This window comes from Spermophilus citellus, assembly GCF_964194105.1.
Source record: "Spermophilus citellus genome assembly, chromosome: 6".
In the NCBI taxonomy this organism is placed as follows: Eukaryota; Metazoa; Chordata; class Mammalia; order Rodentia; family Sciuridae; genus Spermophilus; species Spermophilus citellus.
The window spans coordinates 30,797,701-30,849,296 of NC_138187.1; the positions used below are offsets into that span (position 1 = coordinate 30,797,701).

General features: G+C 41.7%; 2 protein-coding genes and 1 long non-coding RNA gene across 4 annotated transcripts in view; 1 reads left to right on the forward strand and 2 right to left on the reverse strand.

The window, feature by feature from the left end:
- The window catches only part of ZSCAN21 (zinc finger and SCAN domain containing 21), a 5,718-nt gene extending 3,632 nt beyond the window's left edge, over positions 1-2,086 (reverse strand). Inside the window, 2 exon segments of the mRNA XM_081296840.1 lie at positions 1,133-1,322; positions 1,594-2,086. Of these exon segments, the coding sequence (XP_081152966.1) occupies positions 1,133-1,322; positions 1,594-1,992 (589 nt within the window). The 5' untranslated portion in view covers positions 1,993-2,086.
- A 5,155-nt stretch (positions 2,087-7,241) lies between these two features.
- LOC308650658 lies at positions 7,242-23,348 on the forward strand. Its single transcript, XR_014022375.1, has 4 exons — positions 7,242-7,557; positions 9,140-9,205; positions 14,289-14,597; positions 23,216-23,348. It is a non-coding gene; the product is annotated as an uncharacterized lncRNA (long non-coding RNA).
- On the reverse strand, positions 21,447-36,704 carry ZKSCAN1 (zinc finger with KRAB and SCAN domains 1). Of its 2 annotated transcripts, XM_081296804.1 has the most exons (6): positions 36,571-36,704; positions 28,598-29,112; positions 28,128-28,281; positions 26,052-26,143; positions 25,624-25,750; positions 21,447-23,383 (listed from the first exon to the last, which is right to left on the reverse strand). In XM_081296804.1, the coding sequence occupies exons 2-6, from the start codon at positions 29,021-29,023 to the stop codon at positions 22,491-22,493; spliced, it is 1,692 nt and encodes a 563-aa protein (XP_081152930.1). In that variant the 5' UTR covers positions 29,024-29,112; positions 36,571-36,704; the 3' UTR covers positions 21,447-22,490. The 2 variants fall into 2 exon arrangements, with proteins under 2 accessions (XP_081152930.1, XP_081152931.1); XM_081296805.1 differs by lacking the exons at positions 25,624-25,750; positions 26,052-26,143.
- Between the last annotated feature and the right edge of the window lie 14,892 nt (positions 36,705-51,596).

Sequence of the window (51,596 nt, forward strand, 5' to 3'; positions counted from 1 at the left end):
GCTCATGAAAGCACAACATACACATGATTAGCGATTACACCACCTACACTTGAGCAAAGCCCTGGTGGACTATAATATCTGGAATAATGTCCCATGTTTTCATAAACATAACTAAACATTAAATATTTTAAGATTTAGTTGTAATTCTTTTAGGAAATGATAGTATGAGCATAGAAACCATTAGTATGAAATAACAAAGGGGAAAACCATCTATAGTGTCTAAGACTGTTCTGTAAACTATGATCTGTGGATTTGAGCAGGGAAGTACAGCTATCCCAATTCAGCTGTGACCTGCTAGCTTCAGAAAGGAGGATGCCAGTTATCTTCCATTCATTCTTTCCCGATCCATTGTTTCTTGCTCTGTACCCGCTAGAGGACTGTACAACTGTCTTGTTTGTCCTGATCTGGCTGCCAGGGGTGTCTAGGGAACACTAGCAGAAGATGTGTGGGCAAGAGCAGCGTCAAACTGGGGTATTTATTCCCTTTGCTCTCTATCTGATGACAGGGTCTACAGCCACAGCTCCTATCAAGTGCCTCCCTCCTCCCTCAACCAAGGCTACAGCTCTCATCAGACTCTGGTGACAAGTCCTCTTTCTCGACCCTTTAGGCTTATAGAGAGTAATGCCCTCCTCCCTTAAATGGTACTGGGAACTGAACCCTGGGGAGCTTAACCACTGAGCTATATTTCTATCCCTGGTCCTTTTTACTTTTTTTTTTTTTTTTTTTGACAGGGTTTGCTTAGTTGCCCAGACTGGCTCTGAACTTATAATCTTCCTGCCTCGACCTCTTGATAGTTGGGTTATTACAGGCATGCACCACCACATCTGGTGATAATAATACCTTTACATTGCTGTCTAGGGTGCTCTACCCGTCATTGGCTGTACACAACTCTGTAAAGTCCTTTACCTAACTCATTTCACTTGGCCCTCTAAGAGTGTGCCATCTGTTGCCACACCAGGACCCTGGTGATACAGTTAAATGTGGGAAAGAAAGGAAACTACTTTGCTTAGTTAGCCTGCTAGTCAAGTCAATCCAGGAGTCACTACACACCAGGAGTCACTACACACCAGAAACTATGGATCCTTCTCCTTCTTCAACTATGAAGGCCAGGGCCCTGTGAGATGGTGCTCACCTTGACTTTTTCTTGGATCCTGAGTGTAATCCTGCTCCTCACCAGTCTCTTGGATATACAGAGGCCCCCAGGATTCATACTTGGGACTGGTCTCCACAGACTGTGTCTGCATGCTGCTCAGGGATGCCTTGGCACTTCCTGAAGATGATGTCTTCTCCCACACTTGTTTCTGTTCATTTGGAGTTGAAACCTAGAAACAGTAAGAAATGGCTGGGTTTGTGCACAGCTCATATTAGAATGAAATATCTCAGGGAAAAACTAGGGAAAGAAAAGAAAAACATCCATCCTACTGGATCCTCAAGATTAAAGGTAGTTTAGGACAGGAGAAGAAAACTTACAAGGAAAATGGTCCAACTCACAGTAATTCTACCCAGCTAATTTGGTTGAATGGACAAATCCGTGTTCCTGCAGGGAATGCTATGCTTTTAATATCTGAAATTTAAAAAGCCCCCCTTCCCTACCTGCAGTGCTGGTTCATCCAGTTCTCGCTCCAGATCTTCCAGGAGAGTGACGGCCTCTTCGGCACTCTCTGGGCAATGGTCCTGCACCCAGGCCTGAAGTTCCTGGGGCAGGATGGTCAGGAACTGCTCCAGCACCAGCAACTCCAGGATCTGCTCCTTGGTATGGATCTCCGGCCTCAGCCACTCACAGCAGAGCACCCGGAGCTGGCTCAGGGCCTCCCGGGGCCCAGGGGTGTCATGGTACCCAAACTGCCTAAAGCGTTGACGGAACATCTCCAGGCTGGGAAGGCACTTCCCTTTCTCTTCTTCATCCTCGACTTTCACAGTCACAGGCCCCACCTGATCCTGAGGGGGCCTGGGGCCCAGAACTGTGGCCATGCCCACCACCTTGGTCATCATACAGACTCCAGAAATGGCTTCTCTAGGGCAGGCTTTGTGGAGCAGGAATTTTGGTTCTTTTGGGTTTCTGGTTCCTTAGGGCCACACGTTAAACCTATGAAAATACGGTCACCATAAAATCACCAAATGAAAAAGTGACTTTTTTTGTTTGTTTTTATCGACATACTTTTAGTACAGGATATTGCAGAAATTATGACCAAAATTATTATTCAAAATTATTCTGGAGTCAGCTTTGATAGCCTACTTTGATTTTACTGTGTTGTGTCTCTACCTTCCTAAAAAGTGCTGTGTGGCATAATTTTAAAATCAGATTAATTTACTCCAAAAACTGTTTCACAATCTTACAACTAGAGATACCTTAGTTTCTGAACATTCAACAAGCTATCTAGTGGTCAAATACTGTCTGTTTGAACCTAAGACATTTATTTCACTTGAACATTAAAAATTTACTAGTCAAGGGCTGGGTTTGTGGCTCAATGGTAGAACACCTGCTTAGTATGAGGCACTGGGTTCAATCCTCACACCACATAAAATAAAAAAGTTATTGTTTCTATCTATATTGAAATATATTTTTTAAAAATTTAGTAGTCAAATAACTGGGTTTGTTGGCATAACCAGGTATGAGGTTGGAATTAATTAACATACAATAATGAAGTGTAATTAAAGACATAATTTTGAGCTTCACTTGACCCATTTTAAGTAGGGCATATACAAGTTTTTAAATGTCTTTAGCTTTTTAACAGAAAGGCAGGTGGAATGACAGAGAATAGACTAAAAGTGACATGTATTCTTATTGTGATATTTATTTTGACAAAATGACACTCAAAATAGAGGATACAAAAAAAATGCTCAAAGTAAGGCTGGAGTTGTAGCTCAGTGGTAGAGCATTTGCCTAGTATCTATGAAGCACTGGGATCGATCGTCAGCATCGCTTAAAAATAAAATAAAGTACTGTGTGCATCTGTAACTAAAATATTTTTTTAAATGTTTAAAGTATCTTTTCTTTTAAATTTTAAATACTCTAAATCTTTAAGGCTATTGACACATGAGAATAGCAACACACAAGTAATAACATAATCACTTCGATTCTCTTCATTTGCCATGAAGTCTATTCATTCAATGTTAGAATACCTGTCATGCGGATGGTGCTAGGGCTGCAGTAGGCAAGTACAACACACACCCCACCCTCTGGGAGCTTTCAAACTTTTATAATAGGGGAGATGGTAAATAAATAGACAAAAGAATCAGTCTATAATTACTGGCACTTATTAAGCATATTTTAGAAAAAAATACATAAATTAATCAAAGTCTTATGTTTGTGACTGATCTTCCTGTTTTCAAATCTTAAGCAGCATCTTTCAAGACATCTAGGCATCCTATGTTGAATATGGCTATCTAGAAGAGCAAAATTCTGCCAGTCCTAAAAAAGAGAAATACTTAAAACACCTACATGAAATTACACTGATAATAACTGTAAAGACTGTAAAGAGGATCTATAAATACTTTATAAAACCTGAAGGAGGACTTGTAGTACATCTCGACCTAGCACATTAAAACACCAAATAAGCTAGTTTTGTACATGCATCAATCTCCCTGGATCTGGCTTGCCAGCACCTCGAGGTATAAAAAGTGATAAATATGTGCATAGTACAAACATAACGAGGGAAAAAGACCAAAACTTAATTAACAGTGACATTGCTGGGTTATGTAATGATAGAGAATTTCCACATTCTTTTCTTGTTTGGATTTCCAAATTTTTAAAAAAGAATATATATTACTTCTTTCGTAATCAAAAAATCTTTAAAGGTATTACAAATAGTCCTTTGACAAACTAAATAGTTTTTATTGCTGGTGCTGTATGGAGAAGGTTTGTATTTATGAAATTAATGTTGGTGGAATGCTTAGCAATAGAATCACAAACATCAGCAGGAAGCTCAAAACATGAGAAGGGAAACTACGGCATAGCAAGAAAAACATACAGCACTATTTCAGAACTAAAGCCAATCATCCAAATAAAGGATTCTCTGGCTAAATTTGAGGCTAGGAAATAAGGGGTTAGCCAACACCAAACAAGACTTTTAGCTTTTGTTGTTTAAATTATGGAACGTCCGTCTTAGGATATTTTCAATGCTACCACTTTCACCAAATACTCCAAAATAGGAAAATGCCATTCTCCATCTTCAGGAACTACCAATGAATAATCAGTTTGGGAAATGAAAGCCAACAGTCTTTAAAAATTTGTAGAAAAGATGAATATGGAGAGTTTGTGGTATCCTTTGATGTAGTAAGAAAAATTTAACCAGCCAAGAAACTTATTTATTTATTTCTATGGCACGAGAAATCAAACCAAGGATTCTCTACCACTAAGCTATATCCTCAGCCCTTTTTATTTATTTTAAAATTTTGAGATAGGGCCTTTTTGTTGCTCAGTCTGGCCTTGAACTTGCTATTCTACTGTCTTCCAAGTCACTAGGGTAATGGGCGTGGCTGCTATATCCCAGCTGAGGAATGTTATTTTTAAATAATCAAAGTATTTTTAATACTAAAAAAGAACTACTTGAATCTGGGGTGTGAACTAGCTTGGGAAGTACCCTACAGTTGAGGGTAAGACTGAAGAATCTCTGAATAAGTCACTGAGCAGCAGAAAGCTCAAGTGATAAGTTGTAGCTGAAGGTAAGACAATATAAAGTGGAAAGAGAACAGGAGCTTTAGTTTACTATGTAAACTATTCACTGAGGAGTGAATAGAATGGGAGTCTAGCACACGTCTGGTATATAACAGATGCTCAATAAAGTGGAGTGGAGACTGAGGCACGAGGATTGCTTGAGCCAGAGTTTGGGGCTAGCCTGGGAAATAGAAGAAGACCCTGTCTCTTAAAACAAAAGATTTTGTGGAGTGTATGAATGAATGAACTGGACTTAAAATTAACTACAATGCTCCCTTAGTGAGGTAAAAACAGCTCTAGGTTTGAAACCAGTACAGACCAAGAACATACTGTGCCTAGAGAAAAGATCATGTCCTACCCAGATTCTTTCCTCATGAACCCTGGATGAAGCAATCTAGCACTGAACAAGGCAGCCTGGCTCTGATTCTTTTTTTTAATAAATAAATAAATACACACACACACACACACACACACACACAGAGTTGTAGATGAACACAATACTCTTATTTTGTTTATTTAGTTTTTTTTTTTTTAATTTTATGTGGTGCTGGGGATTGAACCCAGTGCCTCATGCTTGCTAGGAAAGCACTCTGCCACTGAGCCCCAGCCCCCCTGACTCATTTGTCCCCAAGGACAGTTGTTTCCCCTCATGCTAGACAACTTGCCCTGGTCAATTTAGCTTGCAGACTTTTAAGATTGTAACTCTTTCTCTCTCTCTCTCTTTTTGGTACTGGGAATTGAACCCAGGGGCGCTTAACCATTGAGCCACATCCCCAACCCAGGGATTGAACTCAGAGGCACTCAACCCCTAAGCCATATCCCCAGCCCTATTTTATATTTTATTTAGAGACAGGGTCTCATTGAGTTGCTTATCACCTCACTGTTGCTGAGGCTGGCTTTGAACTCAGCATTCTCTAGCCTCAGCCTCTCAAGCTGCTGGGATTACGACACCTGCCACCATGCCCAGCCTCATACACTTAGGTTTTTTAATTAAAAACACAAATCCTGAAGCATCCTAAGAGATGCCATTAGATGTTCTGACAGAGTGGACCAGCTTCAGCACCTTCACACTGGTCTCTGTCTGCACCTAGTATAGCCACCGAATCACCCAAGTGCAGGACTACTAGAAAAACTGAGGCGGGGGGAGAAGTGCCATCTAATCTCCTGGAATAAAGCGTCATGATTGTGCTCGACAGACAGAATCACAATTGGCCCTCTATCTCTCCACTAGGTCTCATCACTCCTCTCCTTATTCTCTATGTTCCACTAAGATCTAATAATCATGTAGGATTCTGTTTCATTCCTGTCTCAGCTTACTAATTAATTCAGAAAAACGTGCACAATCTTAGTAATAAGAAAAGAACTGTCCCAGATGTGGTGATGCATGCCTGTAATAGGAGCTCACTGAGGCTAAGGCAGGAGAATTACAAATTCAAAGTAAGCAGGGCCGAGAACTAAAAAATAAATATTAAAAAATTCTCTCTCTCTTAAAAAAAAAAAAAAAACAAAGTAAGCAGGAACTCTTAAAAAAAAGTGGGGAGAGGGGAAAAGAGAAAGGCAAATTAAAGCCTCAACGAAATGGTTCCACGGACGTTGGAATCTTCAATGGCAAGAATTTTAAACATTTAAAATTTGGATAATAAACTGTCTTGACATTATTATTTTTTCCCTCCCTGAAGCAAACCAGTAATTTAACATTTGGTCACGCGGAGTTTGTGTAAAGATTCATTTTGGGATGCTCTCCTGGTCTTGGCATTCGAGTTTTTCTTAAAGTGTATATAAACTCAAAAAGCAAGTGAAGAGAAAACAAAGGCTCACACAACTCACATGGTCTTCAACTACAGTGAAATTTTGTTTGGAGCTACCTAGATTGTTTCCTCTCCACCGTGGTTTTTATCCCCCGGTCCACAGTACTTAAACTTTTCCTTATATAGCATGGCTTTCCAAATCTCTCTCCCCAGCCAAATCACCTCTCTTTACACCCTACTTATAATCGGTCCTCTAAAAAACGTTTCCAAACCGGACCAGATCTCCGTTGTGCGTAAGCTTTCCAACCTGAGCGCAGCCCGAAGGAGCTGGGCACGGCCCGCGGCTGCCAAGATGCCGCTTCCCACAGGAGGTTCCCACCCATCGGACGTTACTTATAACAATGAGCCCCGAGTTCAGACCTAATTGAGAGCCACGGAAGGAAGGGCGGGCAGCCCCAGGCCGACTAACGAACGGCTCGGCTCGAGAGAGCACAAAAGAAAGCTCCTCTGGGGCGCAGAGGAGACAAGGTTTCATTTGTTAAAGCCCCAGGGGGTGGAAAAGCCATTCCAGAGAGCAGGCGCCTCCACCAGCACGGGCTGGGCAGGGACCGGGGCCCCTCCCCACAGCCCCGCTAGGGCCAGTCGGAGATTCCCGGAGACCATAGCCGCTAAGTCAGTCCCCCTGTCCCTCCCTAAACCTGGCCACCGACCCCTCCCCACCCGCCGCGATAACCGGGGACCAACAGGCTCACCGTGAGTCTCAGCCGCTCAGGTCGCGGGGAGACAGCTCGGCGGGCCGCGGGACGGCGCAGCCGGAAGTGCGTCAGAGCCCCGCCCCCGCGGGAGTTGTTGCGGGGCCGCGTGGCCCCTCTAGGAATTCGGGAAACTTCTTGATGCCCTGGTTCAGGAACGTTTGGAGAAGCGGAATCGCCCTTAAAGGAGATTAAGGCCTTCAGGAGTCAGACAGCTTTCTGCCCGTTTCTACCCGGACGGACCGACTAGGCGATCGCTTCGTCGGGTTTCCAGCATAGCTCCCGACGCCCTGGGACGAGGGTTGGGGGGCAATACCAGCTGAGCGCGGTGACCTAGGGCCCCTCGCGGACTGCAGCGCCGGGTTCTCTTGTGTTGCCTCAGGCCCATCACCACGTTTAGGTACCTGGGCCCGTGAAGCGGGAGGTACAGATATCACTTGCAGATGCGGGTCATGGTGTCAGTCCGAAGTGGCCGTGTGCATTTGCGGGTCCTAACCTTCCCCTGCAGAAATAAATCATAGGGGCTGCGCTTCTCTGGGTGTTGCAGGACTTGATAAGGAGGTCTTTGCTTGTCTTTTCCCCTATGATCTTGTGCAGCTGCAGGTTCCCAGACTGAAGATGCTGTTTTCGACCTCAGTCCCCCCCACCCAGCATCCCTTAGAGAGATTGCTTTTGTCTGGTGTTGCAAAAGTCACATATGTTGAGGGACAGGAACATGAATGCATGCCTGAGCACGAAATTCCCTGTCCATATATATCATAAATTTAGATATTTCCCCTCGATGTTTTCTAGTATCATTTTAAAAAAATTATTTTCAAAAGCATAAAAATATTTTAAAAAATGACATAATAGTCAAAATTAGTCTCATTTTCTTCATTCCGTCATGGACTTCCCACTCCTTACCAAATTATTTTGCAGTAAACCTCTGACATAATTATCATTTCCTTAGAATTTTTGAAATAAAGCCAATCTTTCAGCATTGGTCAGATGTCTGAGACTGGCCTGTCTTAGGTGCCATATCCTAAGGGGAGTGTTTACAAGCTAGTGGTCATCCAAAGATTACATTAGCAAATCTAAAGATGTGAGGCCTGAACACCATGCATTCATCCTAAGAGAACTTGAAGAATTTGTCTTTATTCCTTGTCATAGAAAACAAAGTGGGGAATGCCTTCAGGTTGCCTTAGTTTCAGCTGTGGGAGTTATATAGCATAGTTATAAAGCAATATTAGTTTTCAAGTACTGGTGAAGTGCTGTCATTTGGAAATACAGTTTGTTTTATGAGATCCCAGAAGGTAGGATGAGACCAATGAATAGAAATAATGGAAGTATTCAATAAAAGGAAAAACATTCTTTTAGGGTTGTTGGAAAGTGAAGACGTGTCCTCCAACATCCTGTGCCATTCTGAAGAATGGGAGAGCACTTAGGTGATGGGTATGGAGGTTTTACACAGTGAATTGTTGGGCTAGATAAACTTCAACATCTTTTTTCTATCGTTTGCCCAGATCATATTAACTTTTTCCCTTCTCCAACTTTTTCATAATACTTATTTACCACTGCCATTCCCTCCATACACCCCCTTTGAGTCCTTACCATGGGCCAGGTACTGTTAGGCATTTTGTTAATTCTTTCTTGCTGCATAAAAGATTACCCTAAAATTTAATACCTTAACACAATGATTGTTTTAATTTTTTTCCACATCACCTCACAAAGATACAGATTGGCTGGCCTGTTCTGCTTTCCATGGTATCACTTGAGCAGCGATGGCTGCCAATTGGTGCTGGGCCAGAGACTGGAAACTCAGCTGGGGATATTGGCCTGGGGGCTTGGTCCCTCCACTTCACTGCTTGGGTCTTTTTGTGGCTTGATGACTAGATTCCCCAAAAGGAGCATTTTAAGAGGGTAGGACTTGTAGATGCCTTAATTTCAGTGGGAGTTATATAGCATGATTTCTACCATTTTTTTTTTTTTTGTTTTTATAACAGTTACTTGCCCAGAATCAAGGGGAAGAAAAGTGGATTATCTCTTGGTCATGCTGCAAGAGTGATAATGTAAGCATCTTTGGAAACAATGGACTACACACACATTTATCTCCATTACTTTATGAAATATTAATACCATGAAATATTATAATCTTGAGAACACTTACCCCTGTGAAATATTAAAATTTTCCATTTTAAAGATCAGAAAACTTGGACCCAGAAAAGTACCTTTTCCAATATCATACAACTAATTGGTGGGAGAGTCAAGATTCAAACATTTATTTATTTTTGCATTACAATTCTTAATTATACAATAATTTATCATATCTGTGATTATATATAAGGTATGTTGACACCAAATTCACATCTTTATACATGTATTTTGTATAATGATGAGGGTCTCCTTTCACCATCCATGCTATTCTCCTTCTCCCTCCCTTCCCTCCCACCCCTATTCCCTATCTAGAGGTAATCTTCTTCCCTTGCTCTCTCTCCCAACACCATTTTGAGTCTTCCCCCTTATCAGAGAAGACATTAGGCAAGATTCAAACTTTTTTGAGCTGGGGATCAAATCCAGGGCATCATGTGTGTTAGGCAAGTGCTCTACTACTGAACTACCTCCCCAGCCCTCAAGAGATTTTTAAAAAAGTCATTAAAAATTATTTCAATGTTATCCATCTAAATCGTACTGTATTAAAATGAGTTAATATAAGCAGGTGTGGTGGTGCACTCTTGTAATCCCAGCATTTAGGAGGCTGAGGCAGGAAGATTGCAAGTTCAAGGCCAGCCTCAGCAACTCAGCAAGACCCTCCATAACTTAGTGAGATCCTGTCTCAAACTAAAAAATAAAAAGCACTGAGGATGTACCTCAGTGGTAAAGCATCCCTGTGTTCAACCTCCAGTACCAAAAACAAAAAGTTAACTTAGGATGATCCATTGTTTCCTTCCATTAATATAACCACAACCACAAGATAAAACCCCAAAAGAGTAGACAAAGGAAAAGTTAGTAGATGTGACTTATGGCTCACTGTGATGTGTCATATGCACTTCCTCTTCAGAATGGTTTTGATTCCCAATCAGTTTATGTAGTGGCACCCCCTCCTCCACAGAAAATCTTAATTAAGCTTCTCCAGAAATCTTCACCATAATTGATCTTAGGACTATCAACAAAAGAATCTCTACAAAAGAGTTCAGTGTACTTAAGCTTCCTATTTCCTGTTGCTCTATCTTACAATTAAATTTGGCCAGGGGCCTCAAAGAGATCAGCACTCTAGGTGCTGAACATCTTTTACTAATTTTTCACAAACATTTGTGGAATATATATATATATATATATTATATATATATATATATATATATATATATATTCCATAGAATATGTGTGTGTATATATATATATATACACACACACACATACATATATACACACATACACATATATTCTGTACATGTACAGCTCTATACATAGTTATATATTGTAACTATATATATAGTTACAATATATATAACTATATATTACAATATTTAATTATATATATTGTTATTATTTGTAAAGGTTTTCAAGGGAAGTGTGTCTGCAAATACAGAGTATGATAAAAAAAACAAAACATTCTTTTAAGGAGGCCTCTGGCCTTGAGCTGGAGCTTCACAGAGATGTTTACATTCCAAAGATAAGAGAAGATGTTGCTAATTGGACTTCATGGAAACAGCTGGCAGGTGGAGGGAAGAAAGGGGAGAAACAGTTCTCCCCTTCTGAGGTGTTGTCCTTGAAGGGTAAACTTGCCCAGAGCAGTGAAAGAAAAAGCTGCTTTTGTGTGAACTTCTACAGACTGTGAACTTCTGAGCCCTACCCCTTACACACTGGGTATAAAGTTCTGAAACTGCCTGAACTCTGGGTTCAGGGGGATTAATTGATTACAGTGAAAGCTTTACCCTCTGAACCTGGCTGCACCCAAATAAAACTGCTTCCTGCTGTCTTCAGTGTCCTGCCTCATTTGTCCCCTTCAACAATTATTAAGAACCTATAATATGCCAGGCATTGTGATAGGACATGAAAAACTTAAAATGAAAAATATACAATTCTTGGCAGATATCTAAACAAATAATTACTGATACGGGCAATGATGATTGAGAAGGCCCTAATAAATGCAGACTGAATGTCATTGTGAGTACCCACAGTCCAAGCTCTTTTTGCCCCATCCCTTCTATGCTGGCCTGGACTTCTGTTTCTGTGGCCAGGTACAATTCTAGAAGATAATTTCCTTCTTTTGGAGATGTATAATTGCTTAAAGTTCTTTAAATGAAAGAATAAATATGCTTCCATATAATTGCAACTCACTGATCCTAGTCCTTTTATCTCACAAAATACCTCTAGTTGTGCAGGGTGTGGTGGTCCCAGTGGCTTGGGAGGCTGAGACAGGAGAGTCTCGAGTTCAAAGCCAGCCTCAGCAACAATGAGGTGCTAAGCAACTCAGTGTAGACCCTGTCCCTAAATAAAATACAAAATAGGTCTGGGGATGTGGCTCAGTGGCTGAGTGCCCCTGGGCTCAATCCCTGGTATCCCTCCCAAAACAAAACAAAACAAAAAAACCTCTAGTTGTTCTTGTTAGCCCTTTAAAATATTTGAAAAATAATCACATGTGTTTGTCCTAAAACTCGCCTAGAGGTAGGAGTTTTATGATTAAGCCTAGAAGCTGCTTCTGAATCCTGGAGCATAAAATGTGGTGCCTGGGGACCTGAACTCCCTTAAATGACATCTGGACAGTCCCACTTTACTTGCTGAACATTGCTCCATTCTCTGTTGTCTTGGGAGATTATTGTAGCTTGACAAAAGAAGTCAGATTCCTGTGTCCTTTGTAGCAGAAATCCAAAAGGGGGAAAAACTACCCGTGTTCAATGCTGTCCCTGACTCCCTTCCTCCTTTTCCAGCATGGTCATGTTTTTCCTCTAAAATGGTTCTTTTCTCAGTTTTCCTCGCTCATTTCTTCCACATTTATTTTTGCTGCCATCAGCAGGCTTGCCCAGTAGGGGGTGATCAAAACTTGATTTTTCTTAGAACACAGCCAGGCAAGCTTCCCTTCTATTGCAACTCTGAACACTTCCCTATCTTCTTCCTAGAAAGAGTTCACAGATACAGTATGCTGGAATGCTGCAAAGACATTTGCCAAAGAAAATGAAAAGAGAATAAAACTAGAGTTAGACAACTATTAAAAAAATTGGGCTGGGGTTGTGGCTCAGTCGTAGAGCACTCGCCTCACACATGCAAGACCCTGGGTTCCATCCTCAGCACCACATTAAAAAAAAAAAAAAAAAAGTGAAATAAAGGTATTGTGTCCAGCTACAACTAAAAAATAAAATATTAAAAGAAAAAATTATTGAGTCCTTGTTAGAGTACAGCAAGGAACACCTAATTTGGGGACTGATACCAATAGGGACCACTGAAATGGGATTTTTGCAGTAAAAGGCAGAGATTGGGCCTTACTCCAAATACAGCATTGGCAAGTGGGAATTTATAGGATCAGAGGACGGGGATAATTGGATGGAAAATTACTAAGAATAAACATCAGGTGTAAGAAAGATGTTTGTATATAGGTGACTCTATGACCATTGTGATTCTGCAATCTGTACAATTAGAAAAATGAGAAATTATACCCCAATGATTCAAATGTATGAATTGCCAAGATCATTGTAAATGTCATGTGTAGCTAAAAAAGATAAAATATAGGAAAAAAAATAAGGATTCTGGCTAAAGCAACCTAACAGAATTATGGACAAATGCCAGGATATCAGACATCACCTAGGGCATGGCAGAGGATGAGGAACTCAATCAGGTATCTAGGAGATAAGATATGGAGAATGGGGGGATGGATTACAGCTAAACTGACTTAGCAGGGTTTATTGCTGAAACAGAATTTTACAAGAAGTACACAGGTGGGTCTAAAAGATTTAGTAAACTGACTAAAGTTTGGTCAAGTAAAGAATCTGTCAGAACCCTCTACTTTAGAACCAGAATTCTGTTGCCAATGAAACTTGGAAGATCTGGGTATGCAATCTAATGATCTGAAAAATGGGCACATATTATTGCCTGCTCCTACAACTTTAAAATATTTGGAGAAAGATTAATTATAGCATGCGTGTGAGAGTGGCTTGGTAAAGAAACAACACTCACAAATAGTAAGGGATTTTAAATCCTCAAAACACTTTGCTATGATATTATTTCTAATCTTCTGTTGTTTTGTGTTGCTTTGGTGCTGGGGTTACAGGTGTGTGCCACCATGTCTGGCCTTATCTTAGACTTTCTATAACCCATCTATCATTGTGTGATGTATGACTTGAGTATTACAGATATTATTAAGATTGTAATGGAATAAAAGAAACTGATCATTGCTACCAAGTGAACCATGAGTATTTGGTGAATTAACGACAATGAAAGTGATATAGCTTGTGAATTTATTATGATTCAATAAATTGTGACATTGTGGAAAGATACAAACACATGTGGTCTATGTTAAGGGCACAGCTCTTGACAAAGATTAAGCAAAGACCAAAGATATTTTTTAATGTGTGTGTATGTGTGTGTCTGTGTGGTGCTGGGGATCGAACCCAGGGCCTCACAACTGCTAAGCAAGCACTGAGTACATTTACAGCTCTTTTCATTTTGTTCTGAGATGGTCTAAATTGTTTAGGATAACTTTGAACTTGTGATTCTCCTGCCTCAGCCTCCCAAGCAGCTGGGATTATAGGCATGTGCCATAATTTTTAAAAATTTGCTTTTGTCCCTTAAAACCAAAGGTTTATGCTTATTCAGACATAGGGTAAGTGTCCAGAGGTGAGGAGGAGCCTGGAGGCACTGAAGAGGGAGGTCATGTGCCTCGAAGTCAGCAGGGCAGGCTGGCTGGTTCAGACCAACCAAATAGGAAGCACATTTGGATAGGTGAGGTCCTTGGAAAAAATATTGAGGGACATCCACTGAAAAGGGGTGAGGCAAGGCTGTGGGAGGCATGTGAGGTTAGGGAGCAGGAGAAACTCAGATTGTTGAGGGGCACGGAACATGGGAATCTGACAAGAGACTAGGATTGACCAAGGGCAGGGGTTAAGAATGAAGGTGGCCTAAAATTGTACGAGGTCATGTCTGCATATTTTCCTCTTGCAGTTCTCAGGGCCAGGCCCAGGAATGGAGGAAGCAGAAGAAGCTACCAGGCTTTGCACTCCACAGGACAGGAGTGAAGGAAGAGAGGTCTCGGGAGGTAAACCCTGAGCCTTATGATTCAGTGGCTCTTGGGTGCCGTGGGGACAGTGTGAGCCTCTGGTCCTTTCCATGCCCAACCTAGACTCTCACACAGGGGCCCCTCATCAACAGATTTGGAAGGTTCTGTCCTACAGAATCACAGATGGACCAGCCAAGACAAATACAATACGATCTTGCTACCTCAAGGGCAGGCAGTTTTCAGAGTTTTTGAAGGTATGATATTATGATAAAAACAAAAACAAAAAAACCACAACTTGGTCTTTGTTCCTAGTTCCTGGCACACAGCTCCTAAAACCTTTGGCCTCTCCAGAGTGGTGGTGGTTATTGTTTTTTATACTGAGGATTGAACCCAGAGGCACTTAACCACTGAGCCACATCCCAGTCCATTTTATTTTTTGAGACAGGGTCTCACTAAGTTGCTTAGGGCCTTGCTAAATTGCTGAAGCTGGCTTTGAATTTGCAATCCTCTTTGCCTCAGCCTCCTGAGTTGAGTTGTTGGGATTACAGGTGTGTGTCACCATGCCCTGCCCCGAGATGTGTTACTTATATGTTGATGAGATGACTGGTGACTGGGGTCCTCTAGATAGCTTCAGCATAGGTGTTGATTGCTGGAGAGACCAGAGAATGGTTAGAGGGTTGAAGCCCCTGATCAGACTCCCTGATTGCTGGGAACAGAGGGGCTAGAGTGTGTTATCACCAATGATTAAAGATGTAACCATTCATGCCTACATAATGAAAACTCCATAAACTTCCCAATCCCCAGGCTTGTGAAGCTTCTTGGGTAATAGTGAAGTGCTGGGAGGGTGACCTGCCCAGAGAAGGTATGGAAGCTTCATGCACCTCCCCAAGCCCACCTTAGACCAGGCCTTCTGGCTGTTCATTTGCTTGCTTATAGGACATTTGGTGTTGCTGAGATAAGTGGTGTGGGGAAACCCTCAATTTGGTGTCAGCAGTCTTGTGAGGAGAAGCAGTTCACAGATTATGCTTTGGACACTGTGGATCCTGCCCTGCATCTCCCCAGCTCACTTTTCACCCAGGCCATTGGAGTGAACAGTTTTTGCAGGTGCACCCAGCAGCACTTGCTCCCTGGCCTCTGTGGTGTGCAAACCTGGAGTAGGAAGTTGTCACTCCATGGAGCAACTTTTGAATAAATGCTCCCTCTTGCAGTTCCCAGAGTAGGCAATCTTGTCATGGGGATATTGGGCCTCACTTATCCCCATGACCAAACTCAATATGTATTGGATTTCTTCCCAGTACCTTCTTGTTCTCTGGAATTATTTCTTAAATTAAGTCATCCGCATACCAGCCCTTATCTCGGACTCTGTTTTCTGGAGCCCTCTGCTCAAGGATGGGACAAGACAGGGTGAAGTTCCCTTGACCCATTTATTCCACCATTGTTCTGAAGCAAGCAGGGGAGGACTGAGCACTCTAATCTTAAGGAGCCTGAGACAGACAGAACCAGAGTGGCTTCACCTCTACTCAGGTGAAGTAAATCACTAAATCTGGTGAATTGTTTAAATAGACAATGTAAAAAACTAAAATTGAGTTTTGTGGGTTGCAGTTCCAGTGTTTAACTTTCAAGTTTTACTTTTTTCTTTATTCCAAATTTGTACAATTATTATTATTGGTACCAGGGATTGAATCCAGGGGCACTTAACCACATCCTGGCCCTTTTTGTATTTTATTTAGAGATGGGTTCTTGCAGAGTTGCCTAGGGCCTTGCTAAGATGCTGAGGCAGGCTTTGAACTCCTGATCCTGCCTCAGCCTCCCTTACCCTTGGGATTACAGGTGTGTGCCACTACACCTGGCAAATTTGTGCAGTTATGACTAAGTGGATCTGAAAAACCAAACACAAGTATTGCCACCTAGAGATGATAATTTATTGTTTTTACCATGACCCAGAAGAGAAACAACAAAGAGAATATTACAAATCCCCACAATTTCCTTTCCCAACTTCACTACTCTAACATTTATCAGATACCACTGGCCTCCTAAAATGGACCACTATGAATTTTTGCTGCCATTTCTCTTATGATTGAAATTTTATACCTCAATCAAGGTTTCAAACTATTTTAGTGAAGGAATTCCCTAGTTCTTAAACAAACCACTTTCCTCTAAGATGTCATTATTTAGTGAAAGAAGCCTTTCTGGAAATGTTAATGAGGATTGTAAGCAAACAAATTCAATTTTAAAATCATTTATTGGACATCTACTAAGCACCTGGACTCTTCAGAGACTGTTAAAATGAAAAACCCAGTTTTGAACAGCAATAACTTAATTCTGTGGGTATACAAAGACAAGTTTCTTCTTTTGGTCTAAATTTATTCTAAAAGAAGCTGGGAACTGACAGGACAGGACAGGACAGGTTGTTTTATCTAGTCTACAAATAAGACAATGCCTGAGTTAGCTCTATATATAGATTTAGCCTTATGTTGACCTGGTTGTAATAATCTATATTTAACCAAAAGTTAATAAAAATACATATGCTTATTTTAAAATAATTACGATCTTGCTTGCACAACCCACCCCTTACCCCTACACTCATACACTTTTTAGGATTTTCCTGCATAATCACAACCTGCTTCCTCCCGCCCCCCCCCACCCCCATATATCTTTTCAAATAATACCCCTGCTACCAGCAGAAGCACCTCTACATCTAACATGCTTTATCCTTGCTAGGGCAGACTAGAAACTTCAAGCAGCAGCTGAATGCTGTTACCCAGGTGAGGCAAGGAGAAAGGTAAGGGAGCAGGAAGCCCAGCACATTCCCAGGTTTTTCTCTCCCTTTTCCAGCTGGTATAATTCTCTTTGCTAACATACCCAACCTTGTCAGGAGACTGCACAATATTGAGAGTGACTACAGATGCCTGGTTCCTTCCCTGGACCAAAGGAACTTAAAAGCCAAATCTGAAACTGGAATGAAATCCAAGTGTCAGCACCGCTTTTTTTTTTTTCATATATATATTTAGTTGTTGATAGACATTTTATTCATTTATTTATATGCGGTGCTGAGTGCCTCACACATGCTAGGCAAGCGCTCTACCACTGAGCCCCAGCCCCAGCCCAGCGCTGCCTCTTTCAACCACACAGACCTCATTGCATCACCAAGCAAATGGCCTCACTGCTTACTGAATGCTTGTTGAGGGGAGAAAATTTAATTCAAAAACCAATTAACTTTGCCGATTACTATGTAAGCTGAAGTGAATCATGATTCTTTTAGTAAATGGGAGGTGTGAGCATCTCCACGATTAAGAACTATTAAAATCACAGCAAACCATGGTTTAGAGATTACCTAATGACTACTTTCTTCTACCGTTTAGGATAACAAAGAAAAGCAGGGGGTTGGTGGTGTCCTCTAGTAAAGAGAACCAGACAGTATGAAGCCAAGTTCTCATGTTAATACATCTTATATTATGGGATGCCAAACTATTTCCCAAACTTTTGACCTGCAGAACAGGAGATGGCTTACCTCCCTTTAATTTCAAGTTTGTTTTACAAAGCTTTGAAAAGTAAAACAAATTCATTTTTGGATATAATAAAAAATTAATCTGAATAGCAAAATAAGTAACAGCTTTTAAAGGTAGAGTGTCCATTTTAAAAATGAAAACTAAATCTACGTTAGGAAAACTTTTCAAACAATAATGCTTTATATTAAATTCTCCAGAAGTAGTTGAAATGAACATCTACCCTAATTTCTATGATAGAACAACTTATTTATACCAATTAATTTGCTTTTCTGAGTCTGTTTCACTTAATCTGCAGTGATTTAGTTTCCCCAATGGGAAACCCCAGCACCCTCAAATATTTCTGAGAAGTTACTCAGAGTGGGATGCACAAAAATAGGGCTCCTGGGGCAGGTATTGCTGTCACTGTTGGGCTGTATTTCAATACTTTTACTCTAATTCACACAGTATTTCATGAGGATGTCAGGATGGACTGGTTTAGTTGGCTTTGGATAAATGGACCAGCATGCCTACCTGGAAGGTGACTAACTCTAGATCAAAAAACAAAACAGAACAATGTTTACAACTATGAATCTTCACAAACCCTCTCTCCTAACAGTCAAACCAGGGAAGCGTGGGGACAAGGAAGGTGCACAGGAGCACAGCCCAAGGGAATCTTGCAAAATGCTTCTTGAGACTCATCAGACAACCCTCCTGCAGTGCCAACTTATTTCCCAGGAAACTGCCCATCTTGGTGTTTTCACATCCCCAATTTTCTAAGCATAAAGATTTAAAAGTTAGCGGGGAGGCAAGATTGTGGTTTTACAGAATCTGGTCAGATTATCAGTCCCACTGGCCACTGCAGTTATGTCTTACTCTCAACTCATTGATTCAATTCCTCCCCCAACAAGCTCAAATCCGTCTACTCCCTCTGCTTGCAGTAGTGACCTAGCAGCTCAGAGGTCAACTTCCCAGTTTTGAAAACTCTTTTGAGAAGTTGCAGATGTTTAGAGGAGTCATTTCATTTTAGTGCCCTATTAGCCTGTCTCTCCTCATGAATTTACTGATCTCTTCTCTCGATTCAATAAGCACCAAACAATGAAGGTCTTTTCCCCTTCATCCTCCCACTTCTCAGTTCTGTGAACTGACTTTTTGTCCATTACCACATCAATCTCTTCACTACTCACTTCAAAACCTCTCTTTTGAAGTGATGTGCTCTGTCAAATTAAAATACATTATCTGTTTACAAGGGAATGTACAAAATAATAGGGGTCCAGGTACAAAACACAGTGACATTATGGCCATACTAAATGTATAGAAGTACCCAACATTAACAAATTTTAAAGTTGTACATTTTGCTATTTCTTTAGCATTTCCCCACATTGTTTTCTTCTGTGGATCCTGTGGAGTTAAGACCGAGCTCCTTCTGCCGTGTTTTGTAATTTATCGCATGACTAGAACATACCGAGGGAATTCATTTTCTGTCCAAAGCAATGAGTGCTATACATGAACATTTTCCTCACATATAATGTTATTAAGTTTATTTACAGTGTAAGCTTTCTGAGCTAAGGGCTGAGATGTGATTAAAGGCTTTGCCATACTTATCACATTCAAGAGGTTCCTCTCTGGAATAAATTCTCTGACATATATGTGAATCGTCCTACATATCAAACATGTCACTCTCTCCACACATTTAATAGTTTTACCTTTATGACTTTAATTTTAATTAAGTGCCTTAAATACCAAAAGGTCTCACATATCTATATTCTCAAGTTTAGCCTTGCTTGTCAGGCTGGAGTAGAAACAAATACCCACAACCTGAATAATTTTACTTCTCTTCCTGGCAAGGTTAAGGTGTATCTTTAAAAACTTCAAAAAAGTCCCATTAGGTCAACTAGCATGCTGATTGATGGTCAGCTATAGTGTACCAACTGTTAACAGACTTCACCCAGTAAAGAACTTTTGAATGTCTATCCTGAGCACTAATTAGATGTTGCCAGAGTTTTTGACCATGGCCCAATGACACCTCTGCACTGAGCATCTGATAAATGAATGCAATGCAAATGGTTTTAATAACTAGTTGTAGCCTGTTCTCAGGAAACAAACATTCAATTTGCTGCCTCTAAGAGTGCATCTGCCAAAGATCTGAAGCAACCCCAGTAGCTATCCAACAGCCAGCAGAACATCCCAATAAAATGGGAGCCAAATGAAGGGGCACAGGTCATATTTAAATTTCACTTATAAACAAAATCCCAAAATGACAGCTGAATTTTGTCAGCATGTAGTGGGGGAAATGGGGGCGAAGCCAAAGTGAAACTGACCAAAGTCCTTTCCCTCTTAAGAACAAAGGCAGAGAGTTTGGAATGGATGCCTGGAATTGTGCACTTCATTTTGTTGCTTTCAGGGGACAAAAGTCCTCTCAAAAGCACCAGCAATTTTCTAGGCAACCACCACTGTGGCTCATTCTTTGAAGAAAATTCTTGATGAATTTCTACTTTCATTTCTCTACAGAAAGTGAATTAGATATACTCTTCTAGAATATATCATTTTTTTTAGCTGGATGGATAGAAATATTCTGGTAACTGGTTGACTTATTTTACGTGGTCTCCCCAGTCAACACTGAAGAAACTGCTTAGAAGCTACAGAGAAGCTGCGGTTAGTCCAAGTAAGAAAGCCAAAGAGAGACCAAGAATGAATGCTGTGCAGAATTCTAGTGAGGTCTGGAGCTGAGCCCATACATGCCTCCATCTCATTGGTTCCACCATGCTATCTCGTGGATTTTTGCTGCTGGTCAGCAAATGACTGATAAATGCTAGTTTTATTGTTTCTTGAGGGAACATCTCAAATTGAAGTGGGGTTTTCCTGTTACAGGGTGTTCATGCTGATGGTCTTCAGATTTGTTTTTAGCCGGTTTCTAGCTTTCTGCAGGGCTATCCATGGCCATCTGAAAGCTCTCATCTCATGAACAGAGGCCTCTCTAACCAAACCCTTGATACTTGGGTCCCTTGTGTATGTGAAACAGTCTCCATCAGCAGCTTCTAGAGAGCCACCTGACTTGAGCTGCACAAATGGAGATAATAATTCCATAACCTCACTTCAGTCTTTAGTGATGAATAACAAAAAAAGATACCGTGCACTATGACTATGACACAATCAACCATTTCTGATATACTATCAGTGAACTGCTCAGAGCAACGAACTACCTTTCATAATTGCCTGCTGATGATGGTAAGTTCTTTTTGAAAGTTTCTGGAAAAGTGTGGAAAAAATGCTCCCTTTTTTTTTTTCTGAAAAGCAACAAAACACATCTTCTGAACTATAATATCTTAAGTTACAAACAATTCAGAAAGTGCCCAAATCATCATATTGTTCAGCAGCCGACTGAAGAGAATTCTGGCTAAGATCTTTGCCATGGAAAGATGTCAAAAAATGACCTTAGTCAGTGTTCACATTTTCCTTAAGATGGTATCAATGTAGTAAATTTCTGACATTCCGTAGTATTTATTCACCAATCCATGTTTAGAAAGAGTCTATGCAGGCAGCTAATCAGTGCCTTCGTTTATGTTTAGGACAAAAATAGCATTGGCCCTACAGGGCTTAGCATGTCGTGTGGCTGTGAAGGTCCTCTTTCAAAGTTGGGCCAGGCTACCGTATTTCAGGTACTCATGATTCACAGGGCTTTATCATAAATATGAAAGTCCTGTTAGAAGTCAGATATAGGATATAAGGAGTGCCTCTTTATGGGTTCAGCACTAGGTACAGTGCCGGGCTGTCAGGAACATAACTATATCCCTTGACAACCAAAGCATCTCTTTTGGGGGATGAATAAAAACTTCCATATATGAAACAATGAAGGATTAAAAGTCAGTATATGATCAAGTGCTAACTTGTGGAGAAATGCATTTAGGAGTGCTAGAGTGCTTTAGGGACTTCAAGAAGGGAGAGAAGTGTTTTGAATTGTTGTTGCTGTTTCAGGAGAACTGATCTCAGTGATGAGGATAGAACCATCTACATTTGTTGCAGTCCTTTGGAACTGTAGACTGGTGCACGTACCCTCTCTTTCAGGAAGAGATAGAAATCTTTGGTTTGATACTGATCAGCACAGTCCTAGATTTCTATAGCTTTGGTAGGCTACCAGTGATCAGCTATATAACTTATGGGATATATAACTAGCTTGAGCAGCAGCATGTCCCCATATAGTTTTTGTTTTAACTCTCTCTTTTTTGAGAAATAAGCAAGATATTGGCCAGGTAGGGCTTGTTTGCAGCAAGTGGCTTCCTAACTTCAGAAGCACATTCACAGAGCCAATCTTGTTCTTTCAATTTATGCTGTGGTTGCTGCGATTCAAAGAGCTCCTTAAAGGTATCCTCATTACTGAAAAGCTTGACATTTTCCTGCGTGTGTGCTTTTATCTTATGTGGAAATATTGTATGGATTACCCATCTGACCAGTTTTCCCTGCAGGGCTGTGTGGAAGAATTACCTGCCCACAGACAACACAAAGGCAGAACACTGCTGATGTACCTCTAAGGATCCTTAATCATAATTAAAAAAAAAAAAAAAAAATCTGTTGAGGCTGTTTTTTTTCCCCCTCAATGGGCACACATTTCTGAAATAATTTTAGAAACAAAAGGGGGAAATGGCTTGATGACAAATTCTTGCTTTAAACACAACTTTTGAGAAATGCTCCAAATGCATCCAGGGAGGCTGGGCTATACTCCAAGGCTCGCTCTCTGGCATGGATTCTGTGATGCAGAGTGAGGGTTGAGCTCCGGGTGAAGGCCTTGCCACACTTGGTACACTTGTAGGGCTTTTCTCGGGTGTGGATTCTCCGATGCAAAATAAGGTACGAGTTTCGGTTGAAAGCTTTCCCACACTCACTACATTCATAGGGTTTCTCCCCTGTGTGGATCCTCTGGTGCTTGGTGAGGTCTGAGCTCTGGCTGAAGGCCTTCCCACACTCGTTACATTCATAGGGCTTCTCTCCAGAGTGGATGCGCTGGTGCAGAATGAGATTCGAGCTGTGACTGAAGGCCTTGCCGCACTCGTTACATTCATGAGGCTTCTCTCCTGTGTGGATTCGCTGATGCAGGACAAGGTTTGAGTTGAGACTGAAAGCTTTCCCACACTCACTACATTCATAAGGCTTCTCTCCAGTGTGGATGATTTTATGGCGGATAAGGCTTGAACTTCTTGTGAAGCATTTACCACATTCATCACATCTGTGAGACTTTGCTCCTGTTGGAACCTCTTCAGGGGTATTAAAGTTTGAACTCAGACTGAAGCTTCTTCCCAGCCCTTTTCCCTTCTCCCTCGGACCTCTCTCCCCTGTGGTAGGTTTTTTTTCCCTGGCTGTAGTTGGACCTGACTCTCTCTTCTCTTTTCCAGTTTTCTCCTCAGGGTTTCTCTGCTGCCTTTCTACTACTCTGCCCTGATGTTCACGTTTCTCTCCAAACTCTTTCTGAAATCTTCCTGCTTTCTCCCCATGTGATGCTGAGTCTTCTGTGACTTCAGCTTTTGAGGTCGACTCCTCGTTCTCATTTCTGGTTTCACAACCTGGCACAATAAATAGAAAATACAAATAGCACCTTTTCCTTTTGACTACAAAGATAAATCAAGTGACATTATTTTCCAAGAAGCTTCTATGCCTGCAAAACGACTTCACAGTATTAATCAAGGATAAAAAGAAAAAAAATAAGGAAAAAATCGGGACAATGTGGAGTAGAGTTAGAAAATGAGAGGGCAAGCAGAGTGGAAAGAAGAGAAAATAAAAGGGTACATGCAGAGAGAACATGAAATAAACAGGCACAGTGGGGAAGGGGCAGAGGGAAGAGCAACCAGTTAAGGGTGAGGTAAGGAATTAAAGGAATTTGGAGGTCATAATTCTACTATTTGATTCCTGGATAATTAATTTAAAGGAATACATATTGAAAAACTCATGTTCCATTTACAGCAAATATTTGTAAGTTTTTTAAAAATGAGAATATACAGGTCTTTCTAGAAAATATTAGCAGAAAGGAATATAGTGAAAGAAGGAAAAGCAAATACTCCTCCAGTTCTGTTGGCATTTTCTCAAAAAGGTGGTGGTTAACAGGCACAACTCAGAAGCTGGCAGGTCGCAGGGCTCTTCACACACAGTGAACAGTCTCCTTCCACCAGGGGAGCAGCACAGAACTAGCTGTGCTCAAGTGATGGAGATGGAATGAAGAGTGGTGGGGGCACTTGCTAGTAACAGAATTAAAAACCTTCACCAACTGACAACTGAGAATAATTGAAAAGAAACTGAAAATAATTCTGCACAGCCCACAAAGATACAATAATTTTCAAATGTAGAGCTAACCCCTTCATTTTAGTAATTAAGTGTATTAAAACACTAAAGTTTAATTTTTATTGTACATTGCTATACTGTTTGTGTCATGTTGCTTTTAGTTTGCTCTAAATATATTTTTAAGCTATAGATCCTTTGCTTTCTTCATTTATTTTTATGTGGTGCTGAGGATCAAACTCAGTGTCTCACATATGCTAGGCAAAGTACTCTACAACCCCGGCCTTGTCATGTTGCTTTTAAAAAGTGAAGACTACAAATTATATAACAGACATACACAATTTTATGTTTACATTTGTCTGGGAAAACCCAAATATCTCTATTCTTTATTTATTTGGCTTTAAGGGTCTATGTATCACAACAGGCCCATGAAGGCAATGATGGGGGAGCTAAATAATATTCAGCTTCTGACTTTAGTGATGAAACTACCATAAATACAGAACTAATTACAATGAAGAGGAAATTGGTATACATTTTGACTTCCAAATCAACATCATTCACTGTCTGGCCAGTTCCCAGAATGTTACTACAAGTTTTTTTTTTCAAGTTATCAGAGCAAGTAACAGCTAATAAAACAGATCAAGTCTTTGGCTTAATTTTCATCTAGAACAAAGAGCAAGTACCGAGAAACTACAAAGCCCAGCTATATCTATGGTTTTAAATAAAACCTGAGTTTTTTTAGTGATACTCTATGTTCGCCCTTTGCTCAATATTCCTGTCCTCCCAAGATAAAGTCTTGCTGTGAACTTCCCTATTACTGTACATATCTAAGGGTTCCTTGGTGGCACTAACTCCTAGGGGTTAAGATCTAGCAGAGACCACATGAATGATTGGCAGCTGGATCACCTTGTCTTATCTGTCTGATGCCCGTTGCACTTCTTTATTCACTACACACTATTACTCAAGAGCTCTTTGTGGAAGACCACAATTTGTTTTGGAAAACTGGGAACCTGATCCTGAGAGAGCTTCAGGTGCAAGTTAGTGGGATAATGTAAAGTTGTCTCCAAGCAATGCTCTCACAGAATGGAAGAAGACAGAAGCCCATAGAAGGGTGCCTGGAAGGTTCAGGTACAGCGTGCCAGGACAAGGGGCTGGGATTAGACTGATAATCAGTTACTTGGCCATCTCCACCAGGAAAAAGATATTCCCTTGACAGAGAAACCTAAAGTGTGGCCCTTGGGGAAGGGAACCGAAATTCTCTCAAGTAAATGAGTGGTTGAAGAGATGAGGCTCAGAGCACAAGAGTTGATTTCTGATTTCAAAGAGCAAAAATACACTGGGAATCAGGGAGTCACAGTACTATGCTTTTGGAGTTCACTAAGCACAAAGGTTCTCCCTGCCTGTTCTGAAGAAAGATTGTCAGTAGCCTTAAAAATCCTTATCAACACTCAACTGAATATATCAGAGAGTTCCCACAACTAACAGAGAAGCAAAACAATCTTATCAGATAACAATCCTGCATCAGTCTTACCCTGGGAAAACACGTTCCCATAATTCTCCTGCCTGCTGTCCCTATTGAGATTCCTCCGAGCCAGGTTCTGACATCCCCATTCCTCCAGGATGAGGGACACGGCCATGTCCTCGATCTTCACCATTGCCTGAAATAACAGGAGATTCCCCACACTCAGTTCTCCCAAATCTCAGGGACAGTCCCATTGCCCACACCTAGAGTCAGGGACAGAGTTGATGGCATCTCTACAGGACACTGGTGAAGAACATGTGACCAGAACTTTGTGGGCTTGAGGGGGGTTTGCAGCAGCAAGAACTAACAAAGAGGGATAGTGGGGCTTCTCTGTGGTAGGGCATCAAGAATGACTGCCTGGCGGAGACTGTAAGAGGAGCTCCAGGAGGAGAAGGCAGTTATAGGGACTCAATAGGGCAGAGGGGCCCATAGCTCACCTGGGAATCTGCTGTCAATAGTGCAGATGCCATCGCCTGGTCTCTGGGACTCCCCTCGTGATGAGGGGCAGGAACGTGAGTGGCAGGGAGAGCTGAGGGAGGAGAAAGGAGCTGTGAGTGAATCAGCTCTGCTCAGAGCCTCCCTTGATGGCCTGAGGCGCTCTCACTTCTGCACCAGCAAGTTCACTGTTCCGTGTTTAACTACTGAGTAGAGAGCTCCAGAGAACATAAATGAAAGAAAGCAGGACCTGAGTTTTCCTGAGACCTCTACTCTTAAGCAAGTCACAGGAGTCATAAAAGTGTCTTAAAATCACCTGGTCCAAACCTTCCACTTTAAAAAGGGGGGAACTGAGGCCCGGAGAAGGTGAATAACTTTTCTAATGTCACTCAGGAATGGGGGAACCAGGTCTGGAACCTAGGGAGGACTCTAGTCTCAGCTACAGAATGGGTAACATTCAAATCATGTTTCAAATCTGACTTACACTTTCCTCTAGCCTAAGGAATAGTACCAGGATATTAGAATCCCATTTGTGCTTACGTTTGTAAAAAAATGCAACCTAGCTTTAAAAATCTGACATACTAATATCTAGAAAAAAAGGTAAGACAGGAGTCTTCTTACCTCTAGGTAAGTTTTGCTATGTTTGTCCCTCTACTTTTCTCACACTTGGTTATAATAAAGTTTTTAAATAAAATATATACATGGTTCAAATGTTGATGAGACATTTATGAATGTATGAGGTATGAGATGACATACATAATAAAAGACATCCATAACACATCATATGATCACAATGGCTGCAATGTATAAAAATCAGAAAAAAATTTAAATGATAAAAGTAATATTAAGCTTCCTCTTTCCTCCCCTTGCCAAGTACTACTGAAATGTTACTGGTAGACAGATGATGGTACTGAGCCACAAAGGTATTAATTACAGAAATGATTTTGAAATTGAATTACTAAACCCTGTAATTATTTCCAATTGTAAAATAACAAGAGCTAACGCAAAGTACACAAAAATATCAAGAATCTTGAACTGAAATCTTTGGAGAGTAAGGAAACACTGGAAGATGAACAGACAAAGGAAAAACCGAGAATAAATGTATGTCTCAAGTCTTTCAAGAACGATTTACTAAGTGACAACTCTATGCATTGGGTCTCTAAAATTGCTTCTCTGGCAACCTGAAGTGCTAATTTAGTGGGCTGACCACTAATATCTTCTCTAGTTTCCTAATGTCACTCTCTATGACTTCTACTTATGGAGTGTAAAGATACCCCACAAGTCCTGGAAGGGTATATTTCAACATCAGTGCATGGGTCTGTGTGGATTTCTCCAGAATGTCTGCTGATTGTGCTCTAGGATGCATGGGAGAGAGAACATCCCTTTAAGCTCCATGATCTAATATTTCCACCCTAGATGTCATCACGAACACACATACTGGTTAAGTAATGTGTCTTGATCAACTTCTTGAATTATGTACTTTTAGCATTTCATTGATTTTACTGACATACGTACCTGCTTGATTCTAAATTTGGATAAAGATATATTTCCCTCAAAGGAAAAAAATGAAACAGATTTTTAAAATAAACTGATTTTTTTTATCATTTGCACAACTAAAAAAATGTTTTCCTCTGTTTGAAATTTTCAGAAATAACAAAAGAGTCATGCCATATGGTATCTTTATACATTTTAAATGAGTCTTTAAAAAGATTTATGTTCCTTTTAAAGATAATTTAAGACATAAGAATGTTTCAAAACCTAGCTGGAAGTGTATCATCTGTTCCCAATATTTGACTAGAAATCTGCATGAAAAAAAATAGAAATCTGCCAGACATCTGGAAAGCTAACAAATCAATAAATAATATTATGTCCGCCCAGTTCATTATGCAGTTTACTTACCTCTTACCATATTTAACTCCTGACACTGATCTGAGTTATACTTTCCTAATATTTAGTGACAACGACAATTATGCATAACAATAAAAAGGATGCTTCTTTACCCAGGCACTTGACAACGTGGGTAGGGCAATTCCATGTTGGAACAGTTGCTTCTCACTGCATGAAACCTTGCTTCTTACCTCGGGACTGCAAGAGTCGGGGCTTCCGAGATGAATGCTTGAAATGGGACTGGGAAGCCTCATGATGAAGGTCAAAGCTTGAGGACTCCTGAACTGGATCCAGAGGCACCATCCCTCTGGCAAGCATCTCAGGCCCATGAACTTGACCTGGGACCTGTAGATAATCAGGTTGAACTTGTGGGTAAATCATTTTTAAAATGTTAAAACAAAGACCATAAATATGTGAGCAGCTGCAAGAGAAGGTCAGTACACATATTTTTGGGGATTGCCACAGACTGAAACTGGAGCCTCATGAATGACAAACACATGTGTATTCTAGGGGGTGTAAACCTACACCCCCAGTCCCCAAATACTTTGTAAGAGCCCAGGAAAACAGGAAGAATAATCACCACAAAGACTCTTAATATGAGTATTAAATCAGTGATTTTCTCCTAGCTCCAAAGTCCATGCTCTTCTCACACCAACCTTACCTGCTGTCCTGACAGATCAAGCTCCAAGTCTTCCAGAAGGGTTACAGCCTCCTCTCCACTATCGGGCCTGTACTCCTGCAGCCATACTTGAAGCTCCTTAGGCAGAATGGAAAGGAACTGCTCCAGCACCAGCAGCTCCAGGATCTGCTCCTTGGTGTTAATTTCTGGTCGCAGCCACTGATGACAAAGTTCTTTTAGTCGACTTAGAGCTTCTCGAGGCCCAAAAGTGTTCTGATAACAAAACCGCCTGAATCGCTGGCGGAATATCTCTGGGTCAGGAGGAGGTGTCTCCTGCAGATTGGAATCTTGCCCCCACATGTGATCGTCTTCATCTTCCTCTTCTACCTTCACTATAACAATCCCATCCTTCTCCTGTGCAGCCTGCGGGGACAGACCTGTCGCTTCCCTTGATTCAGCAGTCATCATTCAGGCGCAGGGAACTGGCGTGATGAAAACCGGGTCTGTGCTGGCTTTTCTGTCCTAGAAGATGCTTTATATTTGTTTCTGTACTATTCCTGAAGTATTGAAAAAAGTTATTAGCACTTTTATAAAAATGACCTGTACTAATCTTCACACCAGGCTACACATCAAGAAGGTACTTAAAATGCCTCTGAGGCTGGACACTGTGGCACATGCCTGTAATCCCAGGGATTTGGGAGACTGAGGCAGGAGGATTCTGAGTTCAGGGCCAGGCTCAGCAACTTAAAAAGATTCTGCTTCAAAAAAAAAAAAAAAAAAAATTAGGTCTGGAATGTAACTCAGAGGTAAAAAGTGTCCCTGGGTTCAACTCCTAGTTAAAAAAAAGAAAAAAGGAAAGGAAAAAACCAACCAACAACCCCACAAAGCCACGCTGTCTTCACTGTCACTCCAGATATAAAGGTTTGCGAATAGAAAACTCAAAACAGGCAACCTTCACCCCTAGGGTGTTTGCCTGGAATCAGAGCAACTTCCCTCCAGGTGGCCAGCAGGTTATGAAATGCTGCATTTACAGTGCTTACCCTGGAGAGGGCTGAGTTAGCAGAGTGCCAAGTATCAGGTTAAGCACAGTACATGCACAATCTTCTTTTGTCCCCACACCAACCCCAGCAGCATTATTAGTACCATTTGACAGATGATATAACCGAGTCTTAAAGACAGTTTAAATTATTTTTTTTGGTAGCAGGTGAATACCCAGTGTAGTCAACAGGAAATCAAAATTGAAGTCCCAGGACTTGCTAATATATCATCTAGTGATTTCTATTACTTTTATGCGAAACCATCAATCATCCTCTCTCTTTTTTTTTAAGATGTAGATAGACACCTTTATTTATTTTTTAATGTGGTGCTGAGGATTGAACACAGGGCCTTACATGTATGAAACAAGCACTCAACCACTGAGCCACAATCCCAGCCCCTCTCCTGTCTACCTTTAACCTCACTTTCATAAAAAAGACCAGCAACTTTAAAGATTCTTGCAGAGACTACAATTAAGAGGAAATACTCATGATGCAAACACAAAAAAAATGACACTTGAAGCTTCTATGGAGAGCGAGGTGTTAGTCAGATTAGATTGTAAAAACTAAAATCAATCTAAACAAAAACTCACCAGTGAGTGAAAAAGCAGCTGGCTTAAAAAAAAAGTGCAGTAAGAACAATTAAGGGAATAGATACACAAGTGTTCCTATTATTATGTAATTCTAAGTGCCAAAAATGATACCAAAAGTATACTGAAAATATCTTTGTATATACATTCTTTAAAAACTTGGAACTACTTTCTAACCTGTTTAAAATCTTATAGACTTGAAAAAAGAAAAAATGAATAAAGCCCAACCTTCTGATTAATTTGCAGACTACTGAGTAAAGGTCATGGAAGATGAAAATGCACTCTCTGAATTTCAATAACAAATATTTAGTATGGATGGTGGTTCATGATTTACTGACCTGAACAAATGTGTGCGATTCTTCCACCTCTATAAACCTTTGTGAAGCATCTCTTTCACCTCCATAGCTATCAAAACTAAGCACCAGGACTGGAGCTGTAGCTCAGTGATAGAGCACTTGCCTAGCTAGTATGTATGAAGCATAGGGTTGGATCCTCAGCGACACATATAAATAACTAAAATAAAGGTCTAAAAAATACATTAAAACAACAACAACAACAACAAAAAACTAAGCACCAAATTGAAGTTTTAGAAACAGAACATCTAACTGCTGTATCCCAGCAAATTAAACAAAGTTTTAAACTAGCAAAGCATTAAACCCAGGGTCTTGAGCATGCTAGGGAGCACTCTGCCACGAAGCTACATCCCTAGCTTTTAGAAAAGCATTTTTAACTACACAACTTGCCTAAAACATAATTAACAATTCTGGTGGAAAAGGGGTCATATACAATTAAGAACACAAAAATTGTTTTAGGGTAATTTAATAGCACAATTTCATACATTTTTTTTTATTATACAAAACAATGATAGAACAGTGCATGTACGTAATTTTTATAGTTTCTACTGATAGGAATGTACAGTGGTCCCCCTTATCTGCTATTTTGTTTTCTGTGGTTTCAGTCACCTGCAATCAACTGTGGTCTGAAAACTTAAGATGGAAAATTAACAGAAATAAACAATTCGTTAAGTTTAAAACAAACTTTATTGCAACGTATTAATTACTCCATTTGTTATTAATGTTAATCTCACTGCACCCAACATAAATTAAACCGCAACACCTAAATAACAACATATATAGGGTTTAGTACTATACATGGTTGAAGCATCTTTGGTACATCTTCTCCAAAGATAAGGAGGGACTGCTGTATGGAAAGCAAAGTTTGGAGATGACCTCCCCCCCCCCCCGCCCCCGGAACTGGGGATTGAATTCAGGGGCATTAGACCACCAAGAGCCACATCCCTAGCCCTATTTTGTATTTTATTTAGAAATAGGGTCTCAATGAGTTTCTTAGTGCCTTACCATTGCTGACACTAGCTTTGAACTCACGATCCTCCTGCCTCAGCCTCCCAAGCCACTAGGATTATAGGCGTGTGCCACTGCACCTGGCTGAGATGACTGTTTTATCACAAAGATTATTATTTCAATCTTGAGAATTATCTCAAGACTAGTTTTTCTACCTCATCTTTATGTCCTTAATTAATTTCAATGATTTTTGAATTCGTAAATATCTTATTACAAACCATCTTATAGTCTTTCCCACTGGTGCCTTCAGACCTGTTGTGCACCCCACCCTCCCTGCTGGGATAGTTGGTTTTCCAACTCCAGATCAGCTTTCCCTCAAAAGGCCTTTCAGCTGTAATTATTTCACTTCCTAAATAATCTTCAAAGTGTCCTGTAAATCCAAAGGAAATAAAAAGATGAGAAACATGATTCTTTTATGCAAATAATAAAAAAAGAATGTTCCAAGGTTTCAATACAAGTGCTAGGGGAGCCCTGAGAACTGACAGGTATACAAGAAAGGCACTTCCAGGAGGAGGTCCCCTAGAACATGGAGAATAGACAGGATGCTTCTGTAAGAGGCAGTGAGTGACTGGAGTTGCCCAAGATCATTCCTTTGGCTGGCTTTTTCCCAGCTGGAGGCAAAATGTTTCCCAGAAGCCATAGTTTCTTCTTCAATTCATTATGAACAGCAGAAAGACTCTCTTGCTGTGACTCCCAGAATTTCTTTCTACCACCTTAATTCAGGATCCCTATCTCACCTAGATTAGGACCTGGGCTCCATATAGCTTCTCTACCTCCCATTCTCCACTGTCCCAATACACACAACATACATACCAAGATTTGTGTAGTACTGCTACCAATTCAGTGTTCAAGAGCTTCCACTTTCACAACACAATCCACTTTTCTCTTCCAAGTTTACCCGCCTTGTGTTTCAGCCTCTGCGGTCCATCAATGCTCCCAAGCATGGGCCACATCCTTCACCTTCACTCCTCTGTTGTAAACATTCTCCCATTGTACCAACTCTATTGGTCGAATTCATTGCTCAAGATGCACAAATCTTTCCTGATACCCCAAATTAAATAAGGTACCTTCTTCCTTTGAACATCCTTAGCAGTTTCTGTTTTAAGGCAATTATATTCTCATTATTTGAGTTGCAGTTCCTGTCTGTCACCTCCCAATGAAACCCTCCACGACAAGGTCAGTGACTCCAGTCTTCTTTTGTATTTATTACCTAGGGAACCTGGTGATTTAATTCTATACAGATGTTATAGAATTAAACTGCACAGATGGACAAGAGGAACTATTCCAGTTTCCCTTCTGCCCTCTTACTACCTAGAGTGTGGCAATGAGTGATATTAATAGCAATTAGTAGATATTAGAGATGTTTGGCTAATATCTCAATCACTCAGGATCACCTTTGATTGCTTCCCTCATTCTAGGCATCCATTCTCCTAGCACCAGAGAGAAGTCTGTTATACTATTTGATCTAGTCTCACGACCTGCCTCTTCTTTGATTCCTTGTCTTCATTTGCTCCCTACTCTCCCATAATTCATTGGCTACCTTATTCTCAGATTATTCATCCCAATTCTAGCCTTGCAGTCTGTGTGCAAAAACCCTTCCCATCCAGCAAAATGAGTCTAATCAGCAGGTCTTGCTGATGCCCTGTGTTCTGGCAGCCACTGTTTCTTTGAATCATACTCAAAGGCTGGAATTTCCTCCCAGTCCTCTCTGCCTTTTTTCTTTTTGTGGTGCTGGGATTGAACCCAGGGCCCTGTTCATACAAGGCAAGTGCTCTACCAACTGAGCCATATGCCCAGCCCCCATTTCTGCCTTTTCTAATTCTACTTATTGTTCAAAGCCAAGCTGAAATGCCACTTGCCCCTCATGACTGCTTAAGAACCTTCTAGTAACAGCCAGCATTACTGAGTGCTTTCCAAATACCATTACATTAAGCACTTTACTTGACCACCCAACAATCTTAAGCAGTGGCCACAGTTATCACCTCACTTGATACAACTGAGGTTTTACTGACATTAAATAACTCACCTGGGGTTGCACAGCAAGTAAATGGCAGAGATAGGATTTGAAATTAACTCTGAGACTCTAAGTGTAAGCTATTAAACCATTTTTACATGTTGGATAAGGAAGGGCTTCTGGGTACATAGATCCTTTCTAAAAGAAAACACTATGAAGGTGATTATAAAGAGTGACTGCTCAGGAATAGGCCTCATCTACCATCCACTATTTTCACCTGAGTTACTGTGTGACTGAGGCCCTAAGAGGGGACAAAGCAGTGATGGAAGTGGGGGATAACCAAGTAGTGGAAGTAGTGTGGTAGCTAGCTAGACCAATTATCAGAAAGCTCTACTGTGAAAATTTTATCCTTGTTTCAGCTATGGAGCAGGGCACTGCTTGAGTCATTGGCAATCAATAAGAAGAGACTCTGAGGAGGTCGTGAGACCACAGGGACGGAGACAAGGACGATGGGCACAATCCCAATCCCTCTGTTCCCAACTGGGACAGGTCTTCTTCTCTACCTTCAATATTTCTCTTCTCCTGCTCTGTGCCAGAGAAGAGTTCTGACAGCTGTGGAAAGGGTGAGTTTTTTCTCAAAGGTTCCCCAGATAACCTGAGCACACACCACTTCCCGTCAGCCTCTAAAGGCCCCAAGTCATGATCATAATTTCTTATGCTGCTTCTTTCTTTGTAATAGGATTTTTCTTGAGTTCCCCTCAACCAGACTATTGTTAAGAATGTTTTTTTTTTCCTACTTGTGCCACTCAGCAAGATTCCTTGCAAAGCATTAGTTCCTTTTCTTTTCTTAAATATTTCAATTTAAATATTACTATTCCTTTGCCCCTTGTGCATTCAATCTTGCCCTCAAATTTGTTCTATAGGGTACTTGGAAGAATTTGGAAGACTTTGTTAGCTTTTCCCCATTTACTAGTTGATCTTAGGCATGTTAACCTTGTTATGCATCAGTTTCCTCAATGGGAATAAAAAATGACATTTGTCTCATAGAGCCGTTAGGATTAAGTGAGTTAACATATATAGAGGACTTTTAACAGTGTCTGGCATCTAGTAGGCCCTAGAGACGTTTTAATTTTTAAAAAATAAAGTTAAGAGTTATAACTGTATATTCTAATTTTCAGCCTGCTTAAAAGATTAGCAATGGGAGAAATCCTAAAGCAGCACAGTCCAAAAAAAGTGAATGTGGTCTCCCACACATAAGTTACCCACTCCTAAGTGAGTTATTTACCTTGTGTGACATTCAGTATTCTTATCAGTCAAATGGTGAGAGGGGTAGGAGTAGAAAACTACATTTGGAGTTCCTCTGAGATGAAGAAGATTCCACACACCATTCACTTGATACGATTACCTCCAGCAACCAATTTTCACCAAGGATAAAAAGGAACAATTTATCAAACATCTTGGGTTATTTATAAGCTCAGTTTATTTCAAAGGCTGTTTTCTCAATCTCCCAGTATCTTTTCCAGGGCATAGTCAGTTTCAATAATCTGCTCCTTCACCCCACTTTTTAACAGAGATATCAAATTGTTTAAAATATGAAAAAGCTACCCTTAAAAGACAACTTGGTATCAAAAAAATTGATTCTACTACAGAATGAAAATGTAACATTGAACATAATATTAGCCTACTTGTAGTCAGATGTAGTATAAAATATTGGCAAAATCTTTAAATGCTTAAGTCAAGCATTAGGTTATTCACCAGAGAAACAGCAAGAGATGACTGTATTAAGTAGGTGGCTTCCCTGTTTGCATTTTGAGGTTGGTGAAAAACTATCTGAAATAATGAACAAGAACTTGGAGTAGTGATGCAGAATGGATATAAACCTGGGAAAAACATTCTGGGGCAAATCTCCATTGTGGTTCCCTACCTAATAAAGCTATTTCTCTATACTTAGCCAGAATATACATTAACAGTGCTTTGTTGATGTGGTTACAATGAATTCTCCACAATTCAACAAGTATTTATTGACCGCCTCCAATCCGCCTAGCACTGGCCGGTACAATAAATGCTTTCTTTGGTTCCAGTCCATGTAACAGCCACTCTCTATAATGAAAGTATCTTTTTGTGTACTGAAGGCACTGCAGGAAAGGGAGGGGAAGGTGGGGGGAGTGTCAGGCTAAACTGTAGCTGAATTTTTTCAATTCCATTGACCAAATCATTTCAAAGTTGGAAGGACCTTTTAAGAAAATCTAATTTTATGGATGACAAAATTAAGACACGATGTTTTGTCTTATCCAAGGTCACTCAGCGAATCAGTCTCCTAATCACTCAGTGTGATTTCCACAAATTCTCTTCACTCCTCACCCACTCCAAGTCAAGCAGGATGAACTGAAAAATCCACCTAACCTGACGACTCATTTTTAAGAGCTTTTCAAGCATTCCATAAGCCTAAAAGAGAGCAGTTTGTCTATGATTCGCTACTAGGTCGTTATTCACCAGGCTTCAAATACTTTTTAATCACAGCTCAGTGTTGGGGGTGCGGAGGGGAAAGGGTAAAAAGCAGGTGATCTGTAAACGTCTGCGGCATCTCGAAACGTGTCCAGCTCTCGGCCTTCCGCATTTTCACCTCAAGGTCCTCAAGGACCCAGAGGGAGGGGGAGAGCCAACCCCCAAACCCTTCACCGGAATCAAAGCAAATGGCGACAACCGGAGAGCAAAAAAATCAGACAAGGGTCAGTTCGATAGCGACCCCGTCCTCAGAAACGTCAAGTGAGGATGATGACACAGCGGGCTAGGGGCCCGGAAGGGGCCCTCACACGGCTTCTCCCCAGGTCTCCGAGCGACCCGGCCACTGAAACCCTGACCCCTTCTCGCCCGGTGCCGGGGGTGGGGCGGGGGCGTCTCCCCGGGAGACAGCGCTTCCTACGGCTGGGCCTGGGGAGGAGGCAGGGGCAGGGACTCGCTTCGCGTTCCGCCGGGGCCGCCGGAGGGGATCCCCAGGCCGCAGCTGGAGCGCCCACCCCACGCACACCCCCCTGCGGCCCGCCCGCCCTCCCCAGAGGCCGGCCCCAAGTCTCACCGTGTGCCCCGGGAGCGGCCTGGGGGCGCTGGGCGAGAAAGGGGAGCTGACTCTGGGGCTCAGGCCGGCCGAAGGGCACCGCACACGGACCTAGGCCCTCCCGACGCCTCCACACAGACACAATGAGTCACAAAGGCCGGAAGTATGTCAGCACCTCGCCTTCCGGGACCGCGCTGCGCTTCCGGGTCCGCTCTAGGAGCCTGGGAGGACTTTACATCTCGGTTCCTGGAGCTCTAAACCTGGCCCCTGTCCCTGAGTGGTCAAGCTGTCTGCGTTGAGGGGACTCCCCTTGGCCTGTCTGCTTCCAGTAATTAGGAGGACGAATGGGAGGGGCATACAGACTTTTCCTGCTGCAAAGATTCTCCAGCTCAAACATGAGAATTCCATTTCTCCTGTCTTTTCCATTTCTGGTAGTCGTTGTAGTAATTATAGTTATTACCAAGCAATAATAATACTTAGTAATTTTGTGTGTGTGTAGTAGAGGAACTGAAGCAAGGGTGTAGACAGAGAAAGATCAAAGTGAAGCCAGGGGTGGCTGGTTTCAAGAAGCTGCCCTGGTAACTTCTCTCAGGGCCCTGGAGAGGTATGCCAATAGAGTGGGTGGTGTTTTTAAAAACTTGGCCTGTGGGGCTGGGGATGTGGCTCAAGCGGTAGCGCGCTCGCCTTGCATGCATGCGGCCTGGGTTCGATCCTCAGCACCACATACAAATAAAGATGTATCTGCCGAAAACCAAAAAATAAATATTAAAAATTAAAAAAAAAAACAAAAAAACTTGGCCTGTGGACAAAGGACATCTTTTCACAAACAAGCTAGTTATAAGGTTCTGTGCTTTGCTTATGTGGCATATGCCATTACAGCAGTTTGAAAGGCGTGTTCAGAGTGATCACAGACACTTTTGCCTTCAAGGTGCTTTCCCAGCTTACAATAATTAGCACCCTCACCTTTGGGGGGTGGCGTTGAGGTATGTGTGTGTAGGGGGGTGTGAATCAGGAATCAGGCTCTGCCTTGTCTAAAAGTGACCACAGGCTTCAGTGGTTGTGACTGTCTTCTGCGTTCCAAGACAGGCTGGTGGGAGATAGTGAACTGAATAGCTTTTGCATGACCTGCTAGCTGTAAAAATTGCTCCAAAATCAATTACAGAGTCATTAAAAGAAATTTGCAAAATGGAGAAAAACAATCACCTATAATCCCTCTGCCTTAACCCAACTACAATGGTTTAATTTATCTTTTTCCTATGCGTTCTCAAATGTAAATACATATTCATATTATTTTACCCATTGTCCAAAACCCAAGAGGTTGACTGGGTTGAAGCTGCTTGTCCTGCTGTTACTTTTTTGTCTTCTTTGTTGGAATAGCCCCCCCTCCCTTTTTTTTTTTTTTTTTTTGGTTTTGTTTGTTTCCTGAAAGATCCACTAACATTAGGTTATCATGCACAATAAATTTTATCGTTGGTTTCTGAATATACAGAGAAGATTATAACAGCACAGAACTGGAATCAATCTTAAGGTAAACATTCAACATCTTTAAGTTTCTGAGTCATAAAGATTCTGTCCCTGGTCAGCTCTCTAATGCTTGCCCTCTGCTTCCTCCAAATTCTTCCTCACATCTCCTTTCCTCTAGGATCCTAACAATCTCTTGGAGTTTTATTCTACTGAGGGCTGAATTCTTTTTTGTCAGTCTTCCCCACTCTCCTCCCTGAAAGCCCACAGAGAGCAGGCTGTCAATGGCTGGGATAAATTAATTTGTTCCCTGGGGCGAGGTGGAACCGTGAGGAGCTGCTTGTCTGTCCAGCATATGACCTGGCTGTGGGAGGCCTGTGCTCTTCAAACTAGTGTGGCTAAGCAGTGTAAGATCTTGAAATAACCATAGTCATATTTTTCGAAGAGGAAGAAAAAAAACCCCTCAGATTTTTAGATAATACAGAGTCATTAAAAGAAATTTTCAAAATGGAGAAAAATTTATCATATTTTAAATAGTACTCAGCAGGATTGGGGGTGTGTGGTTTAGTGGTAGAGTGCTTGCCTATTGTGAGGAAGGACCTAGTGTAGATTCCCAGCATTACACATGCACAAAAAAATAAATGAGTAAATAAATAATAGTACTCAGCAAATAAACCAGGGGCTTACTTTCATAGGACATAAAAACACATACACATGTACCCTCCCTCTGTATTTTTTTTAGTTGGGCAAGATGAAGTGATGGAAAGATTAAACATTCAGACATTGTTGACTGAGACCAGGCTGAAGTTTCCTCACTCTGGACTTTTTAATCTATTTAGATTGCCCACCCCTGGGGCCTTCTGTAACCTGTGCCTTTTTCTGCTCCAGGAAAAGGAGTTTTGTTGTGTGCAGACAATATGAAAATGAGTGGCCCAATTTTTACCTCCTTTTTAAGGAGGTCCATGAGGAGGTAAAAATTTGTTTCTATTAAACAAAGTCCCTTAAGGGATTTCTGTAAATAAAGAGCCACCTGCTCATGAGGTGATGCTGACCTTCCCCTTCCTTTCTTCTTGGAAAGGGAAGGAATTGAGTCTTTTTCTTCAAGTTGCAAGAGGAAATTCTCTGTGCATCCTGGAAGTGAGCTCAAGAGATTCTCAGGGGAGGAAATTGGCCCTGAATGTTGACAGATGCAGCTGGTTGTTCTCGGTTCTTGGCCTCATGATCTTAGACCAGAATCAAACTTCCCAACACTTTTTTTGTGGCCCTCAGCACCTCAGGATTGGTAGTAACTCATATGGCATCTGTGAGTGTCCACTGGCCCTGCTTGCAGGAGGCCTGATACTTCACAGGAAAGGTGGATAGCTGGAACAGGAAAAAGCAGGCATAGAATATTCCAGCGATGGGCCATCTGGACAGAGGAAAAAGTCCAGGGCAAGGACACCTCAGATAGGTCTGAGTCAACACTGCCTGACTGTGTAATCCTTCTTTTCCTTTTGCCCAGTTACTAAAACAATGAACCAAACAATGTTGCAGTTCCCTCTCTATCACCCAGGACAAGATGAGCCTGTGAAAGCTGCTGATAAGTGCTATTCAAATATTGATTTGCACTGTGGGTAATGTGGCTTTGACTGAAAAGAGCCTTCCTGGAACACCTGTCAGGTGTGTGTGATGAGGGACGGGGTGGAGGGTACAAGTTGGTAGATCACATTTCTGTTATTCTTTCCTTTTTCCCAAAGATAGGGAACACGTTCTACAGAAACCATAAGAAACACAGAAGAATTGGAATTTCCAGCTTAGAAGAAAACAAAACCAAACCATAAATCTCTCTATAAGGAAAGGAAATATTAAATTAGAAATACCAGTCTCAGTTTAACCATTTTCATTCCATTGCTTCAGATGTGGGATAAAATAATAAAAACCTAATCTGAGCAACAAATATACCACCTACAGTAACTTTGAAATAATTATTGTGTGTATGTGTGTTTTGGTATTGTGTTGCCATGCAGAGGATCCTGCCCAGGGGCTCAGGCATGCCAGATAAATAATCTACCACTGAGCTACATCCCCATCCCCAGCCCTTAGAGGGCTTTTTTTGGTGGGGGTGGGGAGGGGAGGTGTTGCTGGGGATTGAACCCAGGGCCATGTGCATGCGAGACAAGCACTCTACCAACTGAACCATAACCCCAGCCCCAGGGGACCTTTTTTTTTTTTTTTTTTTTTTTTTTTTTTTTAGAAAAGTAATAGGTAAATGATTAGAACATTTGAAAATATTTTTGAATTTATTGTGAAAATGGCATAATAAACTGCTGCTGCAAAAGTTACTTCTATTAAATGTTCAACTGAGCAAAATATTACACACTTAGATGATATGTAATATAAGAAATGCATTTGTCAAAGTATTTTATAGAACTAAGAGGTTAATTTATTTTGAGGGAATGTCCTCTGTTTCAAATTATCAATGGGGCAAAATAGCTGTCCTTTGTGAGGACACTGGCACAGAGTATACTGTAGAGTGATATACAGTAAATGATGTTAAAATAAACCATATCATGGGAAACTGACAGCATATTGTCAAAAATATGACGTGATCCTTTGTTTGAAGTGTTGGCTCCTTTCCATCGAAAACAGCTAAACAGGTCACTTCTTTGAGGCTCAGTGGAAAAGCACTTGCCTAGCATGCACAAGGATTTCATCTCTACTATCACCACAGAAAGAAAAAAAAAAAGTTACTTCTTTGCACATAAAGTGCGTCCAACCTCTGGCTTATACATATGTAAGGGGCACTGATATAAATAGATTAACCAACATGTCTGCCATACTGGACAAGTGTCTAGAATCTTTTCTTCAGAGAATCTGCCTGTTCTTTGGAATGACTGAAGAGACTTCAGTTTCTTCATCTGTAAAATGGTGGATTTTAGTCAGCTTTTCCATTGCTGTGACCAAAAGACCCAAAAGAATGACACAAAGGAGGAAAAGTTTATTTGGGGCTCCTGGTTTCAGAGGTCTCAGACCATAGATGGTTGATTCTGGTGCCCTGGGTCTGGGGTGAACATCATGGCGGAAGAGTGTAGAGGAGGAAAGCAGCTCAGGAAATGGCAACAAGGAAGCACAGAGAGGGCTGTACTCATAGGAGACCAAATAAACTGCCCTAAAGGCACCTCCTCAGAGACCTACTCCTCCAGCCACACCCTACCTGTGTGCTATTACCATCCAGTTACTCCATCCAGGTGGAGCAATGCACCCATTAGGTTAAGGTCTCATAATCCAACATTTCACCTTTAAACTTTCTTGCATTGTCTCACACTTGAGCTTTTGGGGGACACCCCATTGTGATCATTAATAATTGCTGATCATTGATTATGGCCATCAGGATACTAACATCAGAAGGTCTTAGAGTTAAATGACATACTGTGTATAAAGTGCCTAGCAAAATGCTTGGCATTCAGTAAACACTGAAGTGACTTATCACTTGATCATTATTTTTATTTTTGTCATAATCTTAATCTGCAAATGATGGAGCTTAGATCCATGGTGGGGTGGTGGGGGAGAGAATAATACTGTGAAGTACTGAGTGAGACAATTTCACAGTGAAGCTATGGGAAAAGCAACACATATTTGTGCATTACAAGACTTCTTCTTCTTCTTCTTCTTCTTTTTTTTTTTTTTTTTTTTTGATACTGGGATTGAACCCAGGGGCTAACCACTGAGCCACATCTCCAGTCCTTTAAAGTCAGACACCATAAGCCATGCAAGAGAACTTTCTTGTTAAGTGAAAGTGAGGTGAAAAAAAGGAAAAGAAGAGTGAGGCTTAAGGAGAGAGGGAGGGAGGGAGAGGGAGGGGAAAGAGAGAGAGGGCCATCTCTGTGCAGAGGTGGACAAAAGAGACAATGCTGTCCCCAAATTTTATGACTCTTTGATGTTGACCAGGAGAGTTGGGGACCACCTTCTGTACTCTTTGCCAATCAGGTGTTCAACTCCTCCTTCACGTTGGGCGGTGGAGTTTTTGACCTTAATTGGTTCTCTCCGGAACTTTCTTAGTGGCCATCCTGTTTAGGGGCGGCTTCATCTACAAGTCAATCCCATGTTAATGTGGGCACTGGGGTCAGTAGCTGGTTAGAAGTTACCTTAGTGCACCTGTCCTACTAAAGGAATCTTCCTTCCCAGGAGCCTTAATTCCTAACTCAGTGGACTCTATCAAGAGCTAGTCCCAGGGGCTGGGGTTGTGGCTCAGCGTTAGAGCGCTTGCTTAGCATGTGTGAGGCGCTGGGTTCGATCCTCAGCACCACATAAAAGTAAATAAATAAAATAAAGGTATATAAAAAAAAGTTAGTCCCATTAATCCTTTTCTCTTGATGTGATTTTCAACTAGCTCCCTTGCTTCTGTTTATTTTCAACAAATTAACTATCACTCTTTGCTTTCTCTTCTACTTTGGAAGTAGTTTAAAGCAGACCCTAAAGTAATTTAAAGAACACTATGACCTGGCCTGCATTTCACTGCTCACTGCTAGCTACTATCTAACAGTCTTGGTAGGTTGCTTAGGGTCTTGCTAAGTTGCTGAGACTGGTCTCTAACTTGTGATCCTCCTGCCTCAGCCTCTTGGGTCGCTGGGATTACAGGCGTGCACCAGTGTGCCCAATAACAAGATGTTTTTATAGACATCTCTGGTTGTTTCCTAAGGATAGATTCCAAGAAATGAGGTTGCTGTTCCACGAATAGTCCTAGGTAGTATAGGAAATACTCTTTGGTAACCCTTGATATTCTAGACCTGTTTGCAAACAAGCTCACCTAATGAGCTTGGGTGGCATCTGTCCAAGAGTTTTGAAAGAACTCAAAAGTAAAAGTGTTGAAAGAATTATGAAACATAATGATTTATAATTACAAAGAGATACACTGCTTGAAGACTGGCAGTTTGCCCTGAATAAACAAAAGTTCCTGAAGGCCCAACTAGAAATCACAAGCTCTCAACTTTTACTTTGTATTGCAAAAGCTGGTTAATAAAAACAGACTGACTTTGTTGCTAACATACTAGGGACCCTGAGGGTGTGTTTCCTCTTGAATCTAGTGAGGCTTTTATTTTTTTTAAGCTCCCTGGGGTTCTCTCTGTGGGAGCTCATGGAGCCCTGGATTTATGGTAAAGCCCACAGATAAAATCTCTATTTGATTCTGTTATGTACTAAGAACTAAATTTAGCTGGAGAGCCTTTGGTCTACTCAGATCATGTGATTTTGGGTCTCAAATCTTTGTGAGGGTGGCCTATGCTAGAAAGCTCGAGACAGGCATCACTCTAGAAAAATTGAGTATGAAATAACTATAGGTAGAAGATGATTTTTTTTGACAGCAATATGAGTGAACAAGGCCTGGAATTCTTCATGAGCTCTGCTTTAGTTTGAAGGTATCCCCCCAACATTCATGTGTTAGAGACTTATTTTCCAAATCTGCTTGTTAATCGTCATTGGAAGAAGAGTTTGGGGGAGGTAATTAGGATTAGAAGAGGTCATGCAGTTAGGGTCCCCTCAGGGCATTAGTGGCTTTATGAGAAAAGGAGGACCCAAGCTGATACATTTGCTCTGCTCATGTGATGCTATCTGCCACATGATCATGTAGCAAGAAGGCCCAACACCATGCTCTTAGACTTCCAGGCTTCTAGAAATGTAGAACAAATAAACTTCTATCCTTTATAAATTACCTGGTGTCAGGTGTTCTGTTATAGCAACAGAAAGCAAATTAAGACTCTCAGCTTGCCAGGTACTATGGTGCTCACCTATAAATCCATCACTTAAGGAGATGAGGCAGGAGGTTCACAAGTTCTAGGCCAGTGTCAGCAATTTAGGGAGTTCATCAGCAACTTAGCAAAACTCTGACTTAAGATAGAAAAGTAAAATAAAACGCCCAAGGGGTGGATCTCAGTGGTAAAAGGGGTTCAATCCTCAATACCAAATTAAAAAAAGAGAGAGACTCTAAGCTTAAAGTTTCAAGAGTGTGATTCAATAAAGGTTAAAAAAAAATTCTTGGAGTCCTTGGACAGCAGCACAGAGTCCAACAGAGATTTGTGACTTTCTTCATAATAGCCATGTCACTTGGCTGCCAGGCTTAACCTTCCAGGCCCTGGAACAAATTGGAGTGTAGCCGCTTGAGAGTTGCCAATGTGAGGAAGGACAGAGAAACCTTCTTCTTGGCCTCAGTGAGAGGAGTGGGGTGTGCTTAGGCTGAGGACTTTGGGAGAGCGCCCATGGAATTTGCTAGAACTACTATAACAAAGTGCCATGAACTGTGGGGACTTAAACAACAGAAATTTACTTTCTCATAATTCCAGAGCCAGAAGTCCAAGATCAAGGTGGGTTTGGGTCCAAACTAAGGCTTCTCTGCTTGGCTTCTAATGGCCATCTTCAACCTGGGCCTTCATGTGGTCTTGTGTGTGTGTGTGTGTGTGTGTGTGTGTGTGTGTGTGTGTGTGTGTCCTGATCTCCTCTTCTTGTGAGGATACCTTTTATGTGGGATTAGGGCCCACCCTTTTAACTTCATGACTTCTTTAAAGGCCCCATCTCCAAATATAGATGCATTTTGAGGTAGTGGGGGTTAGGACTTCAACACGTGAATTTGAGAGGAAGGCACAATTTGACTCAGAACAGAGTGTGACTCTTGCTTCTACATGTAGAAAAGAAAAAAGATTTCTTCTTTGTGACTGCAGGAGGTAGGGCAAAGACATGTGTAAATCTCTAGCCTCTGGAATGTCGCTTCTGGCTCCAGGTAAGCAAAAGCTTTATGAAATATAAGAAAAAGCTTTGCCTTTGGGAAGGATAGTTTCAAAGATGGTCAAAGAGAGGGGTCCTCTCTTTTTTCTTTTTTTAAAATAATTTTTTAGTTGTAAATGGACACAATATCTTTATTTATTTTTTATGTGGTGCTAAGAATCGAACCCAGTGCCTCACACTTGCTAGGTGAGCGCTCTGCCACTGAGCTACAGCCCGAGAGGGGTCCTTTCTTGTTGGGAATGTCGTATCAGAAAAAAGGGACACTAGATGATCCCTTAAAGTGCATTTATCAGGGTTGTGGTAGCTCGTGGAAGATGCAAGCCTGAGGTTCTTTGATGCTGACCAGTGCCTGGACAGGATGAGGAGCGTAACTCATAAATCTCTAATTAATTGTATATAAAAAAAATCTAGTTGTTACCAAGTCCTGTCATCTCAATGGCTTGAGAGGCTGAGTCAGGAGGATTGCAAGTTCAAGGCCAGCCTTAGCAACTTAGCGAGTCCCTCAGCAACTTAGGGAGACCCTGTCTCAAAATAAAAAATGAAAGGGCTGGGAACACATTCCCAGTGGTTGAGCGTCCCTGGGTTTGGTTCCTAGTACAAAAAAAAAAAAAAAAAAAAAAAGAAAAATCAACCAATCAATCAATCTAGCTGTTTTGAGGATACTTTTTTTTTTTTTAAAGTACAAGAGATTGAACCCAGGACCACTGAGCCATCTCTCTAGCCCCCCTTTTTTATTTTTTAAAAATTTTGAGATAGGGTCTTCTTTAGTTGCTTATGGCCTCGATAAATTGCTGGCTTTGAACTTGCAATACTCCTTGCCCCAGCTTCCCAAACTTCTGGGATTGCAGCTCCTTGCCACCATGCCCAGCTAAGAATACATTTGGGTTTATTTTTTTTTTCAGGATATATGTGCACATTTAGAAAAATATCCCTCATAATGACAGAACATTAGATCTGGCAAATCGTGGTTTTGGACCAGGGTTCCATTTCTTCTGTCCTTAAGTTGTAAGTACAAGAAAGCAACAGAAAGGTGATCCAGAAGGAGGAGAAAGTCAAGTTCTACTTGAGTCCTGTCAGCTGGGACCATTGGTCCAATCACAGGTGAGCTGCCCCTCACCTGTAGCACCAGGTTCATATTTAGACTTCTATTTGGTTTGAGAAACCAGGTCTCCTTTTACCTTGTTTCTTAGTCCTTGTTTCTGGACTCCTACCTTTTTCCTGTGCCTGATGTTTCGATTTAAGCATTTGCCTAGGACACGAGTCTATTTAGGACTGACGTAGGCTTTGATCCTGCTCTTCTTTAGGAGCTGGGCCCCTCCCCCTGCTCCTGATAGCAATCTACAAAGTCTTTTCTGATCATTGGGGTTTCTTTCTCTCTTTCTTTTTTTAAACACTTTTTATAACTTTATTTTATTTATTTATTTTTTATATGGTGCTGAGGATCAAACCCAGTGCCTCACATGTCCTAGGCAAGCACACTATCACTGAGCCTCAACTCCAGCCCTAGGGTTTCAATCATAGAAAAACTGGGAGTCACTTATATCAACACCTCTTCGATTTTGCCTCTAGCATATCCCAGAGGACAGGGAGCACATGTCAGAATTGGCCTGGAATCTAGAGAGCCGATGAACCAATCCATTACATATTCTGAACATTTGAGTAATTTATAAAGAAAAAGGAGCTGGGTGTGGGGGCTCACGCCTGTAATCCCAGCGGCTCTGGAGGCTGAAGCAGGAGGATCGCAAGTTCAAAGCCAGGCTTAGCAATTTAGCAAGGCCCTAAGCAACCCAGTGAGACCCTGTCTCTCAATAAAATACAAAAAGGGCTGGGGATGTGGATCAGTGGTTAAGTGCCCCTGGGTTCAAATCCCAGTACCAAAAAAAAAAAAAAAAAAAAAAAAAAAGAAAGAGGAACATCATGCATCACAGCTCCAAGGAGCTTAAAGCACAAGACAGCACACAACAGACACACAAACACATCCAGGCAGCACAGGGTGGACTGGCTATGGGCTGAGCTGTCATTTAACTGCCACAAGATCCCAAGAGTTTCTGGTTCCAGGGGTTATGGTATGATTTTACCAATCTATGACAGTCCCTGAATATAGAGGAAAAAAAAAAAGATAAAGGAGAAGGTCAAGTCTGAATTTTGAAGGGAGGGAGGCCTTGCAGTGGGAAGGGAACTTGAAAGATTATAAATAGCATTTTATCAGGAAGGTGATGAAACAGCTGAACGTGGGTTGATTGCAAGAATGGTGACCATCAGAATTCAGGCATGCTGAAAGGGAAGACAGAAAAAAATAGTTTATGGGGGAGATGCATAGAGATCTTGCACCTTGAAAAAGATGTGTGGGAATGTATGAATAGATGCACATACGCAAAGGTACTTTGAAAACTGAAAAACAAAACAACATGTTTGTTATTTTAGGAAGGTGATCACTGAGGGAGAAATTGGGGAAAGAGAGGAGAACCAGGAAGGAGTCTGGTGGCTTGACTATGGGTGCTGAGGCAGAGCCCAGGCCTTTGAGTGGTCAGAGAAGTTCTAACTGGCTACACTGATCCAAACAATTTGGACTGGGTTGTGGAGCTGGATTCTGGGGACAGAGGTAGAGTGAGAAAGGGGAGGAAGATGGAAAGATGCCTATTGGGTGGGTTTGGTGTTTGGGGTTATAAAAGGAAGAAGTAGTCAGGGCAGCTGCCCATAGGTGGATGTGTGCAGGTTCGATGCAGAGAGACAGGGGCAAGCATTGGAAGGAAATTTCCATAATTCTGTCACTCGCTGACTCCCTTACCTCTGTGATTTCAGTTGGTTGGCAGGACACTCAATGTTACCTGCAATTTCACAAGGTTGGGTCTCAGTCTTTCCACGGAAGGATTCATCTGGCTTGTAGGGAATGCCCTCTTGGTGGTATCCAAGGATGGACCCCAGGATCCTGGAGGTTGCCCTTCTGGCTCACCATCTTGGCTTCCACCACATCCCTGAGATGTGAGGTTCTTCTCCCAGGAGACTTCTGCAAGGTGGTTACGTATGGGAACAGGCTCTCTGCTTGCCTTACTTTCAGCCAAATGGGGAGCAAAGATGACAGAATGGAAAGAGCATAAGATCTGGAGTCATTTTCTGCCTTAGCTTCTTGTTGGGTGTGTGGTTTTGGGGATTGACTTGACTTCTCTATGTTGCTGCTCCTTATCTGTAAATTAGGAATGATTTTGGCGATAGCTACCTACCTAGCCCTTTTGAGGCTTATATGAAATTGTGCAAATGGCAATGCTTTGTAAACTGCAAGGTACTTTATAGGTACCCACTTGGTGCTGGGGATCAAGCCCAGGGCCTTGTGCACACCACTGGGCTACACCCCAGCCCACCTCACCATTCTGTAAGCACAGAAAACTGCCTTTGTTACCACCTTGCATATTAAAACAGGGAAACATCCTACACAGTTGTTCTTTTGGTTTTGGTATGTATTACATGGAGGAAAATGTAAAAATAGGCTTTTCTTAAAAAAAAAAACACCCAATTTCTTCTGTATTGTCAACATTCGCTCTCAAAGAAGAGATGAGGATCTCAGTCGCAGTGCTGGCTGGGACAGGAGGTCAGAGGAGGCCTGACCTGCAAATGCTGTGCTCTCAGCCAGAACAGCCAGATGGCAGCTGCTGACACCCTCCCTGTGCAAACGTCTCTCACCCAGCGAGTAAACAAACTCCTCTGCACTGTTTCTGGTGCTGCAGCCCAGAAACAAGAAGGCTGAGGCACCAGGGCTCTGGACTTCAGGGATGTGTTTGATCCTGGTCCCTCAGCAACAGGGTCATGTGTTCTGGCTCCCTCTCTCTTTCTGTAAACAGGGCTGGTGGGTCCATGTGGCTGGAGTACATCCAGACCCAGGCTCTCACCCTTCCTCCTGTAAACATATTACAAAGAATCTTTGTAACTGTCCAGGCATAGAAGCCCTGCCCAGGCAAGAGAGCCTGCATCAGGAGATGGCAGGGGTTGGGCAGGGTGACCAGGGAGGAGAAGTGGAAATGAGGGGGGAAGCCTACTCCTTCTCCTCCTCCTCCTCCTCTTCTTCTTCTTCTTTTTTTCTGGATACCAGGGATTGAATCCAGGGGCACTCGATCACTAAGCCACATTTTGTATTTTATTTAGAGACAGGGTTGCTTAGTGCCTCGCTATTGCTGAGGCTGGCTTTGAACTTGCAATTTTCCTGTCTCATTCTCCTGAGCTGCTGGGATTACAGGCGTGTGCCACTGCACCCGGCCCTAACAATTCTTCTTATACAGAGAGGTTAACTGAGCCCTGAGTCTGCCCTTGAAAGAAGAGGGTCTGTCACCAGGCCAGGGATGGGGATTATCAGAAAGGGAATCTTTATTTCCTAATATATCACAGCCCTGACACCATCCCTACTTTAGTGTGTCAAATGCAGTAAAAAAGAACAAAGACTTCTTCCAGCAGTGTAGGTAGAAGAAAGAATATTAGATAGAAAGACAAGAAAACACATTGTATTTCTGCTTCCACATGACATGTGCCCTTTGCCTGCTGCCTTAACTTCTCTGAATTTCCTTGTCTAGATAAATTGGAATGATATCTGCCACTCGCTGAGCACCCTTTACAGGACAGGAACTTTTATAATTATCTGTTTATTTATGTTGTGATGCTAGAATCAAACCCAGGACTTTGTACATGCTGGACACCTGTTCTATCACTGAACTACATGCCCATCCTGGGACTTTTTATGTTATTGTATTAATCCACACAAGTACCTAATTTGGTAATGACTATTAGTGATTAAGAGATTAAGACATTGAGCTTGGCGTGGTGGTGCACACCTGTAATCCCAGCAGTTTAGGAGGCTGAGACAAGAGTATCTCAAGTTCAAAGCCAGGCTCAGCAATTTAGAGAGGCCCTAAGCAACTCAGTGAGACCCTGTCTCTAAATAAAATATAAAATAGGGCCGGAGATGTGACCCAGTGGCTGAGTGCCCCTGAGTTCAATTCCTGGTATCAAAAGAAAAAAAAAAGATTAAGACATTGAGCTTTAGCTAGATCACTGACCTGCTCCCAACTATACATTTGCAAATGGCCAGAAGCAGCTCTTTTTTATTGGATACCCCAATTCTGCCCCTGCAACTAAGAGAGGTGACATTTTTTCTTTGATCAGTTGAAGCTATGACTAGCTGAGGACTACTCTACTGACAAGAGGTGTTTAAAAAAATTTTTTTAAAAATATATATTTTAGTTGTAGATAGATACGATACCTTTATTTTTATATGATGCTAAGGTTTGAACCCAGTGCCACACACGTACTAGGCAAGTGATTTACCACACTGAGCCACAACCCTGACCCCTGACAAGAGTTTTTATTGCTCTGATTTGGGTAAACTCAGCCAGGAGTCAACCCTCTGTCTCAGGGCCTCCACTTTTCCAGATGTGTCCTCCCACTGGGACTTATTTATCACTTTGGTTAAAACTCAGGGAAATGAAACAATCAACAACTTGTTCTACCAAGGGTAGAACTTGGCAGAAACTCTTAGAATTGCTGTTACTACCTTTTCCATTCCAAGGCAATTTCCATGGCACGTAGCAGAGGCTGCATGAGGAAGAAAGAAAAATTAACCCTTGTACCTACAGACAAAAATTGATGCTGGGAAGCTTCAGAAAGGCTCAGAGGCCTTTGACAATGAACTCTCCCTGAAGGTGTAGGACAGGGATTGCTGGGACAGTTGCAGTTTGCTACCTGTTCGTTCAGCCAGGGATCTAAGAATTTTACTTTTTCTATAGTAGTTGAAAAAAATCATGGCCTGTGAAAATAAAATGGTATTTAAAATTTAGCATTCTTAAATGCACTTATTTTTATAATACAGCATGCCCCTTCATTTACATATTATCAAAGGTTGTTCTGTGCTATAATGGGAGACTTGTGGCCTGCAAAACCTACAGTGGTCACCACCTGGCTCTCTATAGAAAAGGTTTGCAGTCTCCTGTTTTATGAACAAGCAGACATCTGGGCAGGAGTAGAGGAGGTTTTTAACATCTGGAAGGTGAATATTTACTTAATCCCCGTGTTTTCTGTACAGCATCCACACCCTCCACTAATGGGGGCAATGGCCAGCATCTCATTGGGGGGTTCTTCTTCCTGTTCAGGAAGGTGTAAGCCACCTAAATGTCTAAAATAATTAGTGAAGAACAAAAGACAAAAGAGTCAGAAGTATATTTACAAAAGTGAGCCCCTGATACATCCAGTTCACACAGGAGTTGGGACTGGACAAATGAAAGATGGCTCTGGTGGTTCATTTAAGGGGGAACATTACACCAAAGGCAGGGATAAGGTTTCAAGGACCAAGTCTTGCTTGGTGATGTTTTGGAGTCAGCAGGTTGATTGACATCTTGGCAGGTCACACCCATCTCAGGGGCTGTGTGGGCCATGGCAGAGCAGGATGGAAATTCATAATGTCTGTGGTCAATTGACCAGGGAAAATGTCCACTGGTCATTCCCAGACACCAGATGTTTCTATCCACTAGGCTTCGATGTGCGGTGACCCACACGCAACCCATGGATGGCCAGTGACACTCCACGCCTGTGCTTGGTGCTTTCCCAGTCCAGCTGGGGTTTGGGTATTGACCTGCAGGCTGTGGAATCTCAGTCCCACCATAGACTGGCAGCCTTGTTATACCCCTCCCACCTTTAAGGGTCAAGTTCCATTGGCATCCAGAACCCTCAGGAAGGAGACCAAAACTTTCTCAGGAGAAAATGACCAAAATATAAGATCTACAGATACCGTCAGCCACTAGATCATCTCCGGGAAGCTCATTGTGGACAAAGCCTGCCCACACCTAGAGCATTCT

What these genes read in the sequence shown, in the direction of transcription:
- ZKSCAN1 (XM_081296804.1), bottom strand. Translation starts at nt 29,023, where the DNA reads ATGATGACTGCTGAATCAAGGGAAGCGACAGGTCTGTCCCCGCAGGCT. An exon ending in TTGATCTGTCAGGACAGCAG is followed by an intron (nt 28,282 to 28,597) that starts GTAAGGTTGGTG and finishes GATTATCTACAG; the next exon opens with GTCCCAGGTCAAGTTCATGG. An exon ending in CCGACTCTTGCAGTCCCGAG is followed by an intron (nt 26,144 to 28,127) that starts GTAAGAAGCAAG and finishes CTCCTCCCTCAG; the next exon opens with CTCTCCCTGCCACTCACGTT.